Source organism: Lampetra planeri, chromosome 6 (assembly GCF_965212315.1).
Source record: "Lampetra planeri chromosome 6, kcLamPlan1.2.h2, whole genome shotgun sequence".
In the NCBI taxonomy this organism is placed as follows: domain Eukaryota; kingdom Metazoa; phylum Chordata; class Hyperoartia; order Petromyzontiformes; family Petromyzontidae; genus Lampetra; species Lampetra planeri.
The window spans coordinates 15,516,831-15,588,068 of NC_136112.1; the positions used below are offsets into that span (position 1 = coordinate 15,516,831).

A 71,238-nucleotide genomic window follows, 5' to 3' on the forward strand; every position below is an offset into this window, starting at 1 on the left:
GGGGGGGTAGAGAGGGGATGTTGAGGGGGGCGGTGGGGTTGAGGGGGGAGGTGGGGGGTTGAGAGGGGGAGGTGGGGGGTAGAGAGGGGATGTTGAGGGGGGCGGTGGGGTTGAGGGGGGAGGTGGGGGATTGAGGGGGAGGTGGGGGGTTGAGAGGGGGTGTTGAGGGGGGCGGTGGGGGGGTTGAGGGGAGCGGTGGGGTTGAGGGGGGAGGTGGGGGGTTGAGGGGGGAGGTGGGGGGTTGAGAGGGGGAGGTGGGGGGTTGAGGGGGCGGTGGGAGGTTGAGAGGGGGGGTTGAGAGGGGCGGTGGGGGGGGGGTTGAGGGGAGCGGTGGGGTTGAGGGGGGAGGTGGGGGGTTGAGAGGGGGGTTGAGAGGGGGGTTGAGAGGGGGGGGTGGGGGGGTTGAGGGGAGCGGTGGGGTTGAGGGGGGAGATGGGGGGTTGAGAGGGGGGTTGAGAGGGGGGGGTGGGGGGGTTGAGGGGAGCGGTGGGGTTGAGGGGGGAGGTGGGGGGTTGAGAGGGGGGTTGAGAGGGGGGTTGAGAGGGGGGGGGTGGGGGGGTTGAGGGGAGCGGTGGGGTTGAGGGGGGAGATGGGGGGTTGAGAGGGGGGTTGAGAGGGGGGGGTGGGGGGGTTGAGGGGAGCGGTGGGGTTGAGGGGGGAGGTGGGGGGTTGAGAGGGGGTGTTGAGGGGGGCGGTGGGGGGGGTTGAGGGGAGCGGTGGGGTTGAGGGGGGAGGTGGGGGGTTGAGAGGGGGTGGTGGGGGGGGTGAGGGGGCGGTGGGGGGTTGAGGGGGCCGGTGATGGGTTGAGGGGGCGGGTTGAGGGGGAGGAGGGGGGGTTGAGGGGGCGGTGGGGGGGGTTGAGGGGGCGGGTGGGGGGGGCGGTGGGGGGGCGGTGGGGGGGCGGTGGGGGGTTGAGGGGGAGGGCGTGGGGGGGTGTTTTCACGCCGCTTGCCTCACCCAACATGGGCGCCGCGCGTCCCCTCTCATCGTGGCGAGTCGTGGAGGCGGCCCTGCCCAGCCCGGGGAGGAGCCTCCGACTCGGGGCCCCCGTCAAGCAGAGACGGAGCCGCCACCGACAGCGACACCGCCGCACGGCATCGTCACTCACGAGCGAGCGGACCGAGCAGAGAGAGACAGAGAGCGAGAGAAGCAGGACGAAGGGCGGCGGCACAGAGAGCGGCGAGCCCTGGCACGAAGGAGCGACTCTCGCGAAGGCCGAGGCTGCCCCGGCGACACGGTGAGAGGAGCCGTCAGGTGCCCCGCGCTAACAACAACAACACACCGACACCGCTCAGCCCGGAGAGACTCGCCAAGTCCTTCAGACCCCCTTGCCAGGAGTGGGGTCATTGCCTACCCAGCGATACTTCCAGCACAAGCGTCGTCGTCGTCGTGTGTGTGTGGAAGCGTTGAGGTAAAGCGATAATCGCGCAATGCAAGGGGATCCTCATCATCATCGCCGTCATCATCATCACCATCATCATCACCATCATCATCACCATCATCAACACCACCATCATCAACACCATCATCATCAGCACCATCGTCACCATCATCATGACCACCATCATGACCACCATCATCACCATCATCATCACCATCATTATCACCATCATCATCACCATCATCATCACCATCATCATCACCATCATCATCACCATCATCATCACCATCATCATCACCATCACCACCATCATCATCGTAATAACTTCCCCGGGGTCTGTGCCACACGGATCCACCAAGCCACTTGGCGGCCTCCTCTCGACCTTCTGGATTCCTTTCGGAGGAGGCCGAACAACCAAATCGGCTTCGCGTTCACCACAGCACCGGGTCCCGGCCGTCTCGTGTTGAATCGTCGTCCCCGTCCGTCATCCTCGCTGCCCCGGGCTGCACTTTGGCCTCGTCGTGGTCGTGGTGGCGAGACCGCGGGCACGTTGGGCCCTCCTCTGGTGTCGATTTTGTCGGCTTTTGTTCGTGAGCCCCCATCGGTGATTTATTTTTAACCCTCCCAGATGTCTCGCCATGGGTCACTGGGGTATGGGGCTTCTCTTAAGCGACTTGGGACGTTCTCTACGTAATAGGGTCACGGTGGGCCGTGGTGAACCCTATGGGGTGATGCTGTATGGCCCGTTTGTTCTTGAATTTTTGAGGTCATTAGCCGCTGTTGGGGTTATTTGTGCGACCTTTCGAGGTCGTGGGGCCATCATCATACACCAGGGGGCTGGTGGTGGTGGTTGTGGTGGTGTACACCTGTGCTGCAGCCACTCGATGGCGTTGGTGGATCACGCAGAGATGGAATCGCGTGTCTGTGTGTCACACGCATCTGTGTAGGGCAGGTGCAGTGCTTGCCCTCGTTGCAAGCGTCTTTGTCTGTCCGCTGCTGGATGAAGGCCTCCCCACGCCATGAGGGTCATGCGGGTTACTTGACAGTAACGTCACTGCCCTGGTCAATGCAGGTTGGCGATGGTGTGGAGGGAGCATAGACGTCGGAGCAGTACAGTACAACGATGGACGTTGCTTGCCCTTTGCCGCCCACCACTTTAGCTGCCAACCCCAAGCACCGTTTCAGTTTTCATTTATTAGGTGTAGCCCTGTGAGCCACCGCAACAAAACAAAAACATGAACAGAGAACATCTTAAAGCGACGACGCGCAACAGAAACATCCAGGAAAAACCAGTCAAATCTTACAGAAAAAAGCACCGTGTTTCAACGCTTTGTGCAAAAATCCCAGTGGGATGCCAGTCGAACAATAACAACCATAAGACAATTTAGATAAAGTTATCAGGCTAACTCCGTACTTCAACAAACAAACATGGCTTAACCGTACATTTTCGAAATAACCAAAATAAAGCTTTAAAAAACAATGTAACAGTGATCATACTAACTGTGATTCAAATGTAACAATTAACGATATACATAACATGTACAACCAAACTTTGCAGCCATAGCTGGCAGCATGAGTCACTCCATAACAGCAGGAGTATCACGTTCCAGCCCTGCACAGCTTCTGGCTCAAGGTGCACATAGGAGTGCAGTACAACAAAGTATGCCCCCTCGCGTGTCCGTGCTTTGTTCTCGCCGCCGTTTCTGGCCACGCGCAAGAAAAAATAATTTACGAAAAGGAATTTGCCAAACATCCCAAGTATGACGCTTTAAAATATATATTTAGAAATCCCTGCAAGTGTTTCAATAGACGTAAAATCTTTGTTGGCAGTTACCGTTTTTCAGCTTGCACGTCATTTAAAAGTGGTTTCGTTTAATGGCACTTAATGACCAAAGCCTGATATTATTACCCTGGGATGGAGCGATGTCTACGGCAGATGGTATCTGACCATTTGGGAATTTCTACTCGTGGTTCAGTGCTGTCAGGGGCCATCCATTTAGTACGTTCGCAAAAATCTGTCAACTTGACCCCCCCCCCCCTCTCTGTACGCAAGTCGTACTTTTAACACCCCCCACCCCACCTGCGTACGTACGCTTGACGCACCCCCCCCCCCGAATCCAATAGAACGGCCGATATTTAATCCACGCAGAAACGATCAAGGATTAATAATATTAACGTGTTTAAGCAAACAGATAGTCCACCGCCGGACTATCTAACTCATTTGAAGGTCAATGTAGACAAATTATTATCGAGGCTTCACACCCCCCCCCCCCGTTTCCTATGCGTACGTACATAGTCAGTAGACGCCCTATACGCAAGCGAACGCATTTGTGTTAACCCCCCCCCTCCATGCGTACGTACTAGATGGATGGCCCCTCACGACCCTCGCACGCGGTGACGGTGCGTGTGGCCGGTGTGGCCGAGGGACGTTCTGCAGCACATTCCACTTGCACAGAGCTGGCTCAAACCCCCGCAGGACGGGATACGACACGCAACGCAGCACTAGCATGGCTCATCCCCAGCAGACATTTAGACTGTTTGCTGTTTTTATTTTACCAGGTCAGGCCCACTGAGCTCATACAGCTCTTTTTCGAAAGTGACCTGGCTATCGTAAATGAGAGCCCAACGACGTGGCTTATCGTCGCGTGGAAATTTCTAGCAGCCAAATACTCTTAGACGCATATTGATTCTAAATGTGGAGAGAAAAACCCGGAGGACCCGGCGGAAAATCCAGGCAAACACCGGAAGAACACGCAAACTCCAGGGTTGGGATCGAACCTACGTCGCGCGAGTAAGAATAAGCGATCGTACGGCTGCCTCGGCAAAGCGGGATGCTGCTGGATGCTTCTAGATGCTACCCACGTGCCTCAGTCTTTGTTCAGCCTACATGCGCATCGTGTTATCGCGGACTGTGTTATATATGATTTAATTGAACGCGATTTTTCCAGAACGCGGTGTTCTTCAGGAACGCAACTACCGCGTTATGGAACAGGATTGTTCTAGCAACAGTTACTCACCCGTGCAGCATCGATACGATATCTGCACGGCACGGGGGACGCCGGGCTTTGCCAATGTCAGCTCAGCTGGTATCCTAGGTGCACATCTTGTGCTTTCAGACAAAATAAAACCAGGTTCTGAATTTCAGTCGGTAAATGTTTGAGTCTCGGCGATTTAGAATACGTGAAAAATATCTCCTGAAATACTGAATGGTTGTACATACAGTGTTGTAATGGTGAGAATGAGACTCCAACTTGGCACTTGTACTGCACAGATTAATCAGCTGACCGAACTCAAGGATCTGTTGACAGCAGGAGGTCGTAGAGTCTTTATCCAAACGCTGTGGTTGAACATAAGCAATGCACCCTGCTTTTGCAGGGCATGCCAATCTTTAAAGCGTATTCAAATAAACATGGCATTGGCTTTGCTTGATAACGTTCTCAACAAAAAAATCAAACCTTGGTCGTAGTAGGCATGGAATTCAACTTTATTATGTGACATTGCGCTGAAATATCATGCTGGCTAGTGCCTGGGTCATTGCAGTGAAAAATATTGTGAGCAAGCATGAGGTCGTAGAGAAAATATTTTCGAGGAGGCATCACATTTTAGTTTTGAGTTAAAACTACTTGGAGAATGGAGTGGGTTCTGAAGGTGTTTGAGCTTTGCACACCACTATCATGTTTCAGTTTCGGCTGTTTTGTCAAATCTGTAAATGACTAGAAAAAACTATAAATGACTAGAAAAAAAACCCATCGTCATAACAGTATAATTGTGCAGGCCGGAAAACCATGAGTTTCGAGCAACAACCCAGACACGTGTACAAAAGCATACAGTCTCTATGCGTGCATATGCAAAATATCATCACCACCAGTTCCTGAAAAAGTGCATTGTGGTCCTCTTGTGTTCGGTCACCATCAAAATAGATTTGAGCAAATGTAACAGACGGTGAACAGCAGCAGCAGCGATGCAGTGATAGACGGCTACTGTGGACCAGTTTCATCCTAATTAAGGGTTCCTCAACACGGTATATTCACTTATGATCGCTGCTGCAACGTCTGTCTATGGAAACCCATTTATGTGGAGTCCTCACTTCCACAGTATGGAAGGTGTCTTATCACTCCATCACTGCTGCTGTGAGTTGCCCACATTGGCTCACATTTATTTTCAATGTCACCGAAGGCAATAGGGCCACAGTGTATTTCATAAAAAGCTGATTGTTTTTTGGAATACGCACCAGAGGCTATGTGCTTTTTATTCGTTTGTGTGCTTGAGATTTTAGCTGTTCAGCACAGCATCACAGTACAGTGGTACCCCGGAGATCGAACTTAATTCGTTCCAGAAGGCCATTCGAACACCGATTTGTTTGAACACCGAATTAATTTTCCCCATAAGAATGAATGTAAATGACATTAATTGGTTCCAGACACAAGCAGTCTCTCATTATTTTACACGAAGTTTACAGTAATTACATGCATAAAATCATGCAAAAAAACAAGAAACACAGTAAATAAATGGAGACATTGTGTATGGATAAACACCAAAAAACACTAAACTAAAGGAAATTAACGAAAAAGTTCAGGAACGATGTTTTGCAGATCTGCACTGGGTGAGAGCTACCCGTTAACTGAGCCTCTCATACGGTAAAACCTTTGTCTGGGCAAGCGTCATGCACACTGGCCATGCGCGTCTCAGCCGTACAGGTTCTTTCAAGTCCGCGATTGCCCGTTCGACCTCCGAATTTCGTTCGGTTTCCGGGGGAAAAAATGTTCGAAAATGTCGTTCGAACGCCGATTTGTTCGAGTTCTGGTGCGTTCGATCTCCGAGGTACTACTGTAATGGTGTTGTTGGCTCGCAGTGGAGGCATTGTATAAGAGACCCCGGGAATTCAAGAAAGATGTGACCCAGAGAGACAGCTGGGTGCTATTTAATATGACAAAAATCAAAACAATACAGCTCAGCAGTATCTACCCCCTCCAGTTCCCTTCTCAGAACTTTGCTTGTGACCACCGTTCTGCGTGTGCCAATGTGGGTTTCAAAGTCCCCTTTGCCCGCCGCGCTCCACAGACTATAACGCGAGGCGACCTCGTGACATGAGGTGACTCCCGGTGTACACAAACGGGGCGATGCAATGGCGCGCCAATACGTCACATGGCTGTAGCTTTCAGTTATTTATTCCTCATTAACGAAGCTTGAGGCGGCCCCGTGGCGTGCAGCCTAGGCACAGACTAAATAACAGCTGCGTATGCGGCGTTGGGCCTCTCAATAGCCAGGTGACTGTTGGGTGGCGCGAGGGAGACGGCCTAGCCTAGCGGATTGCGCCGCTAATGAGCAATGGGAGTGTCTGGTTACAGTAAACAGGACCTTTTGGGGTAATGGGGACCGATTTCCTATTCTGGGCTACAAGGGGTCACATTCGATCACTGCTGTTTTCCTTGCATGTGGGACCCATCTGTGGTCAATTGGAGTTTGCTTAGATTTTGGCCTTGCCCATTTGTTTTTAAGTGGTGATGGTCAGCATTTGACGGCACACGCTGTTTATCTCACCGGCATTGATGACGGTCGCATCGGACGATGCCATTTACGCGATGTAACCCAAAATAACCTGTTATGGATGATATTGGTCACGAAAGCCCACGTGTTAAACTGACGCTATTCCCCTCTAGCTTTTGTACAGCCATTCTATGTCTTACCGACGTTAAATATTACCAGAAATATATTACTTAAGTTTTGAATTACCATTATATCTAAACTATCTTAACATGATATCATTAATTGAAAGAATATCTTGCACACAGTCACGGTATACGCATCTTACAAATTAATATACTGTACATCAGCGGTCCCCAACCTTTTTGGCACCAGGGACTGGTTTCGTGGAAGACAATTTTTTCACAGACCGGGGGGGGGGTCATCATTGGGTCTTTCCTCCTTTTCAAAGAAACTCTCCAGTGACGTTTGTTTTTTTACTCATTGTGGCTAGGGGTTAGCTTCTGGGCTTACCAAAACTGTGACTGAGACGAGTGCGCAGTACGGGAAAGAGGCGCGGATGGAAGTGGTGAATAATACAACAATGGGGGCGGGTTCCACGCGCGGACTCACTGCTCTCACCTCCTGCTGCTGCTGTGCGGCCCGGTTCCTAACAGGCCACGGACCGGTAGCGGTCCGCGGCCCGAGGGTTGGGGACCCCTGCTGTACATGATAGGGATGGCGTGATAGGGTTAATTCTCTGCGTAAATTACGGACTGAGAAACGGAGCCAACGATGCCACTTGTGAGCTTACCGACCTCAAGGCTGCCCCAGCTACAGCAGCCGAATTTAACTGCCAACTTTTTACCTGGGCAACACCACGGGAAGGGGACTAGAGTCAAGGATGTAATGCATAGAGTGAGAAATAGGAACGGGAAAGGGAAGAAGGATAGAGGAGAGAGAATGGGGGGGGGGGGGAGAGGAAATGGTTGGGAAAGATATGGAAAAATGGGAGCAAATGGTGATGTAGAAGAGGCTACATCAGGGCCTCAACGCTGTTGTACAGAACAGCCTCTGTTTTCCCGGGGGGCGGCTGGGACAGGACAGGGATTCAGAGTGGGGGGAGTTGGTCACACAGAAGTCACGTGATTTATGGGGGGCTTGAGCTGATCACCTGCAATGTACATTTAGAATGAGGTTTAATTCGGTGGAGCACAGCACAAACCCGCGCAGCAACATCCAGAGTGCATGAAGGACATTGCATTGATTGTGGTCCACAGTGACACGGGGGTGTGGGTCACAGGTTAGGTGACAGGGAGTTTGCGGTAGATAAGAGTGGCTTGCTGAGTAAACTTTCCAATGATAAGCAAACCGCTGGCTCTGATGCTACCGGGGAGGGGACACCGCTGCAGCTTCGTTGAGTGGCTATAAACTTGTACAGCCATTACAGGTTGTGAGAGTGACTGACTGCTTGACTTTGTCAGAGGCGGTTGAGTGGTCGAGCAGCTAGTGTTCTCGCCATGACGCAACTGGCCCCGCCAGAGGAACGTGGAATGGTATGCCTCCTGGCTCGTGAGCCGTAAAAATGAACTGAGCACTGCTCCCATTGCTCATTTGAGAAGGAAATCGCTGCTGTTTGACTGTCACTCATCTACCACTTTCCCAGTCGTTCCTGTGGAGGCCCTTTTAACTCGGCAGTGTACGGCCTGCTGTAAATGTGATGGGAAAAAAATGGGCAAGTGCATGCTCGTTCACAATTGTGAAACGCATCTAAACCAACTTCAGGAGGTCAGCCCATGCGAGCACAGGGCTGTGCTCATCTCGGTTTACGGCCCTTCTCGAGTGGTATACAATTTCACGTTCCCGTTTCATCACGCGGGTTCCAATCACTCCAAAGTGCATCCACCGTTGATGCGAGTGGAACGTTTCCACAAAGTGGTACAAATTTTATTTGATCAACTGGAGGAATGAGCGGGACAGGCTTAGTTAACCTCGACCAGGACTGCCGCTCGTGATGTGAGCGGAGTGCTCCAAGAAGACTTGCTCACAGTTGCTACATGCGATGCACACTGTACTCCTTTCTCTGGCTGTCATGGGCAGAGCAAGGTATTGATAGGGTCACATGAGTGCAAAGTTGGCGCACACACACTTAAGAAACTTCCATTAATAATTTGAGCACAGGATAAAAAGCAACGTCCCCAATAATAGTTTTGTCTCGGCTATGGAAGGTCATTCAAACTCTTTATTTAGCTGTTAAGATTACAACTCTCATAATCGATTTTAATCGATTAATTGAGAGTATTGCTCATGCTGCAACAAATGATGAAACTAAACTCAACATTTTCCAGCGATTTGGGCAATGCCTCCCACTTACAGGAGTTCCTTCTCTGCTCCCCATCTCTTCCCCCACGCATCTATCGAATGTATTCATTATTTATTTAAACCAGAAAAAAGCCTGTGAGTTTCAAGACCTCCAATTTAGATGTCGTTGAAACGGAGGAGTTCTGCGTATTTTCTCCTGCGGTGCATCGACTTGCTGGCCTCGTGATGCGGTGTGGTTTGTAGGAGGTGACGCGGGGCCCAGCGTGCCACGACTTCACCGCGGGTCGGGGTTTTCACGGTTCGAATCCAGCAGCCGCCCTCCTCGGTCATCACTCCGAGCATCGTAGTGTGTGCAGAAATGCGTGCCGTCCACTTCACAGCGGATGCTTCAAGATCCCCGTGGCGTCTTTCGCAGGGGGTGTAGACCATTTTTTGCCAGCGTTGTGGTCCAAATTTGGAAAAAGCCAACGCGAAATAATCAATCGGGATCGTAGCATTCATCGGGCTCCAACTGCAATCGGAACCGTGCTGAAAAAGAGTAATGAGACGCAATATTGCCTTCCTGGGTAAACGGTCGTCGTAATAACAATGTACGTATGTATGTTGAACTTCTTTCACACCATACGTAGCCAACCATGCAAATCGGAGGTGTGGAGGAAGGACAAAAAACTAAACCCAAAAAGCAGTTTTTAAGAAATTGGTTTTCAATTTAGACTTGAAAATGCATAGCTCCAGTGACGTCTTAATAAGCTCCAGTGGCTTTGTAATAGATAATAGTGCGCTTTGCACAACGCTGGGATGGGAATAGACCAGCGTTTATTTTGATAACGCTTCCCCGTGGGGATGTGGTGCTGTGTGCGATGCCCCTCGCTGAGTGATGTGGTGCGTGGCTCACTCCAGGCAGCACTCTGACTGCTAAAGATAAACACCGTACTTCCATCGTCTGATCTGCGGGGGAACACCTTTGATGATTTCATATTTTATTTGTCAGAGACTACCCATAATTTCAGAAAGAATTAATAAATAAAATGTGCAATATCGCTCGAGTAATATCTATGGGTCTGGTTGCAATGTGGTCATAGGTGTTCAATTCGCAATCAATAAAGTTAGTACCGCTTTGTGCGAAGTCATCCATAGAAGCCGGTCTCCTGCCATGTAATTTGGTGTTTTTCCACCTTTGGCTCATGTCTGCCGATGCATTGTGGGAGCAGCCCTGGCCACGCTTTCCCCACTGCCACGTGGGTGCTTGAGAGTTTGGTGTCGAGAGCAGCCTTCCCCACCGGCCGCGTGGCCTCCGTACAAATGGGAACTGGCACGAGGTGCTCCCGATGTTCTTGGAGCGTCAAGGCAGCCCAGACGGAAATCTGCGTTTTGATTCCTGGCAGTCGTCCGTGACTAGACTGGTTCTCCAGTGAAGTGTGTTTGTGGTCTCGGTTGGGTTGCTTTATAGCTCATCGTATTTCTCCAGCATCGATAATGATTCTGATTCCGACTCTTTTTGCGGAGCACACGAGAGGTCACATGATGGAGCGGCAGGGTGGCGCAGTTTTAACGCAGGGGTAACGCTCGCTCGTGCCTCGCAGCAAGAAGGGGGCCTGCATTCGATTCCCGTCTCGGGCGCCTTCCAACGAGGAGTTTGTATGTCCTGCCTCTCTTCTGCAAGGGTTTTCTCCGAGTTCTCTGGTTTCCTCCCATAGCTAAACAACACAATTACTCTTGGCCAAATATATCAATCGCTTAAAAAATCCTGAAAATTACTCAATTGGAATCACACATGGCAACATCACCTCCTGCTGCGAAAAAACTTGGTACACTTCTGAAAATTAGTCTTGAGAATTTGTGAGGCTTTTCCTGGATAAATAAGCACAATGATAATAAAATAAACAATGCCACGAGTGCTGCTAAGTGCAAATAAGAAAACTGTTTAGGTGACCTTTAGAAGCAGTTCTCTGATGTCAACTTCTGCAGGCTCTTCTCTAAACGTGTGATGTTATACTGCTCCCCTGCGAGTCTCATTTCATCTATAACATAGCACGAGACGTGTAACAAAAAACGTCATTTATACGACAGGTGGTTATAGCTCTTGAGTAATTTCCATCGTACAACGTTGACTGGTGGCTTGTTTTTAAAGGAACGATCCAGACGTGTATAATATACATCTTCTTTTTCATGGCTGACGTAGATGCAGAGAAACAACTTCAATTTCACATTCAAGCCAGACAACCATTATCTTTGACCTATGGCTTTTGACCTCGTTAAAAAAACATGCATGAATCGCTTGGCCATGCCCATCGCAATGAGTGGAGTGGACCTCCCCCCTGTGTGGACAAAGTGGGGCATTGCACCCGATGTAAACTGTGGCTGGGTGGTGGAGGGCACAGCCTGACTTGACTTGATCTCACTCGTGCTGGAAGCTTCATGAGCGGTTGTGTTGTCGGTGGCACCGTCTTGTTAGGATATAAGTGAGAGAAACATTTATTTACGAATATAATTATTAAACGAGCTGACTATCCTCTCTGCGCGCCTGCCCAGGTGGGGAGTGATAGTGTAGCGATTAGTGCACTATGCTACGAACCCGGCAACTCAAGTTCGATTTTGCTCATGGCCAACACCAGTGACGATTATCTGAATCTGTCCTGGGCCTCCCCTAGATCGACTCGGCCTCAAATTGGTACCTGGTGCGGTGTGTAGTAAACATTGCCACTTGGGAGACAATGGCGGCCAGGTGTGGTGCCGGCCACCCACCACCTCGTGTGCCGTGCCAGCCTTCAAAGGTGCTCGCTAACAGCACTTGCCCCAACAGTCTGTTAAGGCTACACGGGGGGGGGGGATTTTTGTCTCTGTCTGTGTGTGTCCAGGTGGCGGCAGACAAGGTGACGGACAAGCTGTCTGCCACACTCTCATGGGTGAGGCAGACGGTGACGCAGACGGTGACGGCGACCGGGGCGACCCCCTCGGTCCCCTCGGCGCCGCATGCCGGGCCCCGACCGCACGGGAGCGAGCGTGACGGCGCAGCGGCGAGGGGGGGGGGCGCTCTCCGCCGAGGACGAGGAGCTCCTCTCCAAGCTGGAGGAACAGAACAAGTAGGGGGGGCGGGGGGTGGGGGGCGGGGGGTGCACAGCGGCGGCGGCGCGTCCGTCCACCCGCGTTCATTCACCGGACACGCGCGTCGCTCGGCCAGTTGGTCGTGGCACCAAAACAAAAAGCACAAACAACAAAAAGTTACCGCAACAACAAAGAAGCCCCATGGCTTGACTGGCGGTTGAGAAAAATCTGCGTGTGCCGTGTCGCACTGTGGTGTTCTGCGGTATTCCATAGCGCTCCGCGGTGTGCCACGTGTCTACGGTGTGCCACGTGTCTACGGTGTGGCGCGTGTGTACCGTGGTGGTTTGCTGTGTGCTGTGATAATTCGTGGTGCGCCGTTGTGGGCAGGCTGCTGCAGGCGGTATCGAGTGGCCCGCCGCCGGCGGGGGGGCCCGGCGAGGAGGAGCTGTGGGCCGTGTGGGGCGGCCTCGTGTCCGAGTGGCAGGAGTCGCGCTGCCACAAGGATCAGCGCGTCAAGGTGCCCCTCCCTCCACCCCCCCTTCCCCCTGTGTTCTTGTAGAAATCGTGTGTTTGCGTGCACGTATACACGTGCGTTTGTGTGTCCTCATGAGCGTGTCATTTTGTGTGTATCCGTGATCGTCATATGTATATTTGCCAGTGTGGGCGCCATGGTGGTGAGATGTTAACTCCCTCGCATGGTATGCAGGAGGTCGTGGGTTCGATCCTGACCCTGACGTCTGTCTATTTGTCTCTCCCTGTGGTCGCGTGGTTTTTTTTCCGGGTCCTCCGGTTTTTACCTCCATATTTAGAAACGTGTGTTAAGAGTATTTGGCTGCTATAAATTTCCACGTGGTAAGCCGCTTCGTTGAGCCATCATTTGTGATAGCCAGGTCACTTCTGAAAAAGAGCTATATAGCTCAGTGGGCCTTACCTGGTAAAATTAAACAAATTTAGTTCATATTTGAACTGTGTTTGTATGTGTTTGTTTCGTTTGTGCGTATCCGTGTCTCTGGGTAAATTTGAAGTGTGTGTGTGTATCCATGTATGTGTGTGATTCATGTAGGATCTTGTCCGGGAAGGAATTCCGCACCATTTCAGAGGAATCGTCTGGCAGCTCTTGTGCGATGCTCAAAATGTCACTGAAAAGGGTAAATCCTCTCCACCGATGACCCATCCTCCCTGTTCATCGGCACCATTTCCCAACCTCGGAAGGTGTCTCTCGGCAGCTGAGGGACACCAGTCGTCGGCACGTTCACCACTGCGCCAGTCTGCAAGGGAGTTGACGGTTATTTTACAATAGGCCACTCGTAAATTATGCAGTGTAAAGTGGACCTTGGAGATGCTGCGACGTTTATATTGCAGGAACGGGTGATTGTGCTTAGGGTTTTAGATTAAATTACAAATTATCCCTTTCCCGTTCCGAGATGTCGACAAGTCGCATGGTGGGTCCCGTTCACGCTGAACCTCTGAACACTTAATCAGTTAGCATTAATTGTATTTAAAGATATTGTACTCACCGCTGAGAACTGTAGTGACACGATTGCACTCTTATGATAGGTGGTGCCCAACTGTGCCACACACCCTCCCGCATGGCCTTGTTGGGGAGCCTCGGTACTAATAGTTATTTTAGTTTTTCTTCCGATTCGTACATGTACCTACACGTACGTCATCGTAACGGAATCGGGAAAAACTGGAATGGGAAAGGGTAAAAAATACAATTCTCAGGAATTTTTTTTTCGCAAATGTTTACATTCAGAGCGTTTAAATAATTCTGAGCTGTGTCAGCAGGTCGTGGGTTATAACGGTAAATAAACAGCTTGCGCTTATTTTCCGATCCCCGGAATAAACTGATTGCAGTGGCCACCTGGACCAAGCGAAACCCTGGGCAGGATTCAATTTCCCCAAGTGTCATGAGCAGGGTCATGGCCTGTGCATGTCACGGAGTCGAAACCGTTGTGACTTGAGATGTCTTTGTCTGGGAGGGTCTTTTGGTCAATGGATTGATCAAGTGTTAATCTATTTTGTCAATGAAACCAAACACTTCATTTCTTGATTTTACTTACTTCAAGAAACAGACGCCGTTGGACATGATAATGACTCCATTTAGCCCAACATTGTATCATAAGAGTGGATTGACAACGACCTTGTAATTAATAATGCATGGGCTGGGTCATGTAGCCTGCATACCCAACCACCGCATGCCCAAGCAGCTTTTGTTTGGCTGGAGAGAGGGGGCTAAACGGGCACGGCACGGGCTGGAGAAGAGATGGACTGATGCGGTACGGGAGGATGTGGAGCTGAGTGGGCTTGCCGAAGACTGGTACCAGCGGTGTCAAGATCGGCCTCTATGGAGGAGGCTCGTGAAGGATGCTGCTACTGGGCAGCTGGAAGCAGTCGCCCTCCAACGACAACGGAGGGCAGAGGAGCGACGTTCACAATAACGAGCAGAGCGTCCAGAGACTAAAATGCAGTAAATTGGCACAGTAGGGGGCACAACTGGTGCATCTGCCAGTCACCTCAGTCGGTCAACCCATAGCACCTGGGTCTGTCACGTGACCTCGTGTTAGTGAGCCTTCGGCACTTCACGTGCCCTCAGTGCACCTGGCCTGGCACAGGAAGTTGGTATTGTAGTTTCCTTAGTTCCATACTCCACACTACAAAAGCCTTGTCTGGGCAGGTAGCATTGGATTTTAAATCGCGAGACTTCCGTTCTGGGAGTTCCCACCACTCGCTCAGGGCCACCACTGGGGGGTGGAGTGCCAGGCGATTGCTCTAATCAAGCACGGAGACACTGATATTGATACAATAATTATTCATAAACTTGAGAATGCTCGTTCACAGCCAAACCTGTAGGTGTGTGTTCAACGTTCGGTAGATGTGTTCTTCTGATTTTGGGATTAGTCTGAAAAATTGGCTCCTGATATATTCAGCTAATTGGCCTATCCACATGTTTGTTTTGTTACGGATTGATCCAAGAGCATGACTTGACTGGAGATGACGTCACCTCCACCAAGAGTGACGACACGTGGCATCGGGTAACGTCACGATTGTTAGCACAGAGGCACGCTAGCAAGTCCATGACCCGTGCCTAGTATGCAGTACGTGCAGAATGTGTATTTTTCATGTCACGCGTGTTCGACAGATCAGTACAGTGAGCTCCTGAAGATGGCATCTCCGTCGGAAAAGCTGATCCGGCGAGACTTGGCACGGACCTACCCAGAGCACGTGCTGTTCCGACAGCCGGACGGGCCCGGCCAGGAGGGGCTCTTCAACGTCATGAAGGTGCCCGTGGGAGTGGGGGGTGGGCACAGGAGGGAGGGAGCAAAGATACCCCGTGTAGCCTTAACAAACTGTTGGGGAAAGTACTGTTAGCGAATAGAACCTATGAAGGCCGGCATGGCGAACGAGGGGGTGAGTGGCCAGCACCACGTCCAGCCGCCTTTGTCACCCCAGCAACGATATTTACACACCGCACCGGGTACTCATTTGAGGCCGAGTCGACCTAGGGGAGGCCCAGGACCGGTTCAAATAATCGTCACTGGTGTTAGGCGTGAGCGGGAATCAATTTCGTGCTACCGGGTTCATAGCGCAGAGCGCTAACTGCTACACTAGGGATCGCAAACAAAGATAAAGATCCCCGTATAGCGTGAGCATACTGTTGGGGCAAGTGCTGTTAGCTAGCACCTATGAAGGTCAGCACGGCACACGAGGAGGTGGGTGGCCAGCACCACGCCCAGCCGCCTTTGTCACCCTAATGGCAATGTTTACACACGTCACCAGGTACTCATTTGAGGTTGAAACAACCTAGGTGAGGCCCAGGACCGGTTTAGGTAATCGTCACTGGTGTTGGCCGTGAGCGGGAATCGAACTCGGGTTGCAGGTTTCGTAGCACAGCGCACTAACCACTACACGAGGGATCGCATACACTCACACACGCGAGGTGAAGATGAGGTCGAGATGGCCGGGTAACTCGAGGGATGATTGCGTGGTCGGACTGAGCCAGCACCACTGAGACCCCCCCCCCCCCCGCATTTACGATGCTGTGACACGCAGGCCGTGATGGAACGTCCGACCACAACACGATAACGAAAACTTTTAAAAAGGGAAATGGTCAAAAGTGCAAATAAATCCTCATTAAAATCAAAACCTTGGAGGAGGCCAAGTGGCTCAGAGTTCAGTGTGCACAGCTGGCACCGCTGAGAAACCTGGATTTTAATCCAGGCAGCCGCCTGTGATTAAACTCGGTTGTCAAGTGCAGCGAGTCTATGGGCGCAGCCTGGTTACCATCAACTGCACAAAAAACCTATAAAAAATGTGTTCACTTTAGCTAAAATATTGATGGACATTTCTTTTTAGATCAGGGCGGCTAGGAGAGTGCCGCCCCTCCTTGTGTGGATGAGATGTTGCCTGGCAAATTTGTTGTTAGCAGTTCTGCGACATCACCTTCAGCAGACTGCTCTGCTGCATGATATAAAACCGTCTTCACAATTCGGATAAAGGTGGGAATTTTTTGTACGTAGATTTATATATATAAAATGAACATCGAATTCTCTTTCAAGAATGAATGAACCAATAATATGGCGCCATTGCCTCCTACATGCTAACCATCATGCACACAGATCCTAATGTTCACAGCTTCAGCAACAGCAATGAATACAAATTCTCAACGAGGCACCCGTACTACGATGGGCACAGTGCAACAGGATGATGTGGGGCAGTTCACGATCGCCACAAGAAGTAGCTGGCAGTGCCAGGGCAGCCTCTGGATGGGGGAGGGAGGAGAGGGAGGTAGGGGAGGGCTTGCGAGTGTCGCTGCTGGGTAGGTAGCGTTGGCAGCCTTCCCATAACAACTTGAGGTGGAAGAGCGATGCTAACGAGCAGAGCAACGTGCACATTAAGTTGAGAGCAACTTAAAAATAATGAATTATTATGTCTCTGACCAGATTTTTAGACGTCCAACTAATAGAGCTTGGTGACCTCTAAATCAAATAAAGGACATCGTGTGATTAAATTCTCACGGGACCAACGTTCGCGATACATTTTTTGCTGTAATTCCGGAGTCTTGCTGCAAAATAGACTTGTTTCAATGGTCTGTCACTTGGTTATGAGTAGAGGGTATGTGTGTGTCTATGCACTGTGCCAAGTTGGCACAGTGCGGAGCACAGCTGGTGCATCTTCTAGTCATCTCAATCGCTTAACCCATGGCACCTGGGTGTGTCCCGTGACCTCCTGCCAGCAGCGAGCCTTCATCACTTGGCATCACGGCCTCAAAGTGCACCCAGCCTGGCACAAGCAATGCGATGACATCACTACTGCTTAGTGGCGAATGGTGGCTGCCGCTGTTGTCGCTGTATGTGTGTGTAACACCGTATCTGGCCGCACGTTCCCCTTTGCCCCTTGTATGCTGTCTCGGCGCGCATCAAACGCACGGCGCCATTGTTGACGACCTCCACTCCTCCTCGCAGGCAAATGAGTGTTGCCGTGCGTGCGTGCCGTGTAGGCGTATTCGCTGGTGGACCGCGAGGTCGGATATTGCCAGGGCAGCGCCTTCATCGTCGGACTTCTCTTGATGCAGGTGAAATCCCGACATGGACATACGCACCGGCGCGCGCACCGCTTGCAACGCACGGCACAGCCGACGCGATTCAGTATGGGAACTTGTGGATGGACCTGGCGATGCGTATCATCTGCATACATTGCATACAATCAATTGTCATCCCGCGCAATTAGATGCATTTATTGTGAGCGATATAATCCGTCGTCATTGATGAGTCCGGTGCACGGTGACGTGCGTGTTGAAAATCCCTGCTCCCCCGTGACAACGATTGGGGGTCAACACCGCCTGCCTCATGTTTAACTAGCAAGAGATTCAACAGCAAGGAGAGTGCAGTTGTCAATCTGAAGTAGTCCCCACCATCTGCAGTCGTCCATCGGTCTACAGCAGCGGTTCTAAACGTGGGGTGCACGCACCCCCTGGGGGTGTGAGAGTTGGCCAGATTTTCGGAGAAGGTAAAGCATCGAAACCCAAATTAAGCAAGGGCACGTAAGTACAACTGCTTTGTTTCATGAAACCTATGTATTTATTAAGATGAATTGTTTTACTATGGAGAACCAAAGGGGTGCACAGCTGCAGTCAAGGCTAAGAACCATTGCCCTACAGAAACCGGTCCACAGTTGTCTTTCACTGCATCGTCACATTTGCTCAAGTCTTCAGACAAGAGGACCACGTTTTCAGTTTTTGAGGAACCGCTGATAGTTTTTTTTTGCTGCATAATGCTCAAAGGCCGAGTGCTTGTGCACCACTGACATCATCACCAGATAATTTGTTACACGTACAGCTCAACTTCCAATACAACCCAAGGACCCAGCACGTGGCCTGTTGCCAATCTGCAGGTGCACACACTGATGACGATTTACCTTAACAATTGACGAGGCCTGGTGGTGAGGAGGATGACGTGGGGGGTGTGAGCATTGAGCTGCCTGGCAATGTGTCCCTTCGCCCCCTGGCAGAAAGGCTGGTGTTTTCTCCCACATTGTCATAAGTGTCCATGATCCCGGGAGATTTATTCATGAAGGGTAATGGTAATTGATGATATGGGATTGGATTGGGAGCCGATGGAGTTTAACCGAATTAGGGGAGAGGTGGCCTCGTCTGTGGGTGAGGGCCTGAGGTCTGGTCAGCGGTATTCTGGACTGCATTGGCTACGTAACACAACAACTATAAAGGCTCGTGCGTCGCTGTGAGACATGGGTAATTATATAAATAAAATATATTTTGCAGAGCGATTGATGAAAGTTTGTTTTATTTCTCTACATATGCAGTGCCCTTTGTAGATACATTGTGCTTGCCTGATGTCTGTGTGAACTGGTGTCCCCTGTCCCCCTGTCCCCCTGTCCCTGCGTCCCTCTGTCTCCCTGTCCACGTTCACCCGTGTCCCCCGCATCCCACGCTCGTCGCCCCCATAGATGCCGGAGGAGGAGGCTTTCTGCGTGTTCATCCGCCTCATGCACGACTACCGCCTGCGTGAGCTCTTCAAGCCCAGCATGGCCGAGCTGGGGCTGTGCATGTACCAGATCGAGAGCCTCATGCAGGTGAGGGCCTCGAGCACACGAGGGGCCTCCGGGCGCGCGAGGGGACCCCGGGATGCTCTGTTGCACCGCCAACAACTGGCGCATTGCTCCCATATAGGTGCAGCCCTGCAAGTGCTCGATCACGCCACTGCTAGCGGAAGGACCTCCACTAGAGGGAGCTCTAGAGAGCCCCTCTAGAAGGTATTCTTTGGTCTTCTCTTTCACGTTGGCCAGATATCTGGGAAGAGGTGGGAGTACCCACACTTTACCCCACCATACAAGACCTGCCAGTCGTCTAACTGTATTGCCTGCTTGCACATGGTTAATGTGCTTTCGTGTTTAACTGCGTTATGTAAATTAGTTTCGGTGATGTATCAGCTTGGTGCTGTGTGTAATCATAATTTGTACGACGTTTTGTTACAAAACTCGGCGACTTGTGAGTTGGATTCCTGGCCACAGCTAACATCGGTGGCCACTGGTACCTGAACCGATGCTGGGTCCCTACCTTCACCAATCCTCACTGTTCAAGGTGGTGAAGTATGGTCAAACAGCCCCCGTCATCAACATGGTCTTGGGAGGCCGTCATCCAGCAGTGTAGATAATTATTGTTCATTTGTACGCTCGGTAGTTAACTTTTTTGTGTTAATGTTGTACATCGTACGTTACTGACACGATGTGTTTTGGCTGGTCTCCCCTGCAACACACACTTTAGTGTCGCAGTGGGCCCTTTGCCCGTGTATAAATAATAAATTACCCGGCATTTATTTTTATACCCAAACGGACGGATCAATTAGAAGGGCAGAAAGGTCATTGGAGAATAATTTTAGATAATCCATCCAAAGTGAATTCAAGCTCATTACACTCGCTGAAACCTCCATCCAAAGTGAATTCAAGCTCATTACATTCGCACACATAATATTAAACCCATTAGGTTCAGAAAAAAAATCCTATTTTTTCTTAATACAGCTGTATAACTTTATTAAATTCGTTCCATCCGATGACTTTAAACCCCGTCAATTAATTCACAATTTGTAACCATAACATGGACAGCAAGGGATTAAGGAGGAGAGAGACTGTGCCTGGCCTGTCGATATGGTACAGTAGGATACCGTTTGTACTAGTGAAGGGTATTAAATGTGATCTCAAGGCAATGTACAAATACAGGACGTGGACATATCAATGGGGCTTGAAGAAGAGGAGGGTTTTTAAGGATTCACGTCGGAATGCACCCCTCCCGCTCGTTACCCCTCTCTCGCTAGGCTGGCGAGCTCGGGCGCTCTCGATCGCTCTCTCGTGTTGAGGGTGCGTTACGTTGAGCTAGTTATACGTCGTCTTTTGTTTTTGCAACTCCCACTGTATTCTGGGTTTGTTAATGACGAAAACAAATGCTTGTATATCAAAAATATATATGGCTAGGGGTTTGCACGGAGGGTTATGAACTGCTCTGTGCATGGACTGCATACGATTGTTAAACAAAGAAAGTTTTTACTTTTTGGTTTTTTCGGTGAAGTGACGTAGGTAAAAAATAATAAAAGTAAAATAATAAATGAAATTAACATAAATCACTTTATACAGTAATTTTAGCTGTGACGGTCCCACCTGAAGACGGAGACTTGTGTTGCCTCCGAAACGTCGTGATTTAATTGATTTATTTTCATTTATTATTATTTTATTTTGATAATTTTTTTACCTACGTGACTTTACCGAGTATGAATCCTTGCAGTCACGAAAGCTTCAAATCTAGAAAGAAAGTCTTCTTTGCTTAGTTGCAGGTAAGGACTTAAAAACCTGCTCTGAGGTCGAATGCGGCAATTTATGTCAAGTTTAGTGCGATGGTGGTGTTGTGGAAGAGGCATTGTACGTCGCCGTGGAATGGCGCTTTGACGAAAGGCGCGATATGCATTTGATTTATTATTGTTATTAAAAGCTAAACATTAATTCGTAAGGAAAAAAAATATTCGCATCGGAGGGGAAGGAGAGAGGTGGTGGGAAGCTGCGGGTCAGAGAGGGAAAGGAGATGACGATGGAGAGGTGAGGTGCGAGTGAAGACGTTGCGGCCTTATAGAGGCAGAGGTGATGAAAGTCTTGAGCATGGACTTGAACGCCTAAACACTCATCAATTTACCGATAACACCTTAATATATAGAGGACCGTAGAGCTTGGGGGTGCAGGCTGACCTGTGTGGTTGCTACCTTCCCGCTCGTCTGTGTTTGCTCGTGCCTTGGAATCGCTCTCCGTCTTCGAGAGCGAGCGACTACTGTGCTTTCGGCGCGTTACAAGTTGGACATATTGTTATTGTTACATTCACAGGTGGACGGTCTCAACGGTGTGGACTAATTGTGTAATCCCGGCAGAGGTCGGTCCAGCCAATCATTCTCCTCTCTCAGAAAAACATGTAGCACTTTGTGGGAAGTCAGTGGTAGTTTTCCTATGGATAAACTGGCCCCTGTCGTAGGAATGCCGAATTCCCATTGCTAGCTTGTATCCACTCGTGTCGGCGTGCATTGCCCCATGCTCATTTGGATCGGGATGACGTGTGACGTGTTGCTTGTGCTTGACTTTGTTTTGCGTTGGTTCCAGAAGAGCCTTTCAGAGCTAAATCGTGTAATGGCCGCTTGCTGGCGTGTACCTGTGCGTGCGCATATGGGCTTGCAGGATCAGCTGTCTCAGCTGCACGCACACCTGAGCGCGCACAGTGTGCACACCTCCATGTTTGCGTCTCCCTGGTTCCTCACCGTGTTCCTCACCACCTTCCCGCTGCCGCTCGCCGCTCGCATCTTCGACTGGTTCATGTGCGAGGTGGGGCCCACACACAGCAATCGCACTCACTCGCAAAGACAAAGATTCCCCCTGTAACCTTCGACTGTTGGGGCAAGTTCTGTTAGTGAGCACCTCATGAAGGCCGGTACAGCACACGAAGGGGTGGGTGGTCAGCACAATGCCCAGCCACCTTTTTTTTTTCCCCAAGTGCTGATCTTTACACACCACACCTAGGGTATGCCCAGGATGTGTTCCGATATTTTCACCGATGTTGGTCGTGAGTGGGAATTGAAAACAGGGTATCGGGTGTATAGCACAGCGCACTAATCACTGCACCAACACGACCCATTTGAACTTACACTGACCAACACACACACAGCCACATACGTACGAGTAAATGGACACATTCACAGATGTACATGGACATGCACAAATGTGCACTCGTGCATACACGCACCATCGCATGCCAATGCACCCAAATGCTCACACACTTGCTCACGCAGACACACGCATACAGCCTGTTGATGGTGGTCGTAAAGATAGTGTTAGTGGTGATTGTATTGATTGGTGTTGTTATGGTACTGATAGTGATGCAGATGATAGTAGTAGCGGTGGTTATGAAGTGCTGGCTGGTGTGAGTCATGGTGATCTTTGTTGGTGGTGGTGATGTTGTTATTGAGTGTGCGGGTATGCGTGGTGGTGAATGAAGGGGACTTGGGAGCATGGCAGTCTAGCTGTGGGAAGCTGCGAGTTGTATGCTACTATGGGCTTACCTCCCCATCAATGGGAGGCGAGGAATGGTGGTGGTTGCTTATGCCTCCATTGAAGATGAACATCGGTAGAGGAATGCAGGCAAGGCTGGTGATTCAGATGTTTTATATGACCTCCTGTCACAGGTGTTAGCTAATGAGGCCCCTTGCGAGAGTCATCTTGTTGGGTGACTGTAATGCCCGAGCGGGTCATGGTGCAGGCACCGAGGCTGGAGTGATTGGAATGTATTGGCCAGAGCAGCTCAATAACAACATTAGGAGGATGCTAGATTTATGTGCAGCCCATGTGCTTGTAATCACCAACACACTGCTCAAACATCGGCACATCCACACAACATCAACGATGCACGCCGGGTCCAAGCAAGAACATCTGCTGGTCTATATAGTGACAGAACAGCGAATGCGGTCCCATGTCTTTGACACCAGGACCCATTGTTGAGTTTTATCTGGCCATTGACCATCGGCTTGTCACATGCAAGATGCGCCTGCCATTCTTCCAGTGCGGTGGTGACCTCCACCTAGGATTCCATTAACACCCACCCTGACCTGGTTTCGGCTAACTAAGGAAAGTTTCAAGTGAGAATTTCATCATCGCTTGCAGCTTCGATTGGCATCATCTCACCCTCCTCCTGATGCCGAGGGGAAATGGGTGAGCTGCAGTGAACCAATGATTATGCCGATGAGATGTACTCATGTCTGATTTGGCTGTTGTTCACAATTGCACCCAATAAAAAAAAAAGATTGAAGACTCGGGCTAATGAAGCTGTAATGGCCGGATTGGGTTCGCAGTCCAGACCTCCCCAGAAACCCTGGCTGAAGGAGGACGTCTTCTGGCTAGCTGAGAGAAATTGACAGGCCCACTCCCGTCATCTGCAACATCCCACGTTTGAAAATTAGGAGGCTTACCGCAGCCTTCACTCAGAGATTCTGAGAGCTGTGTAGTGCTACAAGGATGAGTGGTGGTCATGGGTTGCTGAGGAGATGGAATCTGCCTCAGTATCCCGCGACCACAAATCACTATCACTGCATCAAAAAGTAATCTACAGCGCCACACCTATCACCATCCTTAAGGCAAAGAACAGTCATCCAATCTCTGACTCATAGGAACAGTTGTATAGGTTTACGGAGCATTTGTGAGGTCTTGGGTGAGGGAAATTCCCTCCGCCCAAATAACGTCATGAGGCAAGGTGGGGACGATCCTGCTTGGGCTGCGGTGCCTCAATTATTGACAGAAGTAGTCACCCCCTGTGAGTGGCTGAATGAGGTGCCATCTATTGAGGAGGTACGAGGGCGATCTGGAGCCTGAGACCTGAAAAAGCGCTGGGCAGAGATGGTCTCCCAAGTGAACTGCTGACGGAGGGTCTGTGTGCAGACTGTCCTAGATGACTTCACAACTGTCTGGACCACAGGATCGGCTCCGTAGCATTGGAAGGATGCCATGGTGGTCCTCCTCTTTAAGAAGGGCGAATGTACGGTACTCATTGTAACAACTACAGGGGCATCTCCTTCCTCAGTGTGTTGGGAAAGGTCCTGGCAAGGATTATTCAACATTGCCTTGCCAGGTATGCGGAGGAAAGGCTTACGGAGCCCCATTGTGGTTTCAGGCCTGGACCGGTCCTGCATGCATGCCATATTCTTTGTCTGTCTGCTACAGTGGAGGTGTAGGTAATTTCAATGCTTTGGGTTGTTCTTCATGCTTTCAGGGTCCCTGACTCGAAATTATTAATGACCTTCATTATGGTGGGCAGGCCTGGGTAATATTCGGGAGTCAGTAATTTCCTGTTCAAGTTGGGATGCGACAGGGATGTCATCTGGCTCCCACATTATCTTCCATCTTCTTCGACCACGTAGTTGGAGAAGCTTTCCATTGTTTTACCAGAGTAATGTACGTTTGGTACAGATACAATGGGAGGTTGATCGATGCCCGGATACGGTCAAAGATTGGCTCACTTTTGGTCAACCACGTTATGTACGCTGATGATCTAGTGGTTGCTGCTTACTCAGAGGAGGAGTTGGCGAGGCGCTGCTGCTAGACCTGGAGCGTTGCCATTAAGAGGTGGAATCTTACCATCAGCTCCACTAAAATTTAGCACCGGCCTGGGTATTTTGTGTCATCCAATACTCCACCCCTTCAACCCCCCCCCCTTCCCCCCATGAGTGATGGGGCAGTTGTGGAGAAGTTTCCATACCTGGGTAGTGTGGTTATACCAACTCCAGTTTGGCAGCAGAGATTTCACTTCGAATCAGCAGAGTGGCATCTTTTCGTCACAAGCTCCAGGTCTTCTCATATAACATTTGCACCAGTTTAAAGCATTAAGACTGGTCTGCATACAATCCATCCTGGGTATAACCAGTCTGGAATTTGTGAAGAGCTCACAATTCCTTGAAAGATCTGGACACATTCCCATCGGTGAGCTCCTCCAGCAGACAATGCTGGGTTGGCTGGGTCATGTAACCTGCATACCCAGCCACTGCATGCCTAGCCACTGCATGCCTAGCCACTGCATGCCCAAGCAGCTTCTATTTGCCCAGATAGAGAGGGCTAAAAAGGAGTGGCACAGGCTGGAGAAGAGATGGACTGATGCGTTACAGGAGGATTTGGAGCTGAGTGGACTTTCCATAGACTGATACAAACGGTGCCAAGATCGGCCTCTATGGAGAGGAGCCTTGTGAAATATGTTACTGGGTAGTTAGAGGCAGTCACCTCCAGCAACAGCAGAGGGCAGAGGAGTGACCCTCACAAATTTGAGCGGAACACCAGGCGACTAAAATACAGTAAGTTGGCACAGTAGGGGGCAGAGGTGGTGCATGTGCCAGTCATCTCCATAAATCCATGGCACCTGGGTCTGTCCCATAACCTCCTGTCAGTGAGCCTTCAACACTTCATGTGGCCTCAGAGTGCACCTGGCCTGGCACAAGCACCGTGGTGAAGATACTGCCACTTATTGGCACATGGTGGCTGTTATTGGTGGTTATGGAATATATGCTGTTGCTTCTGTGGTCATGGAGTCTATGCTGATGTGAGTGACCATGCTAATGTTGGTGGTGGTCTTGTTACGTTGCAGGGCCTGGAGGTGGTTTTCCGGGTGGGTGTCGCCATCCTCTCGGCTCTCCAGGATGAGCTGCTCGCACAGGACATGGAGGGCATGCTGCAGGTAGCACAGAAAGCGGGTTCCTGGAGTTAGACAACCCTCAAAACACTTCAGTGTCATTAACATATTTTTTTTACTTTATCGATGTGGGTATGATGGATGGTAGGGGGAAGGTTTGTGAAGTCGTCATTCAGCAGTGGATTGGCCATGTCTATGTATACGCTATATTATATACGCTATATTTTCAGTCTGAGTTAAGAACCCCGGCCCAGAGCTACAGGAATGAGTGCTTCTGGTGTGGTGCTTCATGTTCCCCTCCGTGCCCCGGGCTACATAGACGGAGGTGGAGCAGCTAGCAGCGTGCACAACGCGTCGTGACCAACACACAGAGGATTGCTTAGGTTGACCCCTGCCCAGATTTGAATTTGCCGACCTCGCGGTTGTTGAGTCGAGTGCTCTGACCACATGAATCAGAAGCTGCCTTCTGAATATGAGGGTACCTTAATAATTGGGATAGCGGTGGCAAGGGAAGCTATTGGGCAGGGTTGAATTATGACCAATTCGTACGTATGTTGATTTTTCATTTAATTATTTACCTCCATTATCTTCTAGGTTTGTTGGTGGCTTCGTGTTATGAGACCTGGTGGGGAGCGGTGGTGTTGTAGTTAGCGCGCTGCGCTACGAATCCGGCGACCCAAGTTCGATTCTCACTAAAGGCCAACACCAGTGACGATTATCTGAACCGGTCCTGGGCCTCCCCTAGGTCGACCTCGTGTGGTGTGTAAGCATCGCCACTAGGGAGACAAAGGCGGCCGGGTGTGGTGCTGGCCACCCACCCCCTCCTGTGCCGTGCCTGCCTTGATAGGTGCTCGCGAACAGCACTTGCCCCAATAGTTTGTTCAAAGCTATACGGTGGATCTTTGTCACCGAGACTTAGAAATGTTATTTCAGAACTTCACAGGTGGCAGAACATTTCTTATCATGTGCAGACACCACCCCTGGAAAATGATGCCACCAAAATAACCCAGCCTTAAATGAGTAGCTGACGCTGCGTGCCAACTAACATCGGCCGTGTGGGCATGAAGGCAACCTCTTCTGCGGTACTGGCCATAACCATCCCTTCGCGTGCCATGCCGATCTTAGCAAGGTGGTCGCTAGGTAGCCATATTTTTTACTGCGTGCAATTGTGAACAACAGCCATTGGACATTAATACATCTAATCGGCATAATCATTGGGTTCACTGCAGCTCAAAGACTCACTCCTACAAGGCGTGCGGTGAAGTTAAGAGATGTCCATGTGCTCGGCATTTGAATGCCTGGAGACCAGAATCGGTGATTTCGCCGACAATGTGTTCAGGGAGGTGGTTCCATACCCGGCCAGCTGAGTGAATGTTCTGTAAACTGGGGGGGGCAAGGGCGTGGCTTGGCAGGGTTGTGCATAATCACTTGCCTCTGAATTTTAAGGGGGGGGGGCGGGGCGATCTTTGTCTTTTGTACGAGCAGCTTTTTCAGAAGGTGATTCCACACCGATGGGACGGCTGTGCCGACAAGCTCATCGCCGCGGCCACGCAGGTCAAGTACAACCCGAAGCGCCTCAAGAAGTGAGTCTCCCAAGAGCGCGTGCACCGCCGAACGTGCTCGCCAGAGCCAGCGCACGGGCGTAACACGCTCGCCGGGACTGGCTCCTCTCTTAAAAGCCCTCGGCCTTCCTTGCTGCTCCTGCCCCGTTGCCGCCTCTGTGCATTGGGGCTGCCTCCCCAAGTTACCCATCCGTTCCATTTCGCACCTCCTCCCCGCAAAGGAAGCGATGGGCAGTAATTGCTGGGTCCGCCTCTGTTGCCTGCATCCCAAAGAATTGAACTACACTGTATATATATTTTTGTTACTTTACTCCACTGCTCGTTGCTGTATTCTGCGATGTCACTTGCCCAGCTGATGTGCAGCGTGGTTTGGGCCACCCACCCGCCTCGTGCCCCAGCAGTCTGTTAAGGCTGTTGTGTGTGTGTGTGGCACATGAGGTTGGAAAAGGAATACATGGCTCTGAAAACGAAAGAGATGGAGGAACAGGTTGAAATCAAGGTAATGCACAGCCATTTGTACCCTTGGGGACTTTTCACTCATGCGGGTGCAAGCCACAAGGTGTTGCTTTGTGACGCAGCGTGGCCTGCAAAAACTGACATTACACAACTACTCGTGAATTTTCTTGTCTTGCAAAGGGTGTTTATTTGAAGGCCATTCAAGCCATCATTTTTTTTGCTTCATACCTGCAATGCTTTATTTAAGTGACGGACCAAATTTAATGTAATCGGGTTTTTTTGTTGTACAGGGGTGACTGAGCTGAGACGATCGACTCCCCTGCGCTTGAGAATCCAGTTTAAACTTAGGATCTCAGCGTTGCTGGCCCAGGGCTTTGACCGTCTACCTCCCACCCTCCCTGCCTCTCTCCCTGCCTCCCTCCCCCTGTTCCCACAGAAATTGCGCACGGAGAATCGGCTGCTGAGGCAGAAAATAGACAACTTGGAGAAGGTAGCAGCATCGCCACTCACTCGCGCACACACGCTATTATCACCTACACGTGCACAGCAGTTGCCGCACGTGAGTGAACCATGACAAACGTGCACAGGAAGGCACTGGGTGTAGCGCTAAGGGTGTCCGTCACCGCTTACTGGCCGGGTTTTCTTCGACAGTTATACTGGCTCCCAGTGTATAAACTCTGCATATGAATGCACATGAGAATAAAACTCGCACTGTTTGGACACACATGTCGGATGTACAACAAAATAAAAATGGAAAAGTGTGTTGTTTAAAAAAATCGAAGGAACCGGAGAGAGAGAGGAAGACCTAAATGAGAATGACTTGACGACAACATAAGAGATCGGTGCCAGAAAGTTGTGGCCACTACTTTAGCATATTTCCACAAGACAGAGGGAAGTGGAAACGAATCACGTGCAATGTGCAGTGGACACCTATGGGGCTATCTGCCCATGGATCGCGATGATGATAAATGCACATGGCCTCTGTGTAAACAAATGTTCAGTCTACTTGTCCAAAGCAACTCCGAGCCATATCAGACCGCGAATCACGGGCCGGTCTTCGCTCTGCAGACGGCGTTTAATAAACAAGTTTTGAGTTTGGGGAGCGCGCCTTCTCGTACGCTGGGCCTTAGGCTTGGAACTCGGCATGCTGCGTGTAGAGAAAACTTTAAATATCGTTCGGAAACTTCTAAGATGTTCTCTTTTCAACGTGGCTTTATTCGCGATGAAACTCCGAATGAATGCAAGGCCATGTGTCGAGTTGCTCGGACCGGCCCCCTAATTCACGGCTGTTGTTTGACCCCCCTCCCCCCCCCCCCCGCTCCAGGAGAGTGCAGCGCTGGCTGACAGGCTCATACAGGTACGTTGAAAAAATGTTTTAATTGAAAACTAATTTCTTTGGAACTGCTTTTTGTGTTCAGTTTGTCCTTTCCCCACCTCCGATTACCACGGTTGGCTACGTACGGTGCGAAAGAAGTTCACCATCGTATACACACACACGGTGTGGCACCTTGCTTGCTTAGTTGAGTTTATTTGGTTGTGCTTGAGGTGCAAGCCTGGTCTGTTCGCGACGTGCGAGCGTCCATCGCTATTTTCCAACGGGCACATCCAGCTGTCCGTGTGATTGTACCCTGGTGCCGGCTGCATTCAATCATAAATGTGAATGAATTTTACGCGGCCATCTGTCTCACTGCACATTCGCCGCAGAGTTCAATCCACACGAATTTTAATAGAGACGCTCCCAGACCTTGGCCTCTTAAAGGCCCCACCACCTGGCTTTCGGGCGACACCGAGCTTGGCTCCGTACCTCAAAAGTTGTGACATGACCAATTTCCTCATCCTTATCACTTTGAATAAAAAATCTTATTATTTTATATTCTGATGCCACTACAGGGTGCTATGTTGGTGCTGCTGGTTGTGGAGTTTGGCTAACCAGCGACGGCGTAATCTACTTGTGTTGTGGGTTCCGTCTTTCTTTAATGACTGCTGCCCACATCGCTGTGCCTGCAAACCTTACATTGCTTCCAGCTTAGTGCCGTTTGCCTCCCTCCCCCCTCTCTCTACTCTGACCCAGGGTCAGGTGACGCGTGCCCAGGAGGCGGAAGACAACATGCAGTTTCGCCGTGAGGTGGATTCTCTGCGCGCCCACAATGCCACGGTGGCCGACAAGCTGGCTCTAGCGCACACCACCCTGCGACAGCTGCTCGCTGAGAAGGTAACGACCACCGCCACCGCCGGGTGCCCTGCTCACTCGATGGTCGCGTAAGGGCCCTGTCGGAGTACCGTGGTGACGCAAGACTACCGTCTGGGTTTCAGCCCGCTGTGATGGAACCAGTTTCATCAGAGAGTCGCTGGTCTCGGCAAAGTCACCAGTTACTGCAAAAAAATAGAGTTTTTCTACTGAATTCAGAATATGCCAAAACTGAGCCATACACTCTGTGTGATTGCCATGTGATGAACATGCTTTGGAGGGCATATAACAGGGCTGGTGTTATCTCCCGGCCCTGACCTATATATATATATATAAGATAGCTACATGGTTTGGGGGAGGTCTTCGTGTGCAGCAGTGGATAGATTCTGGCTGGTGTTGGGCGCCGGTGAACGCGGCTGCGTTGACTGCACCGCGTGCCCCCCTGCAGGGCTCTGGCAGCCGCTACTCGGAAGAGTTTGTGATTGGGCTCGAGCGGGAGCTCGTGATGGCTCGTCTCAAGGAGGCCGAGGCTCAGTCTGCACTGCACGAAATGCAGGAGAAGGTCATCGGTATGGAGAAGGTGAGCCAGTGAGCGGTGTGTGTGTGCCCTGCCGTACCTCTTCTCCCACTCACCCCCCGACCTTGTGCTTTTAGGAGGAGGAGGAGGAGAGGGGTTCAAGGTGGGGATTGGCTTTGTGAGGTCAGGCAGTGGCACGGCTTTCAGCGTGCAGCGCCTCCGATTTATATGGCAGGTTTGCTGCGAGCTTTGCTGTCCAAAGCTCCGAGGTAGAACTCTTTGTAATGTGCGTTATCGCGCTGAGCACTTCAGTTTCTCGGACGTCCCTGTGCCCTGCGAAACATAGAAACCGTGTATTCGGTGAAGATAACAAAGCAACTTCGCAATCTTGCACCGATTGGATCTAACTGTGGTTCGTTGATACATTGCCGCTTCCACTGGAACCTGCAAACCCCAAGTCTCCGTGTGACCCATGCAGCGGTGCATGTAAATTCAACTGCCAAATATGTGCACTGACCACATCATAACTATTAACACATTCTTGGTTCTTTCGGTAAAGTCACGTAGATAGAAGATAAAAATAATGCAATAAAAATGTAAATAATAAATGTAAAATAATAAAAGCAAAAAAAACCCCACGACGTTTTGATTGCAACACATGCAGTCTTCATCAGGCGGAGAGAGAAAAGAAGGGGGGCAAGCCTCCAAATGCAACTGCTTATCAGGGTTTCCAAAGTGAGTGGGTGGGGGGATGAGAGTTGGGAGGAGGAGAGCTTGTGCAGCGTCAACAGCATGGGCGGGGAAGCCAGTCGCGAGACGGCCACATTGCCCGTCTTGCACGTTGCCCGGCTCTCTCGCGTTGCCCGGCTCTCTCGCGTTGCCCGTCTCTCTCGCGTTGCCCGGCTCTTGCACGTTGCCCGCTCGTCTCTTACATTGCCCATTGTCTCGCGCCCGCTCCCTCCGTCTCCCAGCGCTGTAGCTCCCTGCCGGACGAGAGCAACGTCGCGCGGCTGCAGGAGGAGCTCATCGCCGTGAAGATCCGCGAGGCCGAGGCGCTCACCTCGCTCAAGCAGCTGCACCAGCAGGTGCGCGACCTGGAGGACGCCTGGCAGGTGAGCACCCCGGGGGTCTGGAGAGGGGGTACGGGGAAACGGGAAGAGGGGGGGGGGCAAGGAGGGGGATCAGAGGGGACACGTCACTTCGCTCGTTTGTGCAAGTAAACACTGTGTGTACTGATGTTCCGTATATGTGTGTAACACGTTATGTATGTATGTTGGAGGTCTCTTTTGCACTCTACGTAGCCAACCGTGCTAATCGAGGGTGCCGGGGAAGGACAATAAGCTAAACACATAAAGCATTTCTCAAGAAATGAGTTTTGAACCTAGATTAGAAGTGCATAGCTCCAGTGGCTTTCTAATCTCAGAAGGAAGAGCATTCCAGATGTCCGCAGGAGCGCATCTGAAAGCGCGCGATGCAGTGACCGTCGTGAAGTACGCGTGGTGTGTGTGCGCGTCTTAGTATACAGGTCGACTCGGCCTTAAATGGGTAGCTGCTGCAGCTTGTTGAATGTCAGCACTGGGAAGATGAAGGCAGCTGGGCGTGGTGCTGGCCACCCACCCCCTCGCGTACCGTGCCGGCCTTCATAGGTGCTCGCGAAACACCACTTGCCCCAACAGTCTGTCGGAGGCTATACGGGAGAGCTTTTGTCATAGTCTGTGTGTACAGAGAGAAATGACCAGGGTACTTTCGTAATGTGTGCTGTACAGCACTGTAGCGGTGTCCTCCCTCCCCCTATCGCCCCTCCCCACAATGCCCTACCATTACTGACGTATTGCCTTAAACAAATTTATCACACTGTGGCAACTACTTATGTTACACATCATGCACATGACAACACGTTCGTGTGCATTATGCATTATATGTTACATATATATCGATGTATAGAGTATCTATTTTAGATTTTTTTTGCATTTTTTATGCTTTTTAGATGGGGTGTTTTTGTTTCCCGACCTGGTCCAGCTACGTGTGAAATCCGGCTCACCGGGGTTCACTACTCTCTCCACGGTTGATTAACGTGTGGTTCAATAATAATGATGATGATAGAAATTAGACTTGTAACACGGCTCCACACACAGTATTCGCTCGCTTTCGATGAGCGAGAGACCCCGAGAGAGAGAACGACTCGGGGGGGGGGGGGGGCGGGTGCGAAGATACGCAGACAAGCGCGAATGTATGTACTTTACGTTGAACGTCACATTGTACGTACCTGCAGTTGGGCACCAAATTTAACCCCCAAGCTCTGGGTTCCTCTCTATATATATGTGGTGTTATCCGCCAATTAGTGTTGATACGTTCATGCTGTATTCTGATTGGCGTGTGTGTGTGTATGCAACTGTGTGCTGCTGCCAGAGGCACGTGTCCCGCACGTCCGTGCGTGGGAAGTGCGCGCTGGGCGAGCTGCAGGCGGAGATCATGACGGTGCGGCTTCGCGAGGGGGAGACCCGCGCACAGCTCAGTGAGACCAAGCACCGCGTGCTGGAGTTACAGACACAGGTGTGTGTGTGTGTCTGTCTGTCTGCATTCGATTCCCACTCACGGCTAACACCAGGTGAGCATTATTTGCACCGGTCCTGGGCCTCTCCTAGGTCGAATCGGCATCAAATGAGTACCTGGTGCGGTATGTAAACATCGCCACTAGGGAGACAAAGGCGGCCGGGCGTGGTGCTGGCCACCCACCCCCTCGTGTACCATGCCGACCTTCATAGGTGCTCGCTAACAGCACTTGCCCCAACAGTCTATATGGGGGATCTTTGTCATTTTGTGTGTCTGGGTAAGCGGTAGTGGCACGCTTAGTGCACTGCACTTGGAACCCGGTGACCCATATTCGATTCCCGCTCATAGCCACCAACACCACTGCCCATTATTACGTGCCTTTCCAGCCTTCATCGGTGCTCGTTAACAGCACTTTCCCCAAAAGTCTGTTAAGGCTATACAGGCGATATTTGTCTTTTTTGTGTCTCCACGTGTGTCTATTTGTGCATGTGTGTCTGTGTGCGTTGGTATGTGAGTGTGTGTGTGTTTATGTTTGTCTGTTTGAGTTTGTTTCTGTTTTGAGAGAGTTTATGTGCATTTCTTTGTGTGCGGATGTGTGTCTCTGCGAGTGAATCGTGACACTAGCATTTTATCGAGTGTGATTGGAAGGCATAAGCCTGATCAGCTCAACAATAATGGTAAGAGGCTGCTAGGCCTGTATTACTGCCTGCCCGTGCTTCTGTAATTACAAGCATGCTGTTCCATTACTGGTGCATCCACACAACTTCATTGATGCACACAGAGTCCAAGCAAGAACATCTGCTAGACTCCATCGTGATGGAACAGTGTATGCGGGCCCAAGTCCTTGAAACTAGGACCTGTCATGGAGCTGATCTGGCCCCTGACCGTCAGCTTGTTATCTCCAACGTGAACATGCCATTGATCTACTGGGAGGGTGGGCATCCATCTAGGACCCCGTTAAAACCCACAATAGCCTGGTCTCGAACAGCTGATGAAAGTGGCAAGTCAGAAATGTAATCATCGCTTGCAGCTGGGGTTGGCCATTCCCTCCCCTCCCTCCTGATATCGAGGGGAAGTGGGTGAGGCTTTGGACAGTGGTTCATACCGCTGCTGTGGTTATCATTAAGTCTGCCCAGCACAGACCTCTTCCCATCTCAGCCATCTAGGTTTGATCCCTCACCATGCACATCATCAGTTATAAGTGGTATCTGTTTCTGTTCCTGGACAACTTGGCCTTAAATGAGTGTCTGGTGCAGTGTGTAAAAATTCAACACTGGGTGCGACGTTGACCACACCATCTTCCTCGTATGCCTTCACCAGCCTTAAATATATATTGGCTGATGGCAATCTCGAGACTGGTAGAAAGGCCGTGTCAGAAAGACGGAACCCACAGGCGTTTTGGATGCACAGCTTTAGGTGTGACGGGGAAAACCTGGAGAAAGAAAATGTTGATGTTTCAGTAAAGTGAAGGAACAAGAAACGCATGTGGACAGAGACTTATGTTAAACAGTTTTCTAAATGTAACCAGGAGGGCTATTAAACCAAGCCTGATATCACGGAAGGTGGAGTCGCTTCATCGTGGGAGTCACGATTTACCCAGTAATTTAAATTAGCACGGTTGGTCGACGTGCGGCGCAAAAAAAGTGCAACATACATAAAGCGGGATGAGCGAGCAGAGGCAGAGCAGCTCCCAGCCGCTCCCCAGCGTGGTCTGCGAAGGAGGCTGACCCCCCCCCCCTCCCCCCCCGGTGTGTCTGTGCAGAGCCAGCTGGTGGGCTCGCAGCTGCGGCGAGCCGAGCAGGAGCTGAGCGCGTGCCAGCAGCGGGTCGCGGCGCTCGCTCGCGAGAACGGCGAGCTGCACGCCGCCGCCGCCACCGCCAAGCGCCGCGTGGCCGAGCACGAGTGCCAGGTAGCGGGTTGGGAAGGGGGGACGTGAGTGCGATTGCCAGGTAGCGGGTTGGGAAGGGGGGACGTGAGTGCGATTGCCAGGTAGCGGGGTTGGGGAGGGGGGCGTGAGTGCGATTGCCAGGTAGCGGGTTGGGAAGGGGGGACGTGAGTGCGATTGCCAGGTAGTGGGGTTGGGAAGGGGGCCGTGAGCGTGATTGCCAGGTAGTGGGGTTGGGGAGGGGGCCGTGAGCACGAGTGCCAGGTAGTGGGGTTGGGGAGGGGGACGTGAGCACGAGTGCCAGGTAGCGGGTTGGGAAGGGGGGACGTGAGTGCGATTGCCAGGTAGCGGGTTGGGAAGGGGGGACGTGAGTGCGATTGCCAGGTAGCGGGGTTGGGGAGGGGGGCGTGAGCACGAGTGCCAGGTAGTGGGGTTGGGGAGGGGGGACATGAGTGCGATTGCCAGGTAGTGGGGTTGGGGAGGGGGGACGTGAGTGCGATTGCCAGGTAGTGGGGTTGGGAAGGGGGCCGTGAGCACGATTGCCAGGTAGTGGGGTTGGGTAGGGGGACGTGAGTGCGATTGCCAGGTAGTGGGGTTGGGAAGGGGGCCGTGAGCACGAGTGCCAGGTAGCGGGTTGGGAAGGGGGGACGTGAGTGCGATTGCCAGGTAGTGGGGTTGGGAAGGGGGGACGTGAGTGCGATTGCCAGGTAGTGGGGTTGGGGAGGGGGGGCGTGAGCACTAGTGCCAGGTAGCGGGTTGGGAAGGGGGGACGTGAGTGCGATTGCCAGGTAGCGGGTTGGGAAGGGGGGACGTGAGTGCGATTGCCAGGTAGCGGGGTTGGGGAGGGGGGCGTGAGCACGAGTGCCAGGTAGTGGGGTTGGGGAGGGGGGACATGAGTGCGATTGCCAGGTAGCGGGGCTGGATAGGGGGGCGTGAGTGCGATTGCCAGGTAGCGGGATTGGGTAGGGGGGACGTGAGCACGATTGCCAGGTAGCGGGGTTGGGGAGGGGGGACGTGAGCACGATTGCCAGGTAGCGGGGTTGGGTAGGGGGGACGTGAGCACGATTGCCAGGTAGCGGGGTTGCGGAGGGGGGCGTGAGCGCGATTGCCAGGTAGCGGGGTTGGGAAGGGGGGACGTGAGTGCGATTGCCAGGTAGCGGGGTTGGGGAGGGGGGGCGTGAGCACGATTGCCAGGTAGCGGGGTTGGGGAGGGGGACGTGAGCGCGATTGCCAGGTAGCGGGGTTGGGGAGGGGGGACGTGAGCGCGATTGCCAGGTAGCGGGGTTGGGGAGGGGGGCGTGAGTGCGATTGCCAGGTAGCGGGGTTGGGGAGGGGGGCGTGAGTGCGATTGCCAGGTAGCGGGGTTGGGGAGGGGGGGCGTGAGCACGATTGCCAGGTAGCGGGGTTGGGTAGGGGGGACGTGAGCGCGATTGCCAGGTAGCGGGGTTGGGTAGGGGGACGTGAGTGCGATTGCCAGGTAGCGGGGTTGGGTAGGGGGGACGTGAGTGCGATTGCCAGGTAGCGGGGTTGGGTAGGGGGACGTGAGTGCGATTGCCAGGTAGCGGGGTTGGGGAGGGGGGCGTGAGTGCGATTGCCAGGTAGCGGGGTTGGGTAGGGGGACGTGAGCGCGATTGCCAGGTAGCGGGGTTGGGTAGAGGGGCGTGAGTGCGATTGCCAGGTAGCGGGGTTGGGTAGGGGGACGTGAGTGCGATTGCCAGGTAGCGGGGTTGGGGAGGGGGACGTGAGTGCGATTGCCAGGTAGCGGGGTTGGGGAGGGGAGCGTGAGCGCGATTGCCAGGTAGCGGGAAGCGGCACGGGGGCACCAGTGCCAGGTAACGGCGGTGGGAATACATTGCGGGAGCTCGAGTGCTAGATAATGGAGCCCGGGATGCGGCTCTACCATCGCCGAGAACCCGTTGGGACTCGAATGCAGAGGGTCGGGGTAGGAGGTGGCCACGTGTGATGTGGGTGGTTGAATGCGGGCAGCCGCATGTGATTAAAAAGGTCAACTTCTTTCGCACTGCATGCAGTCAACCGTGCTAATCGGAGGTGCTGGGAAATAATAATTGCATTTCTAAAGTGCCTTTTGTCATGGATCTCAAAGCGCTGTACAAGACGCAGCAGACGCTCAGCATAAAAATTACTCGTGAAACTAACAACCATTAAAATGGATAAATTATATAATAAATGCTAAAAGACGCTTGCTGAATCGGCTAAAAGTTGAACAAATAGAAGTGTGTGAATATGTTTTAAGATTATTATTTTTTAATGTCCATGGACTCCGAAATCCTCACATCTCATGGGAGAGAGAGAGACGGGTCCTGCTACACAGGAAGAAGCTCAGTCTCCCATCGACCCAAGACTCGGGCTGGGAACGCAGAAAATATCTCTGCATGCCCAGATCTTTAGAGACCTTGAGCCGACGTGGGTACAGCATGTTCCTGATGATGGGGCGCCACAGTGGCGAGATGTTAACTACCTCGCCTGGTATATAGGAGGTCATGGGTTCGATGCCGACCCTGACGCCTGTTATGTATTTGGAGTTTGCATGTATATCTGGTTTTCCCTCCACATTTAGAAACATGCGTTTAGAGTTTTCGGCTGCTATAAATGTCCACGTGATAAGCCACTTGGTTGAGCTACCATTTGTGGCCAGGTCGCTTCTGAAAAAAGAGCTTTGTGGGCCTTTACCTGGTAAAATAAAAAAAAAACGTTGAATAGGTTTTAATAGTAAAAAATGTAGGCTGGGGCAATGTGGTTCAGAGCCTTTTAAGTTGCCAATGGTATGTGAAACTGGAAGCCAGTGCAGGGAGGCCAATACTGGGGGCGGGGGTTGCGATCTCTGGAAGTAGTTCTGGTCAACTCCCTAGCAGCCGCATTCCCACACACCTCCTGAGCCACGCCAGGGAACCAAGACAATCGCGGTTGTCGATTTAGAGATGAAAGGAAGTCGTGGGCCAGCTCATCTGCATCTGAAGCAGGGAGAAGGGATCGCGTGTGGGAGATCTTCGTAAGATGGAAAAACAAGTTCTTTGTGATCTTTTTAACTCGATGAATCACAGATGACCGCTAGATTTTTGACCTCCTGTGCTGAACGGCCATCAGTCGTAACTTTGAACGGTGCAGCTTTTCGAAGTTGGTCAAGTAACCCAAACAGCATCATCTCCCTATTAACGCCATACAACTTAAACGTGGGACCTTTTTTGCCAGTATCAAAGTATACAAAAATAAGAATAGGTGTTACCCTTTCTTGCAATTAAACAGGTGTTAAGATTTTGATTTAAAGCTCTCGTGACTGCAGGGATTCATATTCTTGGTTCTTTCGGTAAAGTCACGTAGAAGGGAAATAATAAAATAATACAAATATAAAACAATAAAAATTCTCACGACGTTTCGACTGCAACACAAGCAATCATCATTAGGTGTCAAAATATAGGTGTTAAGATGTTCAAACACTAAGTAGAAAGCTTTTGCAAGGAATCTTATCTTTTTTACAACTGAAGGGTGTTTTGTAGCAATCAACTTTGATGGAAGCCAGCGGCAAAGTGAGGATGGAGGCAGATGCAAGGAGATCGGACTCGAGCGTGCAAGTACATTTTGTTGCTGTCCGTCCGACAACTGAAGAGTGTAGTGTGGTGGTGTGCGGCGGTGGTAGTGCTTGCGGAGTTGGGAGCGGTGATGAGCATCATTGTGTCTTCCGTTGTGGCGGCAGAGCAAGGAGCAGGCGATGTCGGCGCGGCTCCGCGATGCCGATCACCTGGCGGCCGTGGCCGAGCTCCGGCAGAGAATCGCAGAGCTGGAGATCCAGGTGAGATGCGCTTGGCACCACGGTCGGCACCGCCGGTGTCCACCACACCCTCACCGTCGTCGTAACGTCAATCCGAGCCACCACAAGCCTCATCACGATTGTAGCGACCGCAGTCGGCACCACCACCACCATCATCATCACAATCGCGATCACATTCGCAACCACAACAGCAGTCATCAATTCTCACCGCAGTCATCACTCACCATATTTGTCGTCCCCACAATCGCAACCACTACAGTCAAGTGGCCACAACAATGTTCACCATCGCCACAATCATCATGAAATTTTTCGCAATTTCCACCACAATTTACGACCATCACCGCAGTCATCGCCGCTGTAATCGGCCAAATTAATATCACCACAACCATGCCCACCCTGCCCAATACTTTGCCATCGGCAGCGCCGCCACCGCCAACACCCACGTCATGCTTGCACACCTTCATGCTTGCACACCTTCGCTCCTCGCGTTTTGTGGTGACTCGTGAGAACGGCGCGTCTGGTGGATGGCAGCGTGACACCGCGCTCGCCGCTTTACCAGTGCGCACTGAGTCGGTGAATATCCGGTCATTCTTACCGGCGTCTTGTGCCGCAGACAATTTTGACTCGTATCAAAACTTATTTCTTTAGAGGTGCTTTTTGTGTTTAGTATGTTGTTTTATCGCCCCGCACCTCCGCTTTAGCGTGGTGAGCTACGTATGGTGTGAAATAGGTTCTACATATATTACAAGATGCAAATCTACGTGATGTCGTCCTCCTAGCTAGTGCATGCAACTAAGCTCATCCAGGTCATCTTTGCAAAATAGATCCTTGAAATAATTTTCATTTTAAATGTTTTTATTTGTTTACCAGGTAAGGCCCCACTGAGCTGATCTAGCTTTTTTTCAAAAGCGACCGAACCTAAATGTGGGGGGGAAAACCTGACAACCCGGAGAAAAATCCACACGACAACGGGGAGAACACAAATGACAAATATACAGCAGCAGGTGTCAGGGTTGGGATCGTACCCACGACTTCCTGTATACCAGGCGAGGTAGTTAACATCTCCTATCCACCTCAGTGCCCTATCTTTGCGCCTCAGTCGATTCTCCGTTGGTTCAATGAACGACGTTGGTGTATTAAGTTTGTGACGGTGGTATTCATGATTTTGATGATGGCATTGTGCTTCCAGCACGAGGAGGGTCAGCTGACGGGTCAGCTGACGCGTACGGACACGCGGCAGCACATCCGGGACCTCACCGAGCAAATCGCAGAGCTGCAGGAAGAGGTGCCGCCCCTCCCACAACCCCCAACCGCACTCGGCACATGTGCAGCAACGCACAGTAACGCTCGCTCACGTACACTCATGCAGCAGATGCAGCACATACAGTGTACACAGTGCATACAGTACACGGAGAATGCTCCCTTACATCTGCTCATGCACACACAGGAGACGCTCGCTCACAGGCACTCATTCACGCACTCGGCACGTGGAGCATACGTACACACGCTCGCTCACACGCCCCAGCGCGCACACACGCAGGACGTATGCAGTATGCGTGCAGCACACATGCACAACGGCACGGTTGCTCGTCCACGCGCGCACGTACAAGCACATTTGTTTGTGCCCATAATTGCACACAAGCTTGCCCACACACACATTTGCAAAACCTTGCTCGCTACATATGAAAAAGCCCTCCTGTGCACCATCTGCATTTTCAGGGATCGTGCCGGTAAGTTCTGTCGCGAGCACTGCGGTAACGCTGGAAGTGTGCATGATGTGGCCAGCTCTATGCCCGGCCACCTTTGTCTGCCAAGTCCTGATGTTTATACATCCAACCGGGCACTTCTTTAAGGCCGAGTTGACCTAGAGGAGGTCCTGGAAAGGCTTTTATGCCACTTGAATCAAGTCCAGGTTCCTGGGTTTCTAGGTTAATCGATCAATTATCTGGCTATATAATACGAGCCACGACTATCAATAAGAATGTGATAAGTTTAAATTCTGGTTGTGGGTTGATTGGGCCTATAATCTTTATGGGGGCCATTAAATGAGTAACACCGAATAGGGAAGTCAACACTGGTTGTTTTCTTAAATGACTAGACCTGCACGAGGAACGTGGAATTTCCACCTCTGGTTCAGGCCCCTTCAACGGACACGCGCGCTGCTTCGTGCTGCCGCGTGGCGCTCCGGCACCGGGCCCGCCGATGAGTACCACGTGACGCAAGAGGCGGAACTCTCCCGCCATTTACACTTGTCGCCGTGTGGCTTTGCGCGCGTGCCAGGTGCAGAGGTTGAGGGGCGGACCGCTCGGTGTCACAGCGCACGCCCTCGATCGGATCCACATCAGCGCCCACGACGACGACGATGATGACGATGACGACGACGACGACGACGACGATGATTATCAAATTGACGAAGAAAGAAGAAAAATGACAAAGCTCGCAAGCCAGAGTTCACCAGACGCTGGAGCTGATGATGACGACGACGATGTCGACAACTACGTTCACGACGCCGGAAACGGCAGCGAAAATTTTGCTACTTGGAGAAATGTGAACTCCAGCGAGAGCGACGCTGAGGACGACGACTGTGCGGTGGAGGGTGGCAGTGAGCTGAAGCGGTGCAAGAAGACTTCGAGCGCATTCCGAGGACTCGCTGGCGAGGGTGGCGAGGGTGGTGAGGGTGGCCCTAGCGATGGCGGCGTCATGCCTGTGGGACGATGCACCAAAGTCGACGGCTCGGAGTGCGACGGGGACGACGACGGGGACGAAGCGGTCCTCGTGGATCGGCTGAAGAGGCGCAGCCGCAGCACCGCCGTGTGACGACGACTCTGAGGTGGTGGTGGTGGTGGGGTGGGAGGTGGTGGGGTGGGGGAGGTGGTGGGGTGGGAGGTGGTGGACGCTGTTCGGCGGCGAGCCGGCGAGCGTGGGTAGCCGGCGCTGTTCTCGGTGACTCCAGCGGTGCGTTGTTGCTGTCCGCTGGGGAGGACATTAAAAGACTCCGCCCCCCCCCCATCTTGACGGTGTTTGAGAGCGGGCGATTTGTGCGCCGATTGTTGAAACTGCCCGCAACTTTGAAAAACCGTCCCCTCTTCACGTTACTGTGGCGTAGCGGGTCACACAGGGGGCTCCTCCCCCTCTCATATACACGGAGGACCTTGAGTTTTTGAAGAGCCTTCGGTTAAATCGAATCGGTTTCCATCACTCTGCACTTAAAAGGTCGGTACAGTGAGCCCATTGAACGGAAGGGACTCTCTCCCAGAGCATGGGACTCGAGGGCAAGGATCGGTTTGTACCGGACTGCGATTGGCCGCGAGAGAGCGAAGACACCGACTCCACGACACAAAGATCCACGTGGAAACTTGTAGGTCTGCGTGTCTGGAGCAGCAGCGCCTAATCGGGCTGATGATGAAGCCCCATCTCGTGCGCATGGACACCGTGCACCTCTGTATGCGGGTCCCATATCCGCAGCGGTTCATTGGAGTGCCTGTCTACCGGTGCGCGTACCGACTCGCGTAAACATAATCAACCGTCAGGATACACTACAGTTAATTTGTTTTATACTTTTTCTAAATGGTATATAGACATGCATTCACACACACCACCCACACACACGTGCTTTGAGACTTCCGGTGGGAAGGGGGGGGTCACAGCTGTTCATCCTCGTAGCCCCAGGGATGTCGGTGGTGCCTACTGCCCAGCACACACTGCCAGCATCTCGTCGGTCAAGGCCGCCACGCCACGGACGAGACGCGTGGTCGTCGTGGTCGTCGTGGTCGTCGTGATTCTAGCATCGTCCAGTCACCTGGCGCCCCACTTGCACTTTCCCCCTTTACTCATCGGCTCGTCTGATTTTTACCCGCGATTTTGATTCCATTTATTTTTATTTTTACCTAAAAAGTAGAGGATTTTGAAAGACACTGACATTTTTTAAGTAAAACTTTGGCTGCATTTTATTTTCTTCTCGAGCCTTCTCTATCTCCTTAATGATTTGATTCCCACCAAATTCGTACATTATTTTATTTTTTTAGTCATCAAGTAACATTTACTGAGTCTTCTGTTTTAAAGTAATAATTTAACTCTGTGAGTGTCGCGTTAGTCCGACTGTAGCTCAGTGTTGGTGCGCCGTGTGCATCTGCCCGTGGTCTCTCGTTTGTTTCTGTGTTACATTTTTGTAAACTTTTGTGAATTCACAACGGCAATAGGTTTTTGTTTTTTTGAAACCGTCAACTTGTAAATAACTTATTTTAATTGTACTTACAATAAACTAATGTTCGCCTCTATCGAGATGTCCGCTTACAAATGCGCGTGTTGACGTGCATAAGGTGTCGAATTTGCACGCGAGTTGTCGATGTCGCGAGTGCGGCGCACGTGGTTTTTTGAGACTTTGTAATCGCCGGCCCGTGGGAACACGACCACTGGTGTGCCTAGGCCCACGACAGGCTTCAGGCCTCGACGAGTCGCGGCTGATTTAAATCCTTCCTCCGAGACGCCCACCAGCTGATGCCATCGCGAACCGTGAGGGAATCTGCTGGCCTTGTGCCCGGCTGGGGGCTTGCCATTGCTAAGCCTTATTCACATGTGTAGCACGGTTGGTGACGTACGGTGCGAACGAAGTTCATCATTCAAAGCTGTTAGATCTTAAAAGTAATAATGGTTTTGCTGAACAAATTGGTAACCACTAGGCTAAGCTGTGTGTGGGGAATTTAAACCAACAAACCTGTGCAAATCTGCTGGCCTTACTGCCGGATTTGAGTGCCGCAGATGGCAAATTCGGTTTACACAGCGAGAGACGTAACCCGTTCAGTTGTGGGGGTTGGACCTCTGCGATCAGAGCGACCGACGGCAGAGATGGGACGGAGTGGACCGCGGCGAGCGAGCGCGAGACAAGGGGCCTTGACTGGCCCACTCGCCAGGCCACTTGCTCTGGTGCTTCCCGTGTGGCACCCTCCACGGCTCTGCCGGTCTCTCGCAGAGACCCTCTGTTGGTGTTGACCCATTTTTGGTGGAGCTCTTGACGACACTGCCAAGTCTGTTCCATTATCTGAGATGTGAATCCTATATATGTACGCTGAGTTGAACCACCGGCATTGCAGGTCACAGCGCCGCTCTTTCGGCCTCTTCTCTCGCACTCCTCCACCGTGGGATCTTCTCTCCCATCATCGTCTCTTTTCACAAGCTCCTATAACAACGTTACTACGTCCTCTATGTTGAACTTCTTTCGCACCGTACGTAGCCAACCGTGCCAATCGGAAGTGTGGGGAAAGGACAACAAATGAAACACAAAAAGCTGTTCTAAAGAAATACATTTTCAGTCGAGATTTAAAAGTGCATAGCTCCAATGGCTTCCTGATATCGGAAGGAAGAACCTTCCAGACGGCCGCTGAAGTGCATCCGAAAGCGCGCGATGCGTTGGCCACCGTCTTTGTTCGATGGTTAGCCACAGGGCGCTGTTGCGAGCATGACCAGAGTTGGCGTGACGATGGTTTACACTCTTTGACGAGATCAGCAAGGTGTTGTGGTTCTTTTGTGGCAAGCAGAATGGAGCACGCTCGGTGGAGATAATAGCTTTCCTAAAGAAGCTGTGGAAAATAGATACTTGCGCCAAGCTTCAAATAGCTAACGATAAAAACAATACCAACATTAGAAGATGTTTCGCCGTGAGTGGGAATCTCCACGAGTCCGGAAAATATGAGTATGTGGAGACAGCATACGTACAAGTACAGCATCAATCTTGACTTATGACCCTTGGGCTACACCCATTTCAAACCTTTAAAACAGCCTGCCTCAGCTGCGTTCGTGAACCGTACCGCGATGTGCACGAGCATATTTGGAAAAGACGATAGAGTAGCACGAAAATGGGACATGAATGAAAAAAAAAACACGTATGTAGAACTTTTTTCGCACCGTACGTTGGCCAACCGTGGCCAATCGGAGGTGTATAATCAGCCTCAGATTCAATTGTAACGGGGACAAACACCTGGTGATAATTCAATCCAGAAATACAGGTGTGCGTGTGTGTGTGCGCGTGTGTGAAACGCGGTGCAGAAACACCGTCAAAGAATAGAACGTGAACCCTTGTGGACTTGAAAGTGCGATGGTTTTTAAAAGGCCGGAGGGACCTCCGGTGCTGAGGCATCGATGGACATGGGTGGCCACTGCACCCCACCCAGCCGCCACGGCTGCCGATGGACGTTCCAACACCAACTTGGAGTTCACCCGGCAGAGGTCATCTGTGAGCCGTGCAACTCTTGATGGATGGGTGCTCCTCTCGACTGTTATTTCTGAACCCGCACAAAACCACTGAACCGCCGAGCATTTTTCTCGCGATCCACCCTGCAGTCAAAGCGTTGTCTCTCGTTTCGTGACGAAAAACAAAATCGTCGGCAACCGTTTCCCCCTCGCGGATCGCTTCCCGCGGCCTTGTGGAGCCGTCCAATTCGGTCGTAGGACGGTGGCTTGGCGACCGCCTTCAGCTAACATCCGTCGGCGGTGTTGGTGATCGTGTCGTTGGGGCGACGCGGCCGCTTTGGCCGTCGCTGTAAATGTTACGCAGCGATTCGTAGGCACGGAGCGGATGGCGATGCCCTCGCATCCTCCCGCGGTTAGCTGGCGATTTTTGAAACTACACGTATTCCTAAAAATGCAATCGGATTGTTGTTTTCTTCTTGTTTAAATGTTCTGCGTGACGGCAAGACCGGTGAGCCACCGTGTGCGCTCTTAACAGCCCACGCTGCCGCACGCGGGTGAACTGGCGCGCAAGTGTCCATCGATCATTAAACCCCGGGCACTCGGCAAGGGGGAGGGAGCGACGCGTGCACGCGGGTGACTTCCTGCAGCCCGTGGTGTGACGAGGAACGGCGGTGATGCACCAGCTCCACTCGTGCCCTTCCTGTGCGTCGATGAGCGGCGCGCGGCGGGCGGTGACTCAGGCTCCAGCTGTTTTGTGACTTCGCTGTTTTATTGCTCGCGGATTTCAGGTTCAGGGTTCACCTTGGGACACAGCATTGCCGAGGCAATCGGCCGCCCTCTTTTCTCCGCGTTACTCCGGATGAGCGGTTTCCACCGATACAGGTGGGCGTGTCCACCCGGCCGATCCACGTTCACCGCTATTATCGATTAGCATGGTTGGCGACGTACGGTGCGAAGGAAGTTCTACATTCATACAAAGATGCTCCGTCCGGATGAGTGTGGTCCTGCTTTTATCGCGCTGTGCACGAGACGAAAGGATTGCACGAACCCCGTGGGTGTGTCGCTTTGTTACAGCTCTCGAAAGCAAATACTTTTCATGCCATAGTGAGATGCACAGCTTATCTGTGGCATGTGTTCCGTAAATACATGTGTGTGTGTTTTTTTATGTTGAGGCTGTAAAGCTCGGGAAACGTGTTTTGTTTAACGTGTGCATTCGGGTGCATTCGGGTACCACTCAATAAGCACGTGGACAAGTGACGTTTCGGGTTTTCTGGGATCACTACCCGCCTCTCAGTTTGCTAGTTTTGGTCTAAGGGTTACCTGAAAATGGCATTGTCATCCATTCATATTTCCAAGTTGCTCAGGTTCCACTTCTCTCTCTCTCACACCGTAGCCCAGGGGTCGGTGACCTGCGGCTCAGGGAACCACACGCGTGGCTCTTTGAAGGATTGCTACTTTGTGATGACGTTGTACTGGTAGGAACCTCCTGGTTACACCAGCCCACAGGGGATTATTGTGTCCGTCCGTTGTGCTGGGAGGGTGGGGCTGCGTGGGGAGGGTGGGGAGGGGCTGGGTGGGGAGGGTGGGGAGGGGCTGGGTGCCCTTATAAAACTCAACGTTTAACCTACTCACACCGGCTTGTGCCCGCCCTCACAGTCGGGCATATTTGCGGAATACACCACGCCGCCCTTGACCCTGCAGGCCATTGACCGAGCAACCCAACGTTCCTACCAGTTCCCTCCGCAGGAATGTGTTTTATGAAGGACCCAGCGTCTTGTATTCACATTGCATTGCGGCTCTTGAATTATTGAGATTGTTACCGAATTCTAAAAACACGGCTCCTCTTGTTCTTCTGGTTACCGACCCCTGCCCTATACCCATGACTTGGAGCACCCAGTGAATATCGGAGATTTGTGTTATACGTCGGCTTTCAGCCCCAGATTCATTTCGAATGTTGAAACGACAACAACAAACACCTGGTGATAATTCAATCCAGAAATACAGATGTGTGTGTATGTGAAACGCAGCGAAGAAACACACTGTCAGAGAACACAACGTAAACCCTTGTTGAGGACTGAATGGGATTGCTTCTAAAAGGCCGAAGAGCCTCCGGTGTTGAGGCAACGATGTACATTGGTGGCCACTGCGCTCCATCACCATCGTAGAGGTCACCAGGCAGAGCAGGTCTTGGAGCAGTGCCGGATTATCCTAGTTGCAAAAGCAGCTACATGTGTAGTAGTAGCTACGGGTCCCGCACTTTCAAGGGCCCCGCGCAAAATGCTTTCAAGCTATCAATTCCGGTTCAGTGATGCTGCACTTGCTGTATTGCTATAGTACTATACTGCCTTCAACTTTTATGAACGACTGGGTGTATAAGGTTAGAGATTTGTCGTATTATCTGGCTGTATAGCAAATGAAAAAATACAATTACTTTACTATGCAAGTAAAAAATACGTGTTTTAATATTTGTGTTTTTTTATTTAGGGCCCCTTTAGAACATATGCTACAAGCTCCGCACTCGCTTAATCCGGCACTGCCTTGGAGGGCATCTGTCTACGGCACAACTCTTGGGCGACCTGCGACCGGAGCTCCATTTTACCTATCTGGGCCAGCACACCAGTCCACCTTCACCACCCAAATGTGTGTCGGTCAACAGTGCAGTCAAAATGATATCTGGTATTTCGTGACAACAAACAGAAATCGTCTGCAACAGTTTTTTGCGGGCAACTTCCCACGGCCCGAAAGAAACCAATGACGATTCATTCCGGGATTGTATCTAAACTCGCAGTGGCTTCGGTTTGAACAGCAAACGAAATAAAACCAGGGGGCGTGCATTTGAAAATAACAACCCCGAATTAAGTGGCACCCTCGTGCAGCACGTAGGTTTTAGTTTTGATGTGCAGCCACGCTTAATCGGCTTACTCAGCGTGTCACAGTGGGCCCTTTTGTTGAATTGGATGAGAGATCATTAGTTAAGGAGCTAAGCGGTGATTTCACCGTTTTGTCGACGGTACAGCCCAACATTCCTCCCTCTGGCCAGACAGACAGGCACAGCCTCGTCCCCTCCTTAAAAATGTAATTGAACGAGTTTGCAGAGGCAACGAGTTGATAGCAGTAGTGGGTCCCAAGCAGTGTCTGTTGGGAAACGAGGCATGCGATTTTGGGTTTGAACCCAGGGCCTCTTGCCAGGTCAAGCCAGCTTCGGGGCATCGCGGTGGCGAGATGTTATCTCCCTCTCCTGGTATACAGGAGGTCGTGGCTTCGATTCTGACTTTGATGCTTGTTACATATTTGGAGTTTGCAAGTCTTTATCTTCCTGTGTTCGTGTGGATTTTTCTCTAGATCCTTCGGGGTATCCCTTCCACATTTAGAAACATGCGATTAGAGTATTCGGCTGATATAAATGTTCATATGATAAGCCATTTCGTTCAGCTATCATTTGTGGCCAGATCGCTTCTAAAAAAACAGCTGGTATAGCTTAGTGGGCCCTTACCTGATAAAATACAAAATAGTTTCAACGTTTTAGGATATTCGGCGAGTTTTGTGATCTCAGACCTGGCCACGAAAGTAAAAAATTCAAACTCGCTTTGAACTTTAACCGAGGCCGGCTTTAGAGGATACATGCTGGAAATATTTGGAGGTTAGGCGCAAGATAATTATCCAACTAACTCGTCTGCACGGCTCGAGAGAGAGAGCACGGGTCGCCAACCTGCGGCTTCGAAGCCGAATGCGGCTCTTTAAGGACTGATTCGTGCAGTTATTCACATGTTCTTTCGGTAAAGTCACGTAGGTATAAAACAAAATAAATCACGACATTTCGGCTGCAACACAAGCGTTCATCATCAGGTGGGAAAGCATGGTCTGCTGCTGAGGCAGTCTGTTTGCGCCCGAAACGTGATTTATTTTATTGTATTTCTACCCACGTGACTTTACCAAAAGAACCAAAGAGTATGGCTTCCTGCAGTCACGAAAGCTTCAAATCAAGATTATTTTTCGATTTAAAGGTTTCGTGACTGCAGGGATTCATCTTCTTGGTTCTTTCGGTAAAGTCACGTATATGGGAAGTAATAAAATAATAAAAATAAAACATAATAAAATTATTCTCACGACGTTTCGGCCACAACGCAAGCAGCCGTCCTCAGGTGAAAACCAGGTCCATCGAGGCGACAGAGTCTGAATGAAACAGCACACGAGCTTGGAGCATATATATAAGCTGGGCGCCTTGACAAAGGAATTTGCATATCAAGAGGATTTTAGCATATTTATGGGAAATGCAGGAATGTGATTAGTACTACACATGCATGTGCATTATGCAAGATTAACAGCATCAAAGGGAGCTGCAGCTGCTGCTGCTGCAGCTGCTGCTGCTGCAGCTGCTGCTGCTGCAGCTGCTGCTGCTGCAGTTGCTGCTGCTGCAGCTGCTGCTGCTGCAGCTGCTGCTGCTGCAGTTGCTGCTGCTGCAGTTGCTGCTGCTGCTGCAGTTGCTGCTGCTGCTGCTGCTGCTGCAGTTGCTGCTGCTGCTGCTGCAGTTGCTGCTGCTGCTGCTGCAGTTGCTGCTGCTGCTGCTGCAGTTGCTGCAGTTGCTGCTGCTGCTGCAGTTGCTGCTGCTGCTGCTGCAGTTGCTGCTGCAGTTGCTGCTGCTGCTGCAATTGCTGCTGCTGCTGCTGCTGCAGTTGCTGCTGCTGCAGTTGCTGCTGCTGCTGCAGTTGCTGCTGCTGCAGTTGCTGCTGCTGCAGTTGCTGCTGCTGCTGCTGCAGTTGCTGCTGCTGCTGCTGCTGCAGTTGCTGCTGCTGCAGTTGCTGCTGCTGCTGCAGTTGCTGCTGCTGCTGCTGCAGTTGCTGCTGCTGCTGCAGTTGCTGCTGCTGCTGCAGTTGCTGCTGCTGCTGCAGTTGCTGCTGCTGCTGCTGCAGTTGCTGCTGCTGCTGCTGCAGTTGCTGCTGCTGCAGTTGCTGCTGCTGCAGTTGCTGCTGCTGCAGTTGCTGCTGCTGCTGCAGTTGCTGCTGCTGCAGTTGCTGCTGCTGCTGCAGTTGCTGCTGCTGCAGTTGCTGCTGCTGCAGTTGCTGCTGCTGCTGCAGTTGCTGCTGCTGCTGCAGTTGCTGCTGCTGCTGCTGCAGTTGCTGCTGCTGCTGCTGCAGTTGCTGCTGCTGCTGCTGCAGTTGCTGCTGCTGCTGCTGCAGTTGCTGCTGCTGCTGCAGTTGCTGCTGCTGCTGCAGTTGCTGCTGCTGCTGCAGTTGCTGCTGCTGCTGCAGTTTCTGCTGCTGCTGCAGTTTCTGCTGCTGCTGCAGTTTCTGCTGCTGCTGCAGTTTCTGCTGCTGCTGCAGTTTCTGCTGCTGCTGCAGTTGCTGCTACTGCAGTTGCTGCTGCTGCAGTTGCTGCTGCTGCAGTTGCTGCCTTATCCATTTTAATATAACACTAGGTGGGTAGAATAATACATAGTGTTATATTAAAATGGATAAGGCAGCAACTGCAGCAGCAGCAACTGCAGCAGCAGCAACTGCAGCAGCAGCAACTGCAGCAGCAGCAGCAACTGCAGCTCCCTTTGATGCTGTTAATCCTGCATAATGCACATGCATATGTAGTACTAATCACATTCTTGCATTTTCCATAAAAATGCTAAATTCCTCTTGATATGCAAATTCCTTTGTCAAGGCGCCCAGCTTATATATATATGCTCCAAGCTCGTGTGCTGTTTCATTCAGACTCTGTCGCCTCGACGGACCTGGTTTTCACCTGAGGACGGCTGCTTGCGTTGTGGCCGAAACGTCGTGAGAATAATTTTATTATGTTTTATTTTTATTATTTTATAACTTCCCTTCTACGTGACTTTACCGAAAGAACCAAGAAGATCAAGATTATTCACATTTTTGTGGCTCTTAAAATATAGACATTTTTGTTGTTTTGTTACCGAATTCAGAGGAAAAAAATATCTTGTTGTTTTGTCTGCTGACCCCAGGGACGAGGTGTGTTTGTGTGTCTGAGAGCGAGAGCACTGCAGGAGGGTATTTAAAAGGTCCCGTGATGCCACTTCTGGTGTGTGTGTGTGGATGTCCTGCACTAGTTGGCTGTGCCGTCGTAGGAATATTTAGACAGGGCATCGTCGAATGTCCACGTGGTTGTTTTGAATCCTTTAAAAGTGCCTTCCAGTGCGGCGTTTAAGTTGTGAAAGTCACAGCTCACGATTTCATCGTTAGCTGTGACAGGATGCCGCCGGGCATCGCTGTTGACAAATCGCTTTGCCTCTCAGTCGGCAGGTTACAGGTTTGCCTCCTGGTGAGGGGTTAACCCTCCCTACTCGGCTCATCCCTTTGAGAAGTCAACACCGCTCGAAGGGGAGTCAGGGCTGGCTTTGCTGTCGATGTACCTCTCAAGATAGCGTTCAGAATCCGACACGGAGCCTCCGATTATCGCGGTTGGCTATGTACGGTGCGAAAGAAGTTCAACACTACGTACACTGAGGCCCGGGCTGGGACAGAGGGCAAATTCCCGGTGGGCCGGTCCATTCCCAGGGTCGGTGGGTGGCCGGGCTGTGTGGGGACATTGCAAATGTGATCAGAGTAACAAAAACATGTTTTTATTATTTTATCTTTGGGGCTGCAGAATGTGTGTGTGACTTAATGAAACAACTGAGAGCGTAAATAAGCGAATGAAGGGTAACAGATTGTCGGTTACAACATTTTAATGAAAAAATATATTTTATATAAAACAAATGTGAAATTTTATATAATTTTTACATATAAAATATCGAATTTTATGTACATTTATTATTTAGCTCTAATGTGTTACGCTTCATTGCTTATTGACACTCTCAGTTGGCATTACGTCCACCACCATATTCGGCAGCCCCAAAGATTCTTCCTCATCGCGGCCACCCAAGTTGTGCTTTTTGGACCAACATCACACCAACATCACATCAACATCACACCAACATCACACCAACATCACACCAACACATCACACCAACACATCACACCAATATCACACCAACATCACACCAACACATCACACCAACATCACACCAACATCACACCAACATCACGCCAACATCACACCAACACATCACACCAACATCACACAAACATCACACAAACATCACACCAACATCACACCAACATCACACCAACATCACACAACATCGCACCAACACGTCGTGACATCGCAACATCACGCTAATAACACTCCCATGATAGAGGTTTGTGGGTAAGAGCACGTCAATATAAATGTCGTTAAACCCGCCAAGCACCCGACAGGTTTGTCACGTAAACAGAACGTGGCCAATTCGTGACTAGTACAGCACACCGGTGCGTCGGAGAGTAAACCCACACCATTTACACTTGCCTCTACAGTCTGTTAAGGCTATAGGGTGACCTTTGTCACCTGCAGCGTGGTGAACATGTGTACTGTTGCAGAATTTCTACTTTAGAACGAATGCCCACTGAAAAGCACTGATCTGGTGTTTAAAAAACACAAGGTCCAGTTACAGGTTTTTTTTATTTTTCAAGTGGTTTGGCACCGTTTTGAGATATAAAACCCCGATCCTGCAAAGTCTGTTCCATGATCTGAGATGTGAATCCTATAGAGGTAGTCCCCGACTTAACGATGGAGATGCGTTACGACGACCCCATCGTAAGTCAAAAATATCGTAAGTCGAAGACGGCCTAGCCTACCCAGGAGTCTTACAGAATGGTGATAATTTAGCAAAACAGAGCAATTGACAGTACCGTACTGTATAAACTGTATACTGTATGTATTTATTAATTACAATACATGCTTTTTTCACTAAAATTGGGCTTTGAAACACAAAAAACACAGAAAAAGATACACGCGCTAACACCGTGGCAACTTAACTCATTCGACCGCTGGTGAGAGTGAGAGGCATCACCACACAAGGCGGGAGATGCGTACAGAACATCCCGGCAGCGTCCCAACGTACAGCATCGTACCTCGTACGCCGCTGCGTTTGCCTGCCGCGCGAAATGTGAAATATTTTACAATTTTGCCGTATCAATATCGCCATCGTAAGATCGAAATATCGTCAGTCGGACCATCGTTAGTCGGGACTACCTGTATCTATCTGTACGTTGAGTTCAACCACCGCCACGGCAGCCCACAACGCCGCTCTCTCCGCCTCTTCCCTCGCACTCCTCCACCGCGGAATCGCCTCTCCCATCGTCGTCTCCTCTTCACGAGCTCCTGTTACAACGCTACTACGTCCTCTATGTTGAACTTCTTTCGCACCGTACGTAGCCAACCGCGCTAACCGAAGGTGCGGTCGAAGGGCGACAAACTAAACACAAGAAGCAGTTCTAAAGAAACGAGTTTTCAATCGAGATGATGATTTAAAGCTCCAAGTGGCTCCCTCATATCGGAAGAAAGGGCGTTCCAGACGGCCGCAGAAGTGCATGTTGAACGCATGCGCGATGCAGTGACCTTGCTACATTCAAGGAGCGTGTTCACTCTCGTCCTATTGCGCCTTTAGTGAGTGCTCTTTGTTACTGGCCGCTTGGGGTCTTCGACCGTGATTCGCCACTAATTCCTGACCCGCGAGTTGGGACGGACGAGTTCGCGCCCGTGTCAAGCTCGCACCTGTGCGAGGGGGGGGGGAGTTGATCTGTTAAAATATTGATTACTTTTAGCAGATAAGGCCCACTTTTTCAGAAGCGACCTGGCTATACCACAAATGATTGCTCAACGAAGTGGCTGTTGTCAAAATGTACAGTTGCCAAATACTCTAAACGAATGATTCTAAATGTGGAGGGGAAAACCCGACGACCCGGAGAAAAATCCACGCGACAACGGGGAGAACACGAACTCCAAACATACAGCAGCAGGCGTCAGGATCAGGGATCAGGATCGAACCCACGCCCTCCTGCGTACCAGGCGAGGTAGTGAACACCCCACCATCGCGGCCCCCTTGCGGGCCACATTAACATAGCGCATTCCACCGTGCAGCCAATGGGAGCGCAGGCTCGCGCGGGTGGGGGGAGGGGCTGCCTCGCGCCCACACCTGAGCTCCAGGTGAGCGGTGCTAGGTGGACTTAGCCCCCGCCCCGCCCCTCCCCCCGTGGGGTGCGGGGAGGGGCTGCCGGGCTGTGCGCGCTGCGTTGCGAGGCGCGTGTAGCCGCAGTCGGGAGCACACGGTGCTTGGCAGGCATGGCCGAGAAGATGGACAAGGCAGGTGTGTAGAAGCTGCTGTGCCCTCTCGCGTGGCCGTGTCTGCGCGTGTCGTTGGTTGGCTGCAGGGTTTTTGTGGTGTTGTTCGTGTCGTTGATTGTGAAGATTCGGTCACGGTTCCTATGATCACTGTTACATTGCTTTTATGGCTTTATTTTGGTGATTTCGACAACGTTTTTTTTTGGTTTGGCCATGTTTGTTTGTTGTAGTACGGAGTTAGACTGATGGCTTTAATCTAAGTTGTCTTGTGGTTGTTGTTGTTTGACTTGCATTCCACTGGGATTTGTGCAAACAACGTTGGTGTACGGTGCTTCTTTCTGCAATATTTTGCTGTCTTTTCCTGGATTTTCTGTTTGCACTTAGTCACACAGTCACTTTAAGATGTTTTCTTGTTCATGTTTTTGTTTTTTGTTTGTTGCGGTTGCACCCGATTCAAGAGCCGAATGGCTCACAGGGCTATACCTAATAAATTAAACTGAAGCTGTTTTTTGTATGGTGGGGGAGCGGTGGTGCAGCGGTTAGCGCTTCTGCGCCACGAACCCGGCGGCCCGAGTTCGATTCGCGCTCGCGGTCAACACCCAGTGACGATTATTTGGACCGGTCCTGGGCCTCCCCTAGGTCGGCTCAGCCTCAAATGAGTACCCGGTGCGGTGTGTAAACATCGCCACTAGGAAGACAAAGGCGGTCGGGCGTGGTGCTGGCCCACCCCCTCGCGTACCGTTCTGGCCTTCATAGGTGCTGCTCGCTAACAGCACTTGCCCCAAAAGTCTGTTGCAGATATACGGGGGATCTTTGTATGGACATTAAACTTCTTTTGTACCGTATGTAGTAGCCAATCACAAAAATACAGTTCCAAAAAAACAAGTTTTCAATCTAGATTTTAAAAAATGCGTAAGCACGTCTCTGCCTCTCCGTTGGCTGTTCAGAGCAGTGGATAGTCCACATTCCTTTGGCGAATTGAGAGTATATAGGATACATCGCTGCTGCCCGCCGATAGGAAAAAAAAGTGGTACTGATTTCTTCAACCCTCGGGGGACGATAGGCAGATCCGCCTGAGTAACGAGGAGTCTGTAACGGCATCAGTGAGGGTTGGCGTAACCCATAATCACTCCAGGCTGCGATACAACTAGGCACCAGATAGTAAGCCGTATCAGCTTAGACTTGGCGGCAAGGCGAAGGCGGCATTCTTCTAAAATCTAAATGAACAGATCGGTCGAGTGGCTGAGACAAGCGGACAACAACAAGGGATGTCCGATTCTGCTGCTGCTGCTGCCGTTAAATCCACTCGCTCGTGGCACGCGGGCAGCCGCGTGCCCCCGAACAGCTGATGAGAGACGGAACTCGCTCCGTTGGAGTGGAGACCAAGACGAGTCGACACACACAGAGAGAGAGAGCGGGAGAGACGGTGGCATCAGAGCTCGGAGGCTGTCACTGAGTCACGGGAGAGCCGGGGTGGTGGTGTAGTAACTACATTATCAGTGGCGTAGTAACTACATTATCAGTGGTGTAGTAACTACCAGAGGTGGGACAAAGTCATTGTTATGCAAGTCCAAGTCGAGTCGCAAGTCATCAAATTCATGACTCGAGTCTGACTCGAGTCCAAGTCACATGACTCGAGTCCACATCTCATAGGTGGGACAAAGTCATTGTTATGCAAGTCCAAGTCGAGTCGCAAGTCATCAAATTCATGACTCGAGTCTGACTCGAGTCCAAGTCACATGACTCGAGTCCACACCTCTGGTAACTACATTATCAGTGGTGTAGTAACGACATTATCAGTGGTGTAGTGACTACATTATCAGTGGTGTAGTAACTACATTATCAGTGGTGTAGTAACTACATTATCAGTGGTGTAGTGACTACATTATCAGTGGTGTAGTGACTACATTATCAGTGGTGTAGTAACTACCAGAGGTGGGACAAAGTCATTGTTATGCAAGTCCAAGTCGAGTCGCAAGTCATCAAATTCATGACTCGAGTCTGACTCGAGTCCAAGTCACATGACTCGAGTCCACATCTCATAGGTGGGACAAAGTCATTGTTATGCAAGTCCAAGTCGAGTCGCAAGTCATCAAATTCATGACTCGAGTCTGACTCGAGTCCAAGTCACATGACTCGAGTCCACACCTCTGGTAACTACATTATCAGTGGTGTAGTAACGACATTATCAGTGGTGTAGTGACTACATTATCAGTGGTGTAGTAACTACATTATCAGTGGTGTAGTAACTACATTATCAGTGGTGTAGTGACTACATTATCAGTGGTGTAGTGACTACATTATCAGTGGTGTAGTAACTACCAGAGGTGGGACAAAGTCATTGTTATGCAAGTCCAAGTCGAGTCGCAAGTCATCAAATTCATGACTCGAGTCTGACTCGAGTCCAAGTCACATGACTCGAGTCCACATCTCATAGGTGGGACAAAGTCATTGTTATGCAAGTCCAAGTCGAGTCGCAAGTCATCAAATTCATGACTCGAGTCTGACTCGAGTCCAAGTCACATGACTCGAGTCCACACCTCTGGTAACTACATTATCAGTGGTGTAGTGACTACATTATCAGTGGTGTAGTGACTACATTATCAGTGGTGTAGTGACTACATTATCAGTGGTGTAGTGACTACATTATCAGTGGTGTAGTAACTACATTATCAGTGGCGTAGTAACTACATTATCAGTGGTGTAGTGACTACATTATCAGTGGTGTAGTAACTACATTATCAGTGGTGTAGTAACTACATTATCAGTGGTGTAGTGACTACATTATCAGTGGTGTAGTGACTACATTATCAGTGGTGTAGTGACTACATTATCAGTGGTGTAGTGACTACATTATCAGTGGCGTAGTAACTACATTATCAGTGGCGTAGTAACTACATTATCAGTGGTGTAGTGACTACATTATCAGTGGCGTAGTGACTACATTATCAGTGGCGTAGTAACTACATTATCAGTGGTGTAGTGACTACATTATCAGTGGTGTAGTAACTACATTATCAGTGGCGTAGTAACTACATTATCAGTGGTGTAGTGACTACATTATCAGTGGCGTAGTAACTACATTATCAGTGGCGTAGTAACTACATTATCAGTGGTGTAGTGACTACATTATCAGTGGCGTAGTAACTACATTATCAGTGGCGTAGTAACTACATTATCAGTGGCGTAGTAACTACATTATTAGTGGTGTAGTAACTACATTATCAGTGGTGTAGTGACTACATTATCGGTGGCGTAGTAATTACATTATCAGTGGTGTAGTAACTACATTATCAGTGGCGTAGTAACTACATTATCAGTGGCGTAGTAACTACATTATCAGTGGCGTAGTAACTACATTATCAGTGGTGTAGTGACTACATTATCAGTGGCGTAGTAACTACATTATCAGTGGCGCAGTAACTACATTATCAGTGGTGTAGTAACTACATTATCAGTGGCGTAGTAACTACATTATCAGTGGCGTAGTAACTACATTATCAGTGGCGTAGTAACTACATTATCAGTGGCGTAGTAACTACATTATCAGTGGCATAGTAACTACATTATCAGTGGCATAGTAACTACATTATCAATGGTGTAGTAACTACATTATCAGTGGTGTAGTAACTACACCATCAGCTCAGGAGGGCCCCAACGTTGTAATTTTTCTTGCACGGTCGTACCTAGAGGCTATTAGATATTGCGGCCTCCGCTTGCCCAAATCACATCGTCATTATGCTCACGGTCTCGAACATTTAACGCTGTCGGGGGAATTTTCATAAAAACATTTTTAAAAATTTAAACCGCCTTTAAGTTATTTTACCGCTGTTTAACACATTTCATGGTAGCTGTCAAGGGGGCCCCGACTTGTAGCTTTGACCACCGGGGATGGGACGGTGGCAAGGCACCCTCTGCCACCCTCGATCGGTGCGCTACCGGTGGACAGCCATTGGCGGTTGTGTTGAGGAATGACTCGGTCCCCGCACCAAGCACGTGGAAAGTCCGCGCCTGCCTCGGGAACAACAACGGACAGCGGCAAATCAACCCTCTAGAGCAGAGGTGGGGAACGTCCGGCCCGCGGGCCGTATAAGGTCCGGGGAATCATTTGGTGTGGCCCTGCCAAGGCACTTCAATAAATCTAGGAGCAAACCTGGAAAAGCAGTTGCGAGTAGCAACATCATCAATAGCAGCTAACATCACACGCCTCACCAAAGAGAAGCAGTTCCAGCCATCACATTAGGGGCAAGTTAATTAAATGTTTAACCAACTATAACAGGCTAATTGATAATTTTGTATGGCCCGTGAATGATGTTATAAATATCCAAATGGCCCTTGGCAGAGAAAAGGTTCCCCACCCCTGCTCTAGAGCGTAACGAACACAACCTCAAGGGGAAAAAACCACAAGAACGGCATTCAAGTCGTGCACCGTTCCAGTGGCGCTGGCGGGTGAAAGCACGCGCCACGCCGCACTGGCTCCGCTCACCATGCACGCGTGCGTGTGCGCTGGTGGGGGGCTGCAACTTGCTTGCCACGCGTACAACAGACGTGGACCTCTGAAGTGGAGGCAGGGGAAGGGAAGAAGGAAGAGTGGCGATGATTTGTCACCGTACAGCTCCACCGTCTCACCGTCTACCTCCACCGTCTCACCGTACAGCTCCACCGTCTCACCGTAGAGCTCACCGTCTCACCGTGTAGCTCCGTCGCCTCAACTCGGGGTGCGTTGCGAGGACGCGAGAACCACCTCGCGCTGCGGGCAACGGACGCTGACGTTATAAAACTAATTAATTCCAATCCTATACCTTACCCTATCCCAAACACCAACCCAATCCACACCCCAAACCAAACCTTAATCCCAGTTCTAAATCTGACCACAAATACTATACCTTAACCTATCCCAAACACCAACCCAAAATATATCATCCAACCAAAGCCCATTCCCAAACCTTAAATTCTAATCCTATACGTGCACAGCACAGGGGAGTTTGCGCGGTACGCACACAAATACTGTCATTAGAATTAGTTTAAAGCCGTTGCTGGCTGTGTGACTGCGTGTGTCACTGCGTGTGCGTTTTCTGGGGAGCTGTAGTGTAGCGGTGAGCACGCTTCGCTATGAAACCGGCGTCGCGAGTTCGATTCCCGCTCATGGCCAACATCAGTGGGAGCGATTTTATCTGAACCGGTCCTGGGCCTTCCCTGGGTTGACTCAGCCTTAAATGAGTACCGAGAGACAAAGGCGGCCGGACGTGGTGCTGGCCACCCACCACCCCCTCGTGTGCCGTGCCGACCTTCATAGCCGCTGCTCGCTAACAGCACTTGCCCCAACAGTCTGTTAAGGCTGCACGGGGGATCTTTGTCCCGCTTACTTCTGAGACCGACACCAGCATAATGCCCCAGCGCACGTGGGACCTGGTCTCCGTTTTGGTCACCTGTACTCTGGGATTTCAAATCAATTCACATCCCTACACGTCACCAGGTGAGAGAGGACGTGGAGACGCGAACCGCACGGACGAGTCGCTGCTCAAGTCTTCTGCGGCTACACGGGGGGATCTTTTTGTCTCCTCCGCAGACCGCTCCCTCACCGAGAGACTCATGGGCCGTCTGCACCCTCCGCGGCTGAGCCGCAACCTCTCCCTGCGCCGGGAGAACTCGGCGGCGGCGGCGTCACGCGGCCCCAAGACGACAGCCGGGGGGGCGGCTGGCGGGGCGCACACCATCGCACGCATCCCCCACGCAGGCGGCGACCAGAGGCGGCCGCACACCGCGTGCGAGCTCGAGCGGCTGGAGGAGCGGGAGGAGCAGCGGGCGGCGGCGGCGGGCATTGCCACCGGGAGGGCGGTGAGCGCCTGCGACGTGGCGCTGGCGGGGGGCACCCCGCTCGCGGAAGAGGGGGGCACCCCGCTCGCGGAAGAGGGGGGCACCGTGACGACGTCCGGCGAGGCCGGGCGGCGGCCATCCCCGCCGTTGCCTCCCGAGAACAAGGCGAGTGAAATGCACCACAGCAGCACGGCGAGGGATATGGGAGCAAGGCCGGAGACATCCCTTCACAGGTGGCTAGGAGATGTGAGCTGCCTCGCCTGGTACGCAGGAGGTCGTGGGTTCAATCCCGACTCTGATGACGCCTGCTGCTGTATATTTGGAATTTGCGTGTCTCTTTCGCTCCCCGTGGTCGCATGGATTTCAAATTGACGTCACGCGTTTAGAGTATTTGTCTACTGCTATAAATCCACGTGATGATAAGCTAATTCGTTGAGCTATCATTTGTCATTTGTGCCCAGGCCCGCTTCTTTTTTGTTTCTATAGGCACAGAGATTGGTTGTCAAGCACATTGCCATCTGGCTAGAGAACAGCTTACAAACATGACATTGGCGCTGATGGAAATTCTCAGCAACAGACACAATTCTTAATTGTTTAGTTTAATAGTTTGAGCGTGCCGCTCGTCCGTCACATTGGCCCGACATTTATTTTGATGGTGGCCTCGGGGCAAGAGGGGGGAGACCACAATGCAGTTCTTCAGGAACTGCTAATGGGTTTTGTTGTTGTTGCTGCTGCATAATTCACCGAGGCTGAATGAATGCTTATTGCCCATTGTTGAGTGCAGTCACTTGGCTCTCCACCACTGGAGTCAACGCTGGTCACCAGCTGTAATCCGTTGTCTCTGTTCGTTGCGCTATCCGTGGCGGCACGCTGGTGCAGCGGTAACACTTGCGGCTTCACAGCCGTGGCGTAGTAACGACATCATCAGCTCGGGGGGTGTGCGGCAGTCGGTCAGGTGGGGCCCCCCAATATTTGACTTGTCACGCACAGTAGCACCCAGGCTGTTATATGTCCCGGACTTGTCTTGCCTCATCCACACCGTCGTTACGCTCACGGCCTCCAACATTGAACGCTGTCGGGGCGCTCCTCCGTCTCCGCAGAATTCAGCCACGACAGCTTCGTCGTACGGTGGTTGTCAAGGCCCCCCCCCAACTCGTAACTTTGGCCACAAGGGGGGAGATGGGGGGCAAGGCACCCCCCCCACCTGCCCCCATGCTGGTTACGTGACTGCTTCACAGCAGCAGCAGCAGCAGCACCCTGGGTTTGAATCCCGTCCCGGTTTCAATGATCTCCCCCTGTTCTGCATTGGTTTTTCCTCTCTGTTCTCCAATTGGCTCCGATGCATAAAAAAACAAACACCCACAACCCAACTGGCATTGGCCTAAACATCCCCTAATTACTCGGCTGGGATTCCACGCGGCCACTTCACGCCTTCGAATGAAAATGTGGTACCACGCTCCTGAAAAATAGTCTTGAGACTAACGAAGGGTTTGCTGTGTATAAAACGCGATGAAAAATAATAACTTGTCCACAGCGATGGTCACCGTTGGCTGCCATTAGCACCGTTGGCTACATACGGTGCGAAAGAAGTTCAGCATATGCACACATGCATTATTATTCATCTTCATCATTAATCTTTGAAATAATTTTAAATTTATTAAGATTGCATTCATTTGAGACAAATTTTCGAATTTTGAGACTCATTTTGTGTTTTACTAAATACCTCTTGCCAGCACTGCATATGAAGATTTACAGATCACCTGCACAGTAGTTCGTATCTAACTCTGCCCTTGAACCTGGTGGCCTCTGTCCTCCGATAATAATGTGTCCACGGTGCTATGATTTATTGCTGCGTTCGTCTGCGTTTACAAGTAACACAGTATCTTTCAAAATACACACGGCAGGCAGTAAGGTGACTCAGTGATCGAGACGCTGAGATCCTGGGTTCAACTCCAGCCGCCTCTGATTAAACCGGGTTCTCAAAAGTAATGACTAGATTGTCTCAGCCTGGCCACCAATGACTGCGCTATAATACACATCACGTTACATTTGCTCTTTCATTTAACCCGTTCACGTTCTGAGACGTCTGCAAGTTGCAGGGTGGGTGTCCCGTTCACCGCTGGATCTCGGAACGCACAAGTGGTTCAGCCTTCATTTTATTTAGAGAAGCGTAGTAGCGACATTGCTTTTAAAGACATTGTGCTCACAGCAGAGAACTGTAACGACACGACCGCACTCTATGATGGCTATCGCCAAACTGTGCCAGACACCCTCCCGCATGGCCTTGTGGGAGCCTCGGTACCGATAAAGTTATTTAGTTTTTCTTCCGGTTCCGTACAAGTATGTACGTCACTGGAACGGGAATGGAATTGAAGACCAACTGATGATGTGCACGTCAAAGAAGCGGTCCTAAAAGAGCTGCAGGTTGCCAATCCCTGCCCATGGTAAATCCCACAATGCCTTGCGTGTCCCACAGTAGGGACTGCGGTGTATGTATGTTGAACTTCTTTCGCACCGTACGTAGCCAACCGTGCTGGAAGGAAGCGCGGTGGAGCCAGGCACGGACAACCCGAGCTATTCTATCTAATACGTCTTTTTTTTACTTCACCCGGTAAAGCCCACTGTGTGTATTGTAACGGAGGTGACGCGGCTCACATCGGACTCGCGCTCTCATCCTCTCGTGCGCGCTCTCTCTCCCTCCCAGCCCCCTCCCTTCCTCCCATCCCCCCTTCCTCCTCCTCTTCCTCCCTCGTCATACTTCTCAGATCACGTGGAGATTTGTCTTTATCACATCAGGGATGAGGATGATCATGCATTCAGATTTGTGTCTGTTGATGAGAATTTCCATCATTGCCAATCCCATGTTTGTAAGCTGTTCTAGCTAGATGGCAATGTGTTTGACAACCAATCTCTGTGCCTATAAGAACAAAACTATGCTTATTTTACGACGTAAGGCCCACTGAGCTATATAGCTATTTTTTAGGAGTGAACTGGCTATCACAAATGATAGCTCAACGAAGTGGCTTATCACGTGGAAATGTATCGCAGCCAAACACTCTAAACGCACGTCGATTCTAAATGTAGATGGATAAACTGGAGGACCCGGAGAAAATTCCACACGCCCACGGAGAGAACACACAAACTCCAAATATACAGCAGCAGGCGTCAGGGTCGGGATCGAACCCACGACCTCCTGTATACCAGGCGAGGTAGGCAACATCCCCTAGCCACATCAAGTGAGCCTCACTTCGCTGCTGAAAAATTCGCTCCCAGGAGGCCGTGCAGTCAATGGGATGTGTAAAAAAAAAAGAATCATAACATTTCACGTTGAGAGACAAATACGCAAATAAGGTGAAATGGCATCTTATTTATTTCGCTATCTGCTTGTAAGACAGCCAATTGACTCTTCGCTTAATCATTAACCCACTGGATGGAGGTGGCACCGCCCGGAGTTCACCTGGTTCTGTGTCAATCAGCCCAGACCAATGCTAAAGGTCCCGTGGTGACGCGGGTGTTGCTGTTGTCCAGGTGCGCGTGTGTGTTTGCACGCGCGTGATGGCATAGAGTTTCATACTTTATTATCAACAGCAGCAGCAGCAGGCATGATGTACCCGCTGCTGGATGAAGGCTTGCCCGAGGCATTGCCATCTTTCACGATTTTGCGATACCACATATAAGCCGACACTTATCCTGGGCCTAACCTCCCAGCCTCCCAGTCACGAGACGTGTCCACGTGCGGCGAACCCGGTCCTCGTCGATCGCTATCGCTGCTCGGATGCGATGCTCGTCACACGTGACCCCCGCCAACTGCCGTCTACGGTACACGGGGCTCGTTGTCTTGAGGTCCACCTCTGGTCAGCACGGTTGGCTACGTACGGCGCGGAAGAAGTTTAACCGACTTACACACATACACACACTCCCTGCCCCTGTCTGTTCCAAATCCAGGCTCTCTTTTCCTCTGCCGATGGGTTTCTGTGTACATTGCACGGAGACCCATAGAGTCACAGAGAAGCCACTGGCTCAATCACGTGTCCATCTCGAGAAAATCTAAATATCTGAAGCGTTATCTCGCGATGCCATCGCGTGTGGACGCTGTTCACGTGGCGTGGTGGTGGCGGCTGTTCGTACGGCGGTCACCGATGCGCGCTCCGCGTTTGTCCCCGACCCCTGAGCGTGTTGGTGACGGCTACGATTTAACGCTCAAACTAAAACCTTGTCGTCGTCTTTGTTTGTGTGTTTGTGTGTCTGTGCGTCTGTGTGTCTGGGCGTCTGTGTGTCTGTGTGTTTGTGTGTTTGTGTGTTTGTGTGTTGGTGTGTGTGTGTATCTGTGTGTCTGTGTGTTTGTGTGTGTTTGTGTGTGTTTGTGTGTGTTTGTGTGTTTGTGTGTTTGTGTGTTTGTGTGCTGTGCAGCTGTGCTCCCGCCTGTCCCTGCTGCAGACCGAGGCGCGCATATCCCTGCGGTACTTGACGATGGCGGCGGAGAGGGCCGCTCGGGAACAGGTACGCGTGCCCACCGCACACCTCTGATTGGCACGGTTGGCCACGTGTGGTGCGAATGAAGTTCAACGTACACGCACACGCGCGCACGCACACGCGCGCCCGGCATCGCAAACCATCCCCCGCCGTGCTGCTGCCGTCACGGCCAGGATGAGAATTGAATGAAGTTCAACAGAGGTCATCCAGTTGGAACCTCGCGGTTGCGCTACCTTAGGCCACGCTGTCAGCGCAAACGGTGTCGCCGCGGACCCGGAGCGGACGGCTTGCGCACGGGAACGGCTGCGTCCCCTGCTGCGGCCGCTGAGGCGCGGCTTTCCGCGGGGTTCGCCTCCTGTTCCTCGGGGCTCTCCTCTCACCGCTTGATTGTGACTCGGGTCACCGCGGTGCTCACGCGGAGCTCTTGACTACGATGACGCAACCCCCGTGTCACTCGCTTGGTGGGGCTCGCGTTGCTGACGGCACTCAAATAAGTCGAAACCGGTCTGTGGTTTGCGTTAGGCGGCTGCACATTGCTGCTGGGGGACTTTGTTTCTTAAAGTTCCGTTGTTTTATACAGAATCATTTATTCATTTATTCGTTTTTGAAACATAACCTTTTAAAGATTATTTCTTTCCAAGCAAACCTCAGTCTACTGCGATGTGGTGATAGGGTTTGCCACCTGTCTTGGTTTTCCCAGGATCCTCGTTTTTTTTAAGTCGTTGTGCTAGGACATCTGCAGGTCTTCTCTGGATCACTAACAGTTCCATTTAATGCCAGTAGCATACTAATCCACCCCTCAAGACAACGCGCTGACAGGCAGTTCTCCCCTATTCTAGTATCGTGAGATATCCACCTCGCCATGTTATCTTCGGGGCTGGAAATGGGAATAAATTACTGCGGGAACTCATTCATGATTTCCACCACCCCCGCTCGATTTGGACCGTGCACTAGATCTGAGGAAGAGGAGGAGCTTCGCTCCGTGTGGGGGTCTCTCTGTTTGTCTAGCGGTCTATCTGCGAGTCAAATAAATGAAAAAAGATGAATCCTTGATTATTCCCGGAACGCAGTCACGAGGTGCAAATTGTCACTCTACACCACGGCATTCCAGGGGATTCCGGCCCAGTTCCACCACTGGGGTGTGTCACAATTTTCTTTGTCATCCCGAAGGTGGCAAAGCCACTTAAGTGCTGGTAATGTCACCGCCTCGCCACGCCACGCCAAGAGGCGCCTCGTGCATGGCTCGGAGCACTGTGGTTGCCACGCGCTGTCCACATTAATGACTGCAGCACGTGTGTCCGGGAGACACACGTGCAGTCATTCAGTGACTTCCTGTCTGTCTGTGTCTAAGAAGTCGTTCTTTGCATCACAAATTGAATTCGCAATGCAGGCTCCTTGTGCAGTGACCATAGCAGACCCAGCACGATCGCCTGCTGATCCACGCCATAGCAGTCGCCACACACCGGAGAACAACACCGGCTATTGCCTAAGACGGCTTTGTGTGCGCGAAGGAATTCGAGTCACGAGTTCCCTGCATTCCAGAGGGGTTGCTGCTGCTCTCTGCCACGCGTGGAGCTCACGTTGAGTCAGCCGTGAGCCGGGCGTTCATTATCATCACACCGCTGTGATCCCCTGGTTACGAAGGTGAACATCTCCACGTGTGTGGGTGTGGGGAGTGGTGGCGCAGCGGTTAGCGCCGTCGCGCTACGAACCCGGCGACCCGAGGTCGATGCCCACTCGCGGCCACCAACACCAGTGACGATTATCTGAACTGGTCCTGGGCCTCCTCTAGGTCGACTCGGCCTCAAACGAGTACCTGGTGCAGTGTGTAAAAAGATCGCTACTTGGGAGACAAAGGCGGCCGGGCGTGGTGCTGGCCACGTACCCCTTGTGTGCCGTGCCGGCCTTCATAGGTGCTCGCTAACAGCACTTGCCCCAAGAGTCTGTTAAGGCTATGCGGGGGATCTTGGTCTGTGTACCGTTGTCAATCTCTGCGTGTGTCACGGTACGACTACAGTTTTGGCTCAAAACAGTTGCCACCGGCCCACCGGCAAATCTTGCCCCACGGCCAAATCCGCCACCGCTCCACCCAACACAGGGTGGTGGTGATGGCACCACGGAGCCTGACTGGCGGGGGGGGGGGCACAGGGAGGGCACACGCGCAGTGGCGCCACCTCTGCTGTCATCTTAAGCTTCAGGCACAGAGCCAACGTTATATCCTCGCAACACGAGGAGAGATGATTTATAGATATAAACTAAACAATTTGTTTTTTACCAGGTAAGGCCCACTGAGCTATACAGCTCTTTTCTAGAAGCGGACCTGGCGATCACAAATGACAGCTCAACGAAGTGGCTTCTCATTATCAGGTGGAAATGTATAGCAGCAGCCAAATTACTCCAAATGCGTGACGTCGATTCTACACGTGGAGGGGAAGCCGGAGGAGCCGGAGAAAAATCCACGCGACCACGGAGAGAGAGAGACACGCAAACTCCAAATATACAGCAGCAGGCGTCAGGATCGGGATCGGAACCACGACCTCCTGTGTACCAGGCGAGGTAGTTAACATCTCCTAGCCACCGTGATGATGATGATGAGAGAGACACGCAAACTCCAAATATACAGCAGCAGGCGTCAGGGTCGGGATCGGAAGCACGACCTCCTGTGTACCAGGCGAGGTAGTTAACATCTCCTCGCCACCGTAACCAAGCTGAGACTACGCCTTCTTCACCGGGCCATCCACAAAACAAATTGTACCCATCCCATCAGCCACACGGCCCCTTCTGGGGTAAAACAATTTCAGCAGCATTGTTTTCAAGTACAAGCAAACTGTGGAGTGGTTTCGACACGCATTGTCTCATCAGCAGGACGATGTTAATGATTATTTTCGGGTACTTGCACAATAAAATTTGTATGTTTAATTAGGACCCCCCCCCCCCATCGGGGTAGAGAGAGGGCCCTCGCCTGTAAGATTGGCTCTTGAGAATTGTTTCAAGCAAGCCCAACTTGACGAAAACACTGAATGTCGAAAACGGTTCAGTGTCTGCTTGTCTTGAATCAATGATCCTGAAAGTATGTACCGGAAGGTCGTGCGGCTGATGGGTTGCAGTAAAAAAAACTTTTTTTTTACGTGAACAGAGACGGAGATATGAAAGATACATATTGTCGACCAATTTATCTCGTTTACGTGATCGTTATCGCCACGTCAGTTAAACAATCCGCTGTTGACGATGGAATTTGAATAACTTGAGTCCTGCATTCCAGAGGGCTGACTCAGCGTAGGGTCCACATTGAGTCAGCCGTGAGTTGCTTTGTCATCGATCTCGCACTGCCTCGATCCCTTGTTAGATGGACATGGGGCGTGCAGTGTAAGGGGGCTTGTGACAGAGATGGCGAGTCACGCCTGGATGTTGCAGGCAGCCGAAGTTTCGTTAATCTGGTGGCGGTAGCGTGTTCACCGCTCGCTGCAGAGCTTCACCGTTTTGGTTATTACTGCGGTGTGTCACAACCCTGATAAATCTTCTTGGTTTTTTCGGTAAAGTCACGTAGAAGGGAAATTATAAAATAATAAAAATAAAACATAATAAAATACAATTCTCACGACGTTTCGGCCACAACGCAAGCAGCCGTCCTCAGGTGAAGAACAGGTCTGTTGGAAAGACAGCGTCATTTTATAGTTTTATTTTTATTATTTTATTATTTCCCTTCTACGTGACTTTACCGAAAAAACCAAGAAGATGAATCCTTGCAGTCACGAAAGCTTTAAATCGAAATTTAACCCTGATGAACTTAATCTTGATTTGAAGCGTTCGTGACTGCAGGAATCCATACTCTTTGGTTCTTTCGGTAAAGTCACGTGGGTAGAAAAAATAATAGATCGCGACGTTTCAATCGCAACACAAGCGACCGTCTTACTTACTACGCGCCAACTATATTACAGTGGACGGTAAAGATCTCGTGACGTCCTTCATGAGGGTCGCCCATTGTGTGTCCTGGCCTTAGTTAGGGTCAAAGTTTGCAAGAAATAAAATCGAAGAAATACACCGCAAAGACTCCTCACTTGAGTTTTGCATAGCAAATCGTCGCCACCCTGCCGTGTGAAGGCTTGGCAGGGCCCTGCTGAAGAAGAGTCTTGAGAACTCTGTGAGGCTTTCCTGGGTGAACTCGGAACATTGAGGCCATTAGTTTGGCCGCAAGCATCCAATACTCAGATTGAAGCTCTCCAGAATGGGTTCGTGTCACTTGCTTCACAAGGCCATGGCCCGTTGCTGAGCGATGTTCATGACATTAACTCGTCATTCCATGTCAACGTGAAGTGCAATACAGTCCCTCAGTACGTGAAGTTGAATGATTTAGATTCATCATATCTCTGCCTTCACTTATCTTCAGTGGCAATGGCTTTATCTATAGGCCCTCTGGCCTTGGCGGTCGCGATGTTGGTCTTGCTGTCATCTCTGGGAGTCCTGGTTTTGTGCACACAAAGGCGGCCTGGCATGGTGCTGGCCAGCCACCCACCTCGCGTGCCGTGCCGGCCTTCACAGGTGCTCGCTAAGAGCCCTAACGGTCTGTTAAGGCTACACGACGGGGGATCTTTGTCTGTGTGCGTGTGCGTGAGCGTGCAGGTGTGCGGGGCGGCAGGCAGGGTGCTCGAGTCCGTGAGCAACATGCTCGTCTGCGAGGGGATGCCCAGCAACAGGTGAGTCGCAGTGACGGCAGCGTCATCCGGAACAGGAACGCGTGTCCAACAGGAACCGGGACATGACCCCCCCCCCCCCCCCCCGTGCGCGCCTCTCCTAGAGGGGGCTGCAAACCGACTGCATGTTTTGCAGTCGGAGCCGTGATTCCCTGCGGCGCAGCACAAAGGCGGTTGGTTGTGCAGCTCGGGGTGGAGCAGCGGTGCAGTTGTTGTTGTTGTTGTCGTCACGCTGCACTTTGAGACCCGGGAGCCAAAGTTCATTTTCTAAGCCGTGGCTAACATCAGTGGCGTGTGACGTCTGATTACATGAAACAGAAATGGGCCCCCTCCCCCCTTTCACCAACCCACACTGACGAGTGTGGTGAAGTATAGCCAAACGGCCCTGAAGGTGACGCAGCGAAGGGGTGAGGTGTTTCCTCCCAGCAAATACGTACATTCACAGGCAAGCATTTCTCTCGCCGCATGGAAACTCCGTCGGCCTGTGAGCCGCCAATCTTTTCCCCAGCAGCAGCATTTATTTAAGCTGCAAATCTCTGGACTCGTTTTGACGTCAGCAGGGCGCAGCCTGGTAAACACGCCGGGTTCGTAGCGGAGCGCACTAGCCGCTTCACTACCGCTCCCCACTGAAGGCGGAGAGCATAGTGTGGACACTCAGAAGTAGAGTACAACAATGCAATTTTTGAACCTCCTACCGAGTAAATGGGGAAAATGAGGCCAACGTTGGGTCAAGGTTGGTCCAAACGGTGCCAAACCGCATGCGAATGTTGGCCCAACGTTCGCAGTTTACTGCGTGTCACATCATAGCCCTCGAGTCCTGCAGACAGCCGTCGTATTTGTGGATGGCGGTCGCCGATCTTTAAACACAATCCAGGCTCCGGCCTACTTATAGCTTCTGAGCTCTAATGGGAGCGGGAGCGCTCCTGAGCCTGTTGTGGCAGTGTGCACACTTTAAAGACGACACATCTGCGGCTTTATTTATAAGCAGCAGGAGACAGAAAATAAACACCTTTAAAGTTACGGACGAGTGCTTCCTTCGGGTTCTTTAGTAACATCACGGCACTGCCACCTGTTCCATCAAGCCACAGCGAGGTGACTAACCCAGTGAACATGCCAACGTTGGCCCGACGTTGGCTCGACGTTGGCATGTTCACTGGGTAGCGTGCTCGGGAGATGGCTCACCGCCACCAGGTCGAGTTTTTCCCATCGTGAGCGGAGGCTTCGATTCCCGCGTTGCACACTCGGGGCCGTGCAGCCTGGGTGCGCGATTTACAATTTAAAGAGCTGTTTGTTTTGGGGCTGTAATCTTGTTATGGCCCAGACTCCTCCAGTGCAAGCCGTGAACACAGCCCAGCCTGGATCATAATGTCTGTGTTCCCCATAGAAACGAGTCCAAGGCCATCGGAGGGTAGGAGAGGTTGGTGGGGGAGGGTGGTCTGTGTGCTCTGTGTGTCAGGTGGGATGGGGGGAATAGGCAGTGGCAGATTATCCTCGTAGCAAAAATAGCTACATGTGTAGTAGCTACGGGCCCCGCACGTTCAAGGGCCCCGCGCTAAATGCTTTCAAGCTATCAATTCCGGTTCAGTGATTCTGCACTTACTCTATTACTATAGTACTAGCGATCTGTCACATTATCTGACTGCCTAGCAAATGAAAAATTCAATGACTTTACTATGCAAGTAAAAAATTTATGTTTGAATATTTGCGTTTTTTTATTTATTTAGGGCCCCTTTATAACATACTAGTGGGAAGTAACCGGCCTTGCCCGGGCTAAATAGACACACACACGTCGACTTACACACACACAGACATCGACCCACACACGCAAACGCATCGACTTATACACACGCACACACCGACTTACACACACACACATATTGACTCAAATACACACTATGACTCACACACACAACAACAACAACCGCCATTCACCACTAAGTGGTGGTGACGTCACCACGACACTTGTGCCAGGCCATGTGCCACGTGAAGTGTCGAACTCCCGCTGGCAGGAGGTCACGGGGCAGACCCAGGTGCCACGGGTCGACTGACTG

General features: G+C 51.2%; 2 protein-coding genes across 4 annotated transcripts in view; both read left to right on the forward strand.

Moving 5' to 3' along the window:
• Positions 1-1,028: 1,028 nt before the first annotated feature.
• On the forward strand, positions 1,029-41,698 carry LOC144719604 (ecotropic viral integration site 5 protein homolog). Of its 3 annotated transcripts, none has more exons than XM_078595682.1 (21): positions 1,029-1,411; positions 12,025-12,249; positions 12,599-12,728; positions 13,275-13,359; positions 15,354-15,493; positions 17,712-17,786; positions 19,178-19,303; positions 21,938-22,081; positions 25,878-25,967; positions 27,408-27,505; positions 27,923-27,983; positions 28,377-28,430; positions 29,265-29,297; positions 30,012-30,152; positions 30,577-30,708; positions 31,617-31,757; positions 33,055-33,198; positions 34,961-35,107; positions 38,796-38,891; positions 40,060-40,155; positions 41,151-41,698. In XM_078595682.1, the coding sequence occupies exons 2-21, from the start codon at positions 12,140-12,142 to the stop codon at positions 41,685-41,687; spliced, it is 2,580 nt and encodes an 859-aa protein (XP_078451808.1). In that variant the 5' UTR covers positions 1,029-1,411; positions 12,025-12,139; the 3' UTR covers positions 41,688-41,698. The 3 variants fall into 3 exon arrangements, with proteins under 3 accessions (XP_078451808.1, XP_078451809.1, XP_078451810.1); XM_078595683.1 differs by having other exon boundaries at positions 1,029-1,237; XM_078595684.1 differs by lacking the exon at positions 21,938-22,081.
• Positions 41,699-54,081: 12,383 nt separating this feature from the next.
• Positions 54,082-71,238, forward strand: part of LOC144719607 (uncharacterized) — a 30,434-nt gene continuing 13,277 nt past the window's right edge. Inside the window, exons 1-4 of the mRNA XM_078595688.1 lie at positions 54,082-54,231; positions 59,776-60,188; positions 64,434-64,523; positions 69,117-69,190. Coding sequence (XP_078451814.1) covers positions 54,207-54,231; positions 59,776-60,188; positions 64,434-64,523; positions 69,117-69,190 — 602 coding nt within the window. The 5' untranslated portion in view covers positions 54,082-54,206. The remainder of the gene's footprint in view (positions 54,232-59,775; positions 60,189-64,433; positions 64,524-69,116; positions 69,191-71,238) is intronic.

What these genes read in the sequence shown, in the direction of transcription:
- LOC144719604 (XM_078595682.1), top strand. Translation starts at nt 12,140, where the DNA reads ATGCCGGGCCCCGACCGCACGGGAGCGAGCGTGACGGCGCAGCGGCGA. An exon ending in AAATAGACAACTTGGAGAAG is followed by an intron (nt 28,431 to 29,264) that starts GTAGCAGCATCG and finishes CCCCCGCTCCAG; the next exon opens with GAGAGTGCAGCGCTGGCTGA. An exon ending in ACCTGGAGGACGCCTGGCAG is followed by an intron (nt 31,758 to 33,054) that starts GTGAGCACCCCG and finishes TGCTGCTGCCAG; the next exon opens with AGGCACGTGTCCCGCACGTC.